The sequence below is a fragment of the Saccostrea cucullata genome, unplaced genomic scaffold, assembly GCF_032062105.1.
Source record: "Saccostrea cucullata isolate Sc308-1 unplaced genomic scaffold, CSIRO_AGI_Scuc_v1 ctg5102, whole genome shotgun sequence".
Lineage (NCBI taxonomy): Eukaryota > Metazoa > Mollusca > Bivalvia > Ostreida > Ostreidae > Saccostrea > Saccostrea cuccullata.
The window spans coordinates 1-53,581 of NW_026932504.1; the positions used below are offsets into that span (position 1 = coordinate 1).

Sequence of the window (53,581 nt, forward strand, 5' to 3'; positions counted from 1 at the left end):
GAATTTGGCTTATTTCTCTTCATCTTTACTGAACACTGTCCAACTATAAAATACTAACAAAATTTTAAAATAGAGCTGAAATAATAGATACAGTAAAACTCGTTTGGTACAAACACAGATATTGTGAATTCACAGATATAGTGAAATTATCTTGAATCCCTAGCTATAAAAATTTTATGAAATCATTTCTCGGATATAAAAATTATGGATATAGCAAAGTAATGTCATAGGTTCCAGTGACTTCGTTATAACTGAGTTTGACTGTAATAAGGCCCTCAATAAGACAGATGTTTTACACACTGTTTCCTCATTATCCAACATGTCTAATGTTGATGCTAATGCATAACGCAACAATGAACATTAGACATATTCTTAGGAATAATAAATGCAATTAAAATAAAGCTCAGAACAATAATAGTTAACATAATTCATAACTATCATAACAAATAACTAAAAATATCAACTAAAGCAAATAACTGAAACTCATAACTATAACAAATAACTAAACTCATAATAACTAAATAAAACTCATAACAATAACAACTAACAAACACTCATAACAATAACAAATAATTAAAAATCACAACAACAGCAAATAACTTAAGCTCCTAACAAGTAAAACTCATGACTGCCTCAATAACAAATAACTGAAACTCATAACAATGTCAACTAATAAAATCTTAAAAACATAATATAACAAAATAACAATTGTTCACTGAACATGTAAAACATAAAAAGGAAAAAAAAAATTATTAAAAAAAAAAAAAAAAAAAAAAAAAAAAAAAAAATTTAAGTGCTGCCAGCAGGATTCACTGTGGACCCTCATAGAAGGCGAAAAAACTACACCACAGGCTCCGAACTTTGTTTTCCGTAAACTAAGAGTGAAGAAAAAAAAAAAAGAAATGAAAGCACGTGGATTTAAATAAAAAATAAAAACACGTGTATTTATTTGTTTGTTATGGAACATAGAGAGGAATAATGAATAGGAGAAAAACGATTGGTGGAGAACAAAAAATGAAAATAGAGATTTCCTGTAAATAAAAATCATTTAAATAGTTTGAATAGATTGAGTTAATCAAAATATTCGAACTTCCGTGTCGGCACTGTGTTTACAATTTGTGAAAATATAGGCGCGTTCGTTTTGACAGAAATGGCCTCATAGGTTAGATTAAATAATCATCTCTATTTGCATTGAATTCATAGTTATGAGCATAAATTAAACTTGAAACATGCATTTCATGAAGAAGACGGTGTCACGGAGAGCGTGCAAATTTATTTTATATGAAAAATCGCTATTTCCAAGTTCAGCCGATTCATATTTAAATCTAAATAAAATTAAAATAAATTCCATACACCTAAGAAAGCAAGAATACTTGGCATTAAAATGTCCTAATAGAGCAGGAGAATCGAATGATATTAACAATAATTGCAGAAATAGCCAATACGAGCTTTAATTAATTTTTATGCTCAGCAGTAACTTAATTTCAGACAGAAAAAAAATGCAGATTTTGCCGATATTCACTTGCATTTCATTGTACTTTAGAGACTCACCTTAAAACTCTCAGGACACTTTCTTTCAGGTCTTTTCTTCCTTTTATTACGAATCTTATGTTGATATTTCGTTTCGTTTAACTTGTAGACATTTTCTCTAAGTTGGTGTTGATTTTTTTTTTTTATAGGGTATTTTATAAACATTTGTTAGAGTGATGGTTGTAAATACCTCCACGACTTTTAGCTTGATTGTGACCTTTGGGTCAATGGGGTCAAAGGTCAAGGTCATTTATCAAGGTCAAAGGTCAAGGTCATCCAAAAAAGAGAGAGAGAGAGAGAGAGAGTTAAACTTGAGATTAACACTTGAAGCTGAATCTAGATAAAGGTAATGAATATTTCGTTATTACCTTTTGAGTAAGGGTAAAGGTCACAGTTCAAGGTCAATGTCAAATTTCAAGGTCAAAGGTCAAGGTCATTTGGATTTTAAGCTTAAATTGACCATTTCTCTAGTTTTAAAATGACCTTGACCTTTGACCTTGACCTACTTTTCAAGGTCAAAGGTCATAAGATCTCATGCACTTGGTCCCATATCTTTACCACTTGTCCTTTAAAAGTTTTTAATTTTTCTTGTCAGCTTTAAGACTTTCAGGGGCAATAACTCATTGAAGGAGTCACCGAATACTTTTGCAATGAATAGATTGAAGAGTCCCCTTAATTAATCAAAGACATTTGTAAAGGTTTCATACCTCTGCGGTTTATGGTTTCTGAGGAGTAGCGATAACAAGTATTTTTTGCGAAAGGGGCAATAACTTCAAAAGCGGTCAAGGCATTTAAGAGGTCAACTGCAAACATCTTTTAAGTACATTCCTATGAACTATAAATCTTTTCGATATATCTTCAAACAAAAAAACATGCGGCGGAAAAATAATAAAAAAAAAAAGAAAAAAGAATAATAAACAGAAGAATATCAATAGGTCTTTCCACAGAAAGGTGGAAAGACCTAATAACAAATACATGTAAAACATGAAAATTAACAACTTTTACAACCCTCATAAACAAAAAACTAACAACTCAATAAACAAATAACAATAATAAAAACCTAATGAACAAATAACAACAAATACTAACAAAGGAAACAAAATAGAAATCAAAAAGTAAGAACAAAAAGAACAAAGAGACCTAACATCAAAATAATACAAAAAAAACCTCCAGTCCAGCGTTGTTGGCATGCTGTTCCAATCCAATATGCCCAGCCAATCCTCCAAGTCTTCTAACGATGAAGAGCCAGCCAAATCCAAGTGCACCATTTCCAACGATGATATCCCGGCAAAGAGAGAACAGAGAAGATTAGACAAAGAAAAAACAACAGAACAAAAAACAAAAAAAAAAAAGCAAAGAACTACAACAAAAAATGTGTTGAGAGTGGGGGAGGGGAGGGAAATGTTAGTACTAATTAGTAAGATTGCACAAATGATAATGAAACCAACTCACCTCTGCTTTTCCTTAACAACTTAGCAATACCTCTACTCCAGCGTTGTTGGCATGCTGTTCCAATATGTCCAGCCTCCTCCAAATCCTCCAACGATGAAGAGCCAGCCAAATCCAAGTGCACCATTTCCAACGATGATATCCCGGCAAAGAGAGAACAGAGAAGATTAGACAAAGAAAAAACAACAGAACAAAAAAACAGAAAGAACTACTACAAATAATGTGTTGAGAGTAGGGGAGGGGAGGGAAATGTTAGTACTAATTAGTAAGAGTGCACAAATGATAATGAAACCAACTCACCTCTGCTTTTCCTTAACAACTTAGCAATACCTCTACTCCAGCGTTGTTGGCATGCTGTTCCAATATGTCCACTCTCCTCCAAATCCTCCAACGATGAAGAGCCAGCCAAATCCAAGTGCACCATTTCCAACGATGATATCCCGGCAAAGAGAGAACAGAGAAGATTAGACAAAGAAAAAACAACAGAACAAAAAAACAGAAAGAACTACTACAAATAATGTGTTGAGAGTAGGGGAGGGGAGGGAAATGTTAGTACTAATTAGTAAGAGTGCACAAATGATAATGAAACCAACTCACCTCTGCTTTTCCTTAACAACTTAGCAATACCTCTACTCCAGCGTTGTTGGCATGCTGTTCCAATATGCCCAGCCTCCTCCAAATCCTCCAACGATGAAGAGCCAGCCAAGTCCAAGTGCACAAGTTCCAACGATGATATCCCGGCAAAGAGAGAACAGAGAAGATTAGACAAAGAAAAAACAACAAAACAAAAAAACAGAAAGACAGAACTACTAAATGCAATTAAAATAAAGCTCAGAACAATAATAGTTAACATAATTCATAACTATCATAACAAATAACTAAAAATATCAACTAAAGCAAATAACTGAAACTCATAACTATAACAAATAACTAAACTCATAACAACTAAATAAAACTCATAACAATAACAACTAACAAACACTCATAACAATAACAAATAATTAAAAATCACAACAACAGCAAATAACTTAAGCTCCTAACAAGTAAAACTCATGACTGCCTCAATAACAAATAACTGAAACTCATAACAATGTCAACTAATAAAATCTTAAAAACATAATATAACAAATAACAAATACATGTAAAACATGAAAATTAACAACTTTTACAACCCTCATAAACAAAAAACTAACAACTCAATAAACAAATAACAATAATAAAAACCTAATGAACAAATAACAACAAATACTAACAAAGGAAACAAAATAGAAATCAAAAAGTAAGAACAAAAAGAACAAAGAGACCTAACATCAAAATAATACAAAAAAAACCTCCAGTCCAGCGTTGTTGGCATGCTGTTCCAATCCAATATGCCCAGCCAATCCTCCAAGTCTTCTAACGATGAAGAGCCAGCCAAATCCAAGTGCACCATTTCCAACGAGGATATCCCGGCAAAGAGAGAACAGAGAACAGAGAAGATTAGACAAAGAAAAAACAACAGAACAAAAAACCAAAAAAAAAGCAAAGAACTACAACAAAAAATGTGTTGAGAGTGGGGGAGGGGAGGGAAGTGTTAGTACTAATTAGTAAGAGTGCACAAATGATAATGAAAAACCAACTCACCTCTTCTTTTCCTTAATAACTTGGCAATACCTCTACTCCAGCGTTGTTGGCATGCTGTTCCAATATGTCCAGCCTCCTCCAAATCCTCCCACGATGAAGAGCCAGCCAAATCCAAGTGCACAAGTTCCAACGATGATATCCCGGCAAAGAGAGAACAGAGAAGATTAGACAAAGAAAAAACAACAAAACAAAAAAGAGACAGAAAGAACTACTACAAAAAATGTGTTGAGAGTGGGGGAGGGGTGGGAAATGTTAGTACTAATTAGTAAGATTGCACAAATGATAATGAAACCAACTCACCTCTGCTTTTCCTTAACAACTTAGCAATACCTCTACTCCAGCGTTGTTGGCATGCTGTTCCAATATGTCCAGCCTCCTCCAAATCCTCCAACGATGAAGAGCCAGCCAAATCCAAGTGCACCATTTCCAACGATGATATCCCGGCAAAGAGATCGAGAACAGAGAAGATTAGACAAAGAAAAAACAACAGAACAAAAAACAAAAAAGAAAAAGAACTATTACAAATAATGTGTTGAGAGTAGGGGAGGGGAGGGAAATGTTAGTACTAATTAGTAAGAGTGCACAAATGATAATGAAACCAACTCACCTCTGCTTTTCCTTAACAACTTAGCAATACCTCTACTCCAGCGTTGTTGGCATGCTGTTCCAATATGCCCAGCCTCCTCCAAGTCCTCCAACGATGAAGAGCCAGCCAAATCCAAGTGCACCATTTCCAACGATGATATCCCGGCAAAGAGAGAACAGAGAAGATTAGACAAAGAAAAAACAATAAAACAAAAAAAACACAAAGAAAGAACTACTAAATGCAATTAAAATAAAGCTCAGAACAATAATAGTTAACATAAATTCATAAATATCATAGCAAATAACTAAAAATATCAACTAAAGCAAATAACTAAAACTCATAACTATAACAAATAACTAAACTCATAACAACTAAATAAAACTCATAACAATAACAACTAACAAACACTCATAACAATAACAAATAATTAAAAATCACAACAACAGCAAATAACTTAAGCTCCTAACAAGTAAAACTCATGACTGCCTCAATAACAAATAACTGAAACTCATAACAATGTCAACTAATAAAATCTTAAAAACATAATATAACAAATAACAAATACATGTAAAACATGAAAAATAACAACTTTTACAACCCTCATAAACAAAAAACTAACAACTCAAGAAACAAATAACAATAATAAAAACATAATGAACAAATAACAACAAATACTAACAAAGGAAACAAAATAGAAATCAAAAAGTAAGAACAAAAAGAACAAAGAGACTTACATCAAAATAATACAAAAAAAACCTCCAGTCCAGCGTTGTTGGCATGCTGTTCCAATCCAATATGCCCAGCCAATCCTCCAAGTCTTCTAACGATGAAGAGCCAGCCAAATCCAAGTGCACCATTTCCAACGATGATATCCCGGCAAAGAGAGAACAGAGAAGATTAGACAAAGAAAAAACAACAGAACAAAAATAAAAGGAAAGAACTACTACAAATAATGTGTTGAGAGTGGGGGAGGGGAGGGAAATGTTAGTACTAATTAGTAAGAGTGCACAAATGATAATGAAACAAATTAACTCACCTCTGCTTTTCCTTAATGACTTAGCAATATAATACCTCCACTCCAGCGTTGTTGGCATGCTGTTCCAATCCAATATGCAGCCTCCTCCAATGATGAAGAGCCAGCCAAATCCAAGTGCACCATCTCCAACGATGATATCCCGGCAAAGAGAGAACAGAGAAGATTAGACAAAGAAAAAACAACAGAATAGAAAACAATAGGAAAGAACTACTACAAAATATGTGTTGAGAGTGAGGGACGGGAGGGAAATGTTAGTACTAATTAGTAAGAGTGCACAAATGATAATGAAACCAACTCACCTCTGCTTTTCCTTAGCGACTTTAAGCAATACCTCCAGTCCAGCGTTGTTGGCATGCTGTTCCAATCCAATATGCCCAGCCTCCTCCAAGTCCTTGCAAACACCATTTCCAACGATGAAGTCTCTGCAAAGAGAGTACAAAGAAATCCATTCCAGTGTTTTTGGCAGAGTTCATGTGATTATGTCTAATGTTAAAGACTCTCTATCCCTAGAAAGTAAACTTGTTAGACTGAAGGCTATTGAAATTAATAAAGGGCATTTCGGTGCTGTTATTCACATGTCTCTCTCTGAGCATCAAAATAAGGTACACGTATCTGGTCTGACAAAATATTGACTGGTCTGACAGAACATTCAACTTTATCGGATTAAATGTCTGACAGCGATTAAAAAATTTCGACAAGTCTGGTCATCATAGGGTTCATAGTTACTTGGAAATGAGAACTGCACTAAAAACATTAACCTGTTCACTCATCCGGAAAATGTAGGTTAGATCCAGCATCCGAAGCAAGTAATGGTCTGGTTGTATGCATCCTTAGATGTATCATTCATGCAAGTTTGGTCATCATAGGGCTTATAGTTACTTGGAAATGAGAACTGCACCAAAAACATTAAGCTGTTCACTCATCCAGAAAATATAGGTCAGATCCAGCATCCAAAGCAAGTCTGGAAGCGTACATCCTTAGATGTATTCCATGCAAGTTTGGTCATCATAGGGCTCATAGTTACTAGGAAATGAGAACTGTACCAAAAATATTTACCTGTTACACAGACACTCATCTGAAAAATATAGGTCAGATCCCGCACCCTAAGCAAGTCTGGTTGTATGCATCCTTCGGTGCATCATCCATTCAAGTTTGGTCATCATGGGGGTTATAGTTACTTTCACCAAAAACTGCACCAAAAATGTTAACCTGCTCCAAAAACACTGACCCGGTCATTCCTTTGCTGAAATTACAGCATATCTGAAACCTCATCTGGTACAATAAAAAAACACTAGAAGCATGTTGCATGCATGTATGATCAATATAGGGCATAGAACTACTTGCAAAGAAAAGAGCTCCAAAAACCTTAGACTGGGACACGGACGCCGGGGGTATCACATAAGCTTCCCCAAACTTCGTTGAGGTGGGCTAAAAAAATCATACTTCAAGTTCTTACAAGTGCACAAAATCACAAATAAAATAAAAAAGTTGTACCTTAATTACTATTTGGTTGATGAGTAAAAAATGAACCTCCATTACAGCAGATGCTAGCTGTCCCGGGCCAAGTTGCCAAATCTCAGTGTTAAAATGTCAGGAAGGAAACTACAAACAAAAAATATTTCATTTTCTTTTTTTTGTGACTGTATGTTGTAGACAATTAACCCCTGCCTAAGGCAGTTACTTTTAAAAATTTCTGTATCTTAAGGTATAGGTACTTTTAAAAATTTCTGTCAAACTAAAATATTTTTCTATTTAAATACCTTAAATAACTCATAAAGGAAGTAAAACACCCATAAAAGACACATCTTTGCAGGTTAATTTTCATACAACAAGTCTCAGAGTACCTACCTCTTAGAAGTTAACAGCCAGAAGTCTGATATCATATTTTATTTTGCTTTGCACCATATCACATCAAATTCATGTTAAAACTTGTGAAAATCAGATATAATTAATTTTCCAGGAGAATATTCAATATTTGAAAATTTCTCTGGAAAACATTGAAAACTGATGTTGTACTATCTGTCCATTCTGTCAGAAAAAAATCTCAATTTATCTTTATTTTTAAAAATCTCAAAATTTAAATTGTTTATGTAACCATGTTTTCTTTAAACTATAAAGATCGAATTATATCTAAAGTTAACAAAAACACATTATTTTTTATTGTTGACCAGAAAAAAATTAACAAACACCATTTTGAACATGCATACCCCGGATATTTTGGCATATCAAATTTTTCAATCATAATCTTTGCAAAATTTTAAAAAAGTTAAATTCAAAAAGGATATCGAGAAACATGCTTAAAATCAACAAAAATAGATCTCTAGTTTGTTTGTTAGAAAAAAAATTAAAAAGCTTTATGTCCATAAAGGCAATACGTTCTATTTCCACTATTGAAGAGTTATAGTTCTTAGTGCGCTCTTTTGTGAAAAAGTCGGAGAATATACAAATATCGCGGGATTTCTGGGACAAATGTAACATATACATGTAAACAACACGTTGAATGTCGATGAACAAATCCTAACAAAATACATATGAAATATTTTATTGTTGTGAACTTTATTTAAATGAATTAAGATGACAAGGATATTAATTTACATCTATTGGTGATCGTATGTATCTATTTATTGTAATGGTACATTTAAAGTCAATACACATACCTCCGCTACTCGAAAATGTCATATTTTTTTAATGGATGATAAAGTTTTCGCTCTTTTTCATATTTTTCTTTTAGTTCTTCTATTCTTTAGTTAGAATGACAAATGCACTTAAGGAGGCTCATTACACCACTTTTTGATGACGTACTACACAAAAAAATAAACCTCCATTGTTTCGACCGATTTGCTTTGGGGTCGAATCGTATGGGTATCTCAATATGACCCTGACCTTTAAAACGCTTTAAAAATAGATGAGCCATGCGGTGTTATAAACAGTGAAAACAAAGTAATTAATGGATTCATTTTAGATATACACCAAGAAGGATTACTTTTTAGCAGAAACAAAAGAAAACAACAGCCAAATCTTCGCCAAACAAGTAATGTGCAATTTCTGACATGTCGAAGCAGTGAGCTCTATCAGTCAACGTGTTTGTATGGAGGAAATTCGAGTTTACATCGACAACCTTGTTGAAATTAAAAATGTTATTTAATTACCTGCACAATTTACCGTGTTGGTGTTAATTAATTATACATTTGCTTTATTGATTTAAATATATATTATGGAAGTTTAAAGCTTTATTCTAAAATTTAGATGTAATGTTCAAACGTTCCTCTGTGTTTTGAGTCTTGGGTAATTAGGAAAGATAACTCTTGAAAAAGGACTTTTTATACCAAATATTTTCTGAATTGGAATTTTCATTTCGTTAAAACATTCTTCATTCAATTTGTCACAAGCAATTCATTGAAATACATTCCTTGTCTCTTCAGAACTCATTTTAAAAATATTTTATGCGCAGATGAAAAAGATAATGACATTTATTGTTTTTTAGAAGAAAACTATTTTTTCTAATAAAATTAATATTTTGTATTATGAGGTATTTTCATTGTGTGTACTTGTCTAAAGAAGATGTCCATTATTTGACATTGAAAGTTCTGAAATTCTAGAAATAATAAACTTGAAATAAAACATTTCACTAAAATAAAAAGAAAGTTAAAAAATTCTCTAAAAAATATTTACGATATCAATATCTCCATTTGGATATTTGGCATCTACATGATAAGTGGTGCTGTCATGAAATCTAAAATAAACTGTGGATGTAATGAGCCACCTTAACTAACGTTTAAAATTGGATTGATACTGGCATGTTTTGTATTATCCGCAATACCATCCTGTCCCAGTCAGACGACCAAACGCGCCTCTAATTCTGAAGAGTTCATAAATGGAAATACAACGTATTAGGAATTATGTGTCTTTGTTTGTGGTTTATTCCCACCTAGCCAAAATTCTGAATTTCTTATTCCCATCTAGCCAAAATTGGGATTTTCACATCTGAGTTGTCACCTGTGTATAGTCTGTTTTAGACTGATTACCTGTAATATTTACCGTATATACTCGCCTATAAGTCGGTATTTTGGGAGTTAAATTTTGGTCCAAAACTCTATGTCCGACTTATAGGCGAGTCATTAGGAGACTTTTTTTCTGGACTGTAAAATGTAGCACTTTGTATATATTTCTGACGACTATTGAAGAACAAAGTCTGGATTACATATAAACATATATGTGTTCAAAAATGATACATAAATTACAAATATTTTATTACTTGAATGGTTTTATTTTTATCTCAAGCGTGCATTGATCATTGTTTTATGATTTAAAATTAAATATTGGCATCATTTCGAGAAATATTGATTAAAACTAGGTCAAAAAATCACTGCATTGATTTAAATTTCTCAGCCGATTCTGGCAAAAAATTGCACCGACTTATAAGCGGGTCAATGGCAAATCCCTTCAAAATTACTTTAAAAAATACAACCGACTTATAGGCGGACCGACTTATAGGCGAGTATATACGGTACCTGTGGTGTACTGGTTCATTAATCATATAAATAAATATCATGAATTTTTGTTTTAGATATAAGACTAATTAATAAAGTTCAACTTATTAATTATTTTAAAATCCATACGTAATATCAATTAAATTTTAAAAAAGAGAAAAAATAATTTTATATTTTATTAAAAGCACTAGTTATTGCAATAGTTATGAAAAGAGAATGGAGAATGTTAAGTATGATTTATCTAAATAAATTAATTTAAAAATGATTTAAAACATTCATTTATCAACACTGAGATAAAAAAAAAATTATTAGAACTTGTGTATTTACATGATTGAAACTGAGATAAGTGGCTTTATGCACAAATGTTTGTAATTTCTTATACGCATAAGTACAATGCATATGCACTTGTTTGGGAGAAAAATTTTAACCAATAGTATGTTATTATTATAGTATGGGTAAAAAAAATTCTCAAACAAGTGCCTGTGGTACAATGCCATAAAATTTAGTTTTATATGATAAATTTGTTATCCGATAAAAATAAGTATTTTGTTGACCAAAAAACAAATCAAAATATTATAAAACACAACTCAGATAATCCTCTCTTGTTGCAACATTAAATTTGTTTAAATTATCATAATATAATTTGATTCATTTGTAAAATTTTTATTTGAAAATGAACACTATTTGCATAAAAATTAATTTTATAATTATCATGCAATCATTTTATTAAATTCAATTGTTTTATGTAATTCTGTAAGCTAGATTTCTATGTCTGAGTCACGATTAAAATATTAATTAAGACTTTTATTTGTAATTATTATGTCTTAGCTTAACATTTGAGATTTTCAGTTTGAGGAAATTCTGCAAGAATTGATACATTTTTTCTTAAGGTCTTAAAATTATATTGGCCTAGATATAGATATTTACTGTTGTTTCACCAGGGAACCCCTCACTTAATATTGAGGCTGCTGCACAATCAATTTTCAATTGAAAATTATAAAACACAAAGAAATCTTTTTGGAAGGGACCATTCTTTTGAAATCCCTGACAAAAATATTAATTAGGAGCTACATATGCATTCTTGCAATATTATTCCAATATTAAAAGCCATGCATGCAGTTTGTGGGGGAAAAAACTCACTTATAATAGCTAGCTAAATCAATCTATTTTGGATAAACCAGAGAAAGAAATATAGCTAACTCAAAGTATGTGGCCAAATCTAGTGATTGTAATAGACCTCTGTAATTGATTCTTTGCCTGACCATAGTGTACTCTTTGTTATCTTCATGGCCATAGCAAAGCCCCCCTCCTAATTTTGCTGATATATATTATACTATAGAAAACATGTAGTAATAGTAATACTATAGAAAAGATTGCTACTATATGTTCTGTCCCCTCAATTAAAATGCTCATGACCTTTTTTGTATGCTTGTTAAAGATTTTTTGGTGGTAGGGGGTTCAGGTATAAATTTTCGGTGAAATATTTTCAATTAAATATATTCTAGCACAATCATGGAGACATTAAGAAATATAAAAAACTTTACTTGGTGAAAAAATTCCAAGTAGAACCGAAGTTATGAAATAATCAATGTTGTGAGTACTGCTATTTTATGTAAGGAAATTTCTATATATACGAGTATTAAATGATGGCACATAAAAGGAAGAAAAATCCGTTAAATCTAGGTATTTTTTAAAGGATAGAGTCTAATTTTATCTAGAAGTAGGGCAAACTATATATTTTCGGAAAGGTCTATGCAAACCCTAATTTTCTGTTTCCATGTCAGCTAAAAAATACCCAAGATGGCGGCAAAATATCCAATATGGCCGCCAATAGTAAAAATGACCGATACAGTCTTATTGAAAACATACTTTCAAAATCAGGTGAGTTAAGAATAAATAATGAAATTTTATGAATTATTTTCAATTTATTACTTTTAAAAGATTTATTAAAATAAGGTTCGTAATAAAATATGGTCACTAAAAGTTAGCAAAGAAGAAAGATGTCAATATTATGAAAATGGCAAAAAAAAAAGGAAAAAAGAATTTACTACAATTAATTCACAACTTTATTTTTAAATTTACATAGATCTTTAAATACATATCAAATTTTCGGTTTCAATCAATAATTGTATATTTTATCCATGCTTCCTGGACAAGTTGAGTGTTAAGTTTCTCTCAGAGTTCTGCTACTACCGGCCGCGGGCGGGTACCATAATCATGATATGGAATGATTCTATAGCATTTTCTGTAAAAAAAATTAACCACAAAGTATCATGTGCACAAACAAAATTATAAATATTTTATAGTTATACAGTGAGGTTGCCAATAACGAATCGCACCCGTTAACGAATCACTTTCAGATGAAAATTCTGTATTTTTCTTATCAAAGTCCAATACTTAGCTTAACCTACCCTGTCATGCTGAATTATTCTTGCTTTTATCATTTATCATGAAATTATTAAATTCAACTCGTTCAATGTAATAATTTTTAAATAAACATGAACAAGCTTTTTTGTGACGCAGACCAGAAGCGTACATGCAAGCAGACTACTTTCACTTTTCGGTACCGCTCCAATGTGAATCGTACATTCTAGGTAAACAAATTTGGTGCAGATGTTTGATAAAATTATGTGTCTAAAAGCACTGAAAGCGTCATACAATTTCTAAATCAGATATTAATAGTATTCGCTTTAAAGTTGGGGGTATTTAGGTTTCCAATAACGAATCGCTGTTTGAGATGCAGATGTCCTGTCCAAATTATAATTTTTCGTATGCGGTTTTTTGCACACCAGTTACAATAAAAAAAACAAAAAAAAACAACAGAAGATGTCTACCAAAAGCGTACAGTAAAGGTGGTTAAAATACACATAAACAAAATCAGCAGCCAAAATAAGTTAGAAGTGCAGAGCATGTGGATTCGAGAATGTCTCCCAGTGGTATACTAGTATGTGTATGTAAGCTAATGTGAAGACATCGACGATAGCGAAATAAAAATCGTCATGATTACCAAACAAAATTAAGATTTAGAAATTTTATTTATTTATCCCTTTGCAAATTAAACTTCCCTACTAAATCATTATTTCCAACAATACCCCGTTTGCAGTTTTCCTATTCCCTAAAAAATTATTTCAAATAATCAATTTTTTATTTCTTGTCATGATCAAGAGCAAGCTCGTATAATATAAAATGCATATTGCTAACAATACTTTTTCAATTCAACATCAAGCTAAATAAATTATAAACAGATTTTTATGCCCCCCCTCTTTTTCAGCATATACTAACTACCCCCCCCCCCCTCTTTTTCAACATTATACTAGTTAGTAAACATTTGATTTAAATTACACATTGAGAAAATGATATACAGACTGCAGCCTTTTGCCTATATGGAATATATGCCACTGTCTTCACGCAAAAGGAAGAAAGAGCACTGAAAGCAGCAGAGAAGAATGAGCTGTCTTATTCATTTTTATAGAGACGATGGACAGTTGAAGTAGACCCATATAAAGTGAAAGGACAACCTCCAGTATTTAATGAATTGAAATACTGGTATTTAGTCTACTGTGGATGTTGGAATGGAGAAATCCAGCAAATGAATCCCAACATCATTATTTGTAAAGTTGTCTCTGCTCATTGGCGGAAATTTAGGTGTTGGGTCTCGACATTTTGAAAATATAATTGTTCCTTTCAGCATTAGGTATCTCTGAAGCCAGGCTCGAAGGAAGCAATTTCAGTTGGTGGGGGAGGGGTGCAGAGCCATATATTTTCAGTTGAGGAGGCACTATCAACCACCAACATTACTTGACAATTAATTAATCAAGCATAAAAAAGATCATCGGACGGTTTGTTTTTTTTTGAGGGGGCACAATCATATACCTAGCGATATATTTTCTATCTAAATAGCGGCAAAATTATGGGGAGGGGGCGTGGTAGCTCAATGAGTACAATTCTTGAATCAAAAATTAATGCTTCGGCTGTTTGCAGTTCATCACATATAAGTTTTTACGTCCTCTTATATCAACTAGTCATTTGCTTTCCCTATGCTTTCATTGTTGTTGTTTTTGCATTAATTGTCTGATGCAAACAACTCAAAAAATTCCTAGCTTTTCTACTTTTTTTGGGGGGGGGGGGTTTAAATATTTTAAGGCATAGTAAAACGTTACGTAAGAAGGGTATTTTTAAATTTACACGGTCCCGAACCAGAATAATCAGCTTTATGTCACGTGATTCGGTAATGGAGAAAATGATCCGGTAAAGGAGAAAACATCATTCATACAAGTAAAGCGATAATTTTTTATTTAATCAGTGGTTATTGGGAATTAATATATGATGTTATAAGTAAAACATAGTACCACCAAACAATGTTGTAAAATGAATTTAACTCAAACTCAGGTACGAAATATCCAAGCATATTTACTAAGTGATTCGATAACGGCAACCTCACTGTACGTAAAACAATAAATATATATTTTCTTTTATCACATTTGAACTTCGGGTTATTCATTTAGTACTTTGAAACTGTTCAAAAGTTGCGTCGGGTTGACGTCTTTTGAATGAAATCCGGGTGAATTATTTTCTGAAATGATTACAGAATCACAATTTTCTGATAGGAAATTTTCTCAGCTTTCTAATAGTGTATGTTGCATAAAAATATTTTGTTTACTTACCGTAGTAAAATTGACCTCTTTCCTTTGAAACGGAAATACATAAACTTCTGCACATTGCATCAAGATGCAACAATAACAATGTTAATCTTCAAAATGTAAGCTTTCCTGTGATATGTCAATGTCGTTAATTCCTTAAAAATCGCCTCCCGGAAAGCCAATCAAAATGACGCTATCAACGTCGCGGAGATAAAATTACAGTGCCATGCATCAAAAGGGAAACCCCGTATCCATTTTTAGCACAACTTCGACCCGGTTAATTTTCAACACAGACTTATTAGAATGACATAACACACACATCATACGAAAGTTCAAACAAAGAAGAAAAAATCTTTATATTTAATTTCAAGATAAATATGAATAATAATGCAAAAAAGACGTTTATAAACACCGATAAATTGCGTGTAAATAGCACAATTACACAGGTAAGTCGGGTTACCTGAACCCCCTATTGGTGGTTGATAGTACCCAACTGGATATATAAAATATGCCCCCTGATTTCCGATGGGCCTGATCTTCACATTCCAAGTATCTACCAAGAACTACTAAAACAGTGTCGATTTTGTTCACTTTGTAACTGTCACGTGATCTTACCTGCTGAGGACTGCAGAGACAAATTTCTCTAGCCGTCAAGGGGACTGCCGCTCAAATGAAGAGACCGTCAACTGGGCATTTCCCATTTCACCACATTGTCCAGGACGTACATCTGATAAACAAGTAAAAATCATTGAACATTTGCCCAACTGTCCGGTGTTCACAGTACTGATAAGTTTGGAACAAAAAAATATCAAACTTGCACCAAAAATGGAACAAAATGCATTCATTTCGAGACAACTCACCCGGTGTAAGAATTTATAAATCCATGTCAACTTTAGAACAAGAAAAAGGATTCAACAGAAACATCCCACACACACATTCCGCGGGGCGACTTTTCAAACGAAAGGAGAACAAACAAAATCCCACCAAAATGAACATGTGACTGAAGATCAAACGACCAAAGTGCGCGCGCAAAATTGATTCTTTTGCCTAGTGTCAATCGATATATTCTATTTATAGATATCAAAGTGATTTGACTTAACTGTGAGTAATGCTCTCTCGCATTCAAAAGAAAATCAAATTTACTTAAATTTCTTCATATAGTTTGAATCACATTTTATTTTTAGCACATATGATACGACATTTTCTGAAGTATTAGTTTTATTTATTCAATTTACATTGACATTATTAGAAACTCAGGCACGTAGCAACAGGGGGAGGACAGGGGGGTCTCCCCCCCCCCTTTTCCCAACATAACTTTTGCTGAAAATGTTCATTGAAGTACAGGTTGCTCCCCCCCCCCACCCCCAGTTAATAGTACGGTAAAGTAATAGAAGGGAAATGCAGTATTGTATGCCAAAAATGTACCAAAAGAAGTCGGCATCAGAAAAAAGTTGGCCTCTACACCCCCCCCCCCCCCACACACACACACACACACGAAATAGGATTTTCGAGTTTGGGCAATGTTTTTTTGCTTGTCAAGTTTTCCAGGTAAGTAAAAAAAAATTGTCTGGTTGGTCCCCCACTATCAAAAACGATGCTACCTGCCTGAAACTATCTTAATCATAGGCTTCGGAACCGGAGAGGGGAGGATGCTACTCTGGCTTAGCCCCCCCCCCCGACTTTTTTTGCAAATATATATATAATACAGGCATTGAAAATTGGGGGTTACATTTGTGGTTGGTTTAGTCCGCCCCCTTTCAATTACCCCCCCCCCCCTTTCCCCACTTCAATATGTCTGCACTATCTCTTGCGCAACATTGAACTGCTTGACTAGTTACTTCACAGAAAAAGAAAGAAAGAAAAATCCCGAATGATATCATCAATGTTTCATCTATATGATAGATTACGATATTTCAGATTAATATATTTTATATTAAGTTTCAATCTTTATTTTTTAAATGCTTTTGGCTAGGGCGTTTAATATCAAATGTGAAATATCAAGAAAGATATGGTTTGTTTTAATATGATGATATTGTTATGGTTTTTTGGTCAATACGATGATTTAGCCACCCTTAAAGACGATGGAGTGCAACAAAAGTCCGTCTTCGATTAAGGTGGATTGCAACACCAACTTTTTATAGATCTTTGAGTCATCATTTTTTGAACAATGGTTTCAGCATTGAAAGGTCGATATTAGCTCTTAATTATTCTATATGAATTTTTTTGTACTTTTTCAAAGAAAATGAAAAAAATTATTTATCCAAATAAGTTACGAGGGTTGATCCAAAATTTCGTGGAATTTCTCCATATTTTATTTATTTATAAGTGAAATTCGCTTAAAATTACAAATGAGAATATAGACACTTGTTAAATATTTTAAATACAAAAACATTTTGAAAATTCATGATAGTAACTCTATGGCAGTTGCCATAGAAACGGTTGTTTGGAAACGCGGGGGAGACATTAACGCATTATTATCAATTTAATTTTTAATATCTGAAATGAGAATAAAACCGCCCTATTTGGTATATAAAACGAAAATTTCGCCATTATTACGATTGCTTGAATTTTTATAAGCCTTTGTGTGAGAATTGTACTGATTTTACTGAATATTCTGTGTATTAGTCGATGATTTATTGCTCATTTCAAAGTTGTTAGGCAACGTCAAATTTTCAGTCAAGTCATAAACTTTGTGAAAATCCCGGGGTCACTCTAACCTAAAGGCGCATATTATTGACATAGGCTGGGGAAAATGCATTTAGTTACTGGTTGTCCAGTGTCATAAGAAATTTAAGACAAATAGAGCTTCCATGGATGTTGATAAAAGAAAAAGGACTTAACATATTTTTTTCTTGTCAAGAAATTTCTGGGTTGGATTTTTTTTTTACCAGAGTGACCCTCTTGGAAAAAATGTCCTATAGATCCGCGCCTTTTTTTTTTAAATTTACATAAATATCAATATAAAAATAAAATTTATTCAAATATGTGTGGCAGTTGGCAGTAAGCAGTCAGCAGTTGGCAGTAAGCAGTTAGCTGTCGTATATGGCATTCCATATATAACCATGCATTGACTATTCGCGTGATAATGTATCAGTACTAAACTTCTGCAGTTGACATCGTTATTTTATCATCACCAATTAAAAAGTAAAAAATCACAAATTACTACATTTTGTATTATTTTTCTTCTGATGATTAATGTATTAAAGTAGAAAAAAAAAAAAATGAAAGAAAGTTATAGGTTTCATAATTATCTAAATATTTCGATACGATGCATTTTTTAAAGGAAAAACCATATAAAGGAGTCAGCTCGGAGCCCTTATCTCGTGATATACTCATGAACATTCTCATTTACTTTTAAAATAAACAAATTATCTGTTTTAAAATACCTTTTAACAATACGTGAACGAGTTTTTAAGGATTACAAAGTCTCGAGGTTTGTTACCAAAATTTCAGTCATTCCTTCTAAATTTGGATTGCAACTGAGTCTTGACACATGTATGTTTTTATATAGTTTTTTCGATAGAAACTGATTAGAGAAAATATGTAGACATTTATTTAAAAAGCAATGGCCTTGTTCCACGATTACAAATCGTTCCACAATCTACGAATGGTTGATCAACGTGACGTCATAATCAAATGCAATGTCGCAATGACATCAGCGAACTAAATGACTGTCACTGTGACGAAAACTAAGTGACGTAACAATCACTTTGTTAACGTCACAATGAAGAACAAAGTGAAATGGTAAGAAACTACAATGGAAGCATATGAGCCTAAAATTGTAAAGTTAGAGGACAAAACAACATTAAATACAAAAGGAGAATTGTGGAAGCCAAACAAGAATTCCCAAGCATCTCTGGAACATGAAGGATACGAGTTTAGAGGCACAATAACAAGCAGCAAGTTTTCGAAAATTAAAACTGCCCATTTTAAAAAAGAAAACATCGATGTTGCTGTTAAGATAATCAAGAAATACAAACTTCCAAAGGATGTTCTGGAAAAGTTTGTCCCGAGAGAAATAGCCATTCTTCAAGGGGTTCAGCATCATGGCATCGTAAGTAGCGATTTTTAAAAATCAAATACAATGTATCTTAATTTATCATATTTATAATGTCACATACATGTGTCAATGTAGCTACAGATTTGCATACTCAGTAATTAATATTCAAAACAACAGGTTGTTCTGTATCAATTGAAGCTTGCTGCAATAATATAGTCCTCTCCGATTTTTTAAAAATCTGAGGTTCTCTCCCAAATAAAAAAGGGGGGGTTGCTACATTATTGCAGCTATATTGAAGCGATTTGTTGTAAACTATGAACAAAATTCGTTGCAAAAATGTTGTCAATATTCCTTTTCTATACATCCTGTTCATAGGTCGAGCTTTTGGCAGCGTACGAGTCTCCATGCTGTTTTTACCTTGTAATGGAGCTACTCCCAAGGGGCGACCTTCTGGAATTTGTCAGTAACCTCGGGTGTCTGACAGAGCCGGATGCCAGGCGGTTCTTCCATCAGCTTCTGGACATTGTAGCCTACCTCCATAAGGAGAATATTTGTCACCGAGATATAAAGCTTGAAAATCTTATGCTAGACTGCTGTTTTAATCTCAAACTAACTGGTATATGACGTTCTTTGATGATGATTATTTTAAGATTGCACTCTAAAATCTATCAAAACTTCACCTTAACTTGTAATTTATTCGTACACACATGGAATAGGCAACATAGAAAAGAGAAATGACTTGATATTCAATATTAAATTTACTATAAACTTACATATAAATTTATTTCAATATACAACGAACCCAGTTAATTTTTCCCATAATGGCCATTTACAGTAAACTTGCCCTTTCATTTTAATTCATACAAAAGACTGAAATCAATGTTGCTATGTTCACATTCAAAGAAGACTCTTCAAATGACATTTCGAGCATTTGGATTAATTTAGTTTAGTCAAAAGTATGAACTATTTTAGAAAAAAATGCAATTTTTCAATACAAAATCTAATTTTTACAGATTTTGGAATTGCGCGGTACATGAAAAATTCCGAAAAGCTTTGCACAGCGTGTGGTTCTTATGTTTACACAGCACCAGAAGTAATGAATGGGGAAGAGTACGATGGAGCAAAGGCAGACATTTGGAGCATGGGTAAGTTATTAAAAATATTCATTATCTTGACTTGTTATTCATCATTTTGATGATCATTTTCCCCAACCCATTTATAATGTCAAAACTTTCGTATGTGGTGCAATTGTTCCAGGACGGAAAATAAAATTTAATATGGTATTGTGTTTATCTTATGTACAGCCTCGTCATCCCGAACTCGACAGGATCGAGAAAAATTTCGAAATATCTTAAGGTTTCGAGATATTGAGTAGAAAAGTGAAATACTAAAAGAATGAGTTAAGGACTCCCATATCACTTCGACTTATACATTGTTCTCAAGATATCGATGTTCAAGATATCGAAGTTTCACTGTAGAACTATTTTTTTCCAGGTGTCTGTCTGTATGCCATGTTGTGTGGCAAGCTGCCATTCAGGAATGATGATGTCGACATTTTGCGACAGTCAATGAGAGATAGGCTTCACTTCCACAGACACGTTTCCAAAGGTATGACGGATGCTGAATAAGTATCTCGTTTCATACTTTAGAAACATTAGATTAAAAAAATTAATTTGTCCTATCTTTTATTTCAGCTTGTAGATATTTACTGCGCAAGATGTTGAGTTACGATCCAGAGAACAGACCGTCCATACACGAAATCAGGAAAACCGACTGGATGTGTAAACCAATCAAAAATGTGGGCGAGTCGTCTGTGTCTTCCTTGTCTGTTGCAGCAGGTAAAGGTGTTAACAAAATTCAATCCTAAAAATGTTTTTCAAATTGAGACTTTATTGATTATCAAGACATTTTCCTCACTATTCTATCCCATACGCACATTTCGTGTTTTTACATTTTAGTGACGTCAGACTTGCATCCAAATGTCATGATAGATCCCAATGCTGAGCACGGCTTTTCTTGTAATCAGAAGGATAAAAGATTTAAGTCAACCAAAGTCTCCGATATCTTACACTGCGTTACAGAAAACCATAGGTATATTATAATCAGCCCATTCCATTCGGATATTCATTGTGTTCTAAATTTATCTAGATGCAAAATTAACCAGTTATCTCCTATAATTATCTCATAACTAGATAAACTCCTTATTTCAAGAATTGGTTATGTTTTACTTTAGTTCTGGGACCAGTAAAGTAGATCTAAAGGCCATTCCTACACTCAAACCTGCTTCTGTGGCAGCCATTACCGGTGTGGCTGGTCCTATTGGGAGAAAGATCAGTCAACAGATGGGACTCAATATTGGTATAGAACTTTGTAAAACCATTAGAACTTCACATGACAGAAAAGTGCAAAAATCATTTTAGCTGTAAAATATTTTGTATCTTTCTTAGAAAAATTGGTTTGTGATACTGTACTAAAACACTGTTTAATGTATCACTGCCTTTGTAATTTCAGACACAGCCACAGAGAAGAAAGATCCACCTGTAAAATCTGGTTTAGGAAAAGCTGGTTTCAGTCGAGCCATGAAAAGCCTGAAAACCTTCAAAAGGGCCACAACAGTCATCCGAGCCACAAGACGATTTAAGAGAGGCCCACTCAATACCATACTAAAAATCTCTCAGGAGGAGGCCATGGCCAAAATAATGGACCAAAACCACAAACAAGTGGAGCATGAAACCAAAGAACTCCACAGGTGTACCAGTGGTAAACTGGCAGCACATCTAAAGGAGGTCAGGCATGAAGAGAATTTGTCTAAAAAGAAAAGCCTGCAGGAGATGGAGCAAGCAAAACAGGAGCATGAAGAGAAAACGTCCAGACTTCGTCAAACTGTCCTTCACTTGATGCCAAACTTGAAAGATAAATTGCAATAGAAATAGGCAACTACCGAAAATATCAATTAAATGTGTACTTGTAAATTTTTGCAAAATTCCAAAACACTGATTTATTTTCATTATGAACTTGTGAACTTGCATACCAAAGGCTTCAACAAAAAAATCTTTCTCATTGCATCAAATTGCATATAAATAAGAAAAACGATAATTTTTTCAGTGTTTTATTTTTTTTTAAAAAGTGTATAATGAGCACTCAAAAATGCATGGCACCAAAAGGACAGTTCATCATATAAGTTACTTGTTCATTTCTCCTGTTTCTCTTTCTTTGTTTTCATTTCGCTTCTCACAGTGTTCAACAATTTCTGAAATACAAAAAATAGATTATTATCTCCCTTTAACCAAGTACCTGCAAATTTCAGTAGTTCATAGAAGCAATTAAGTATTGGTGCATGTTCATGTATTACTGAAGGACAGCAACCTTTAGCATGCACACACAAATAAAAATCACAGTTTTGTCAGATTTAGGTAATTATGAAGATAATTTAGATTTCTTCCATGATTCTAGTCTCTACTTGTTGACAACAACAAAAATTCTGGAGAGAAAAACATTTTAAAATCTTTTCTTTTAAGATAAAAAAGATTCCAGTAGGGCCATTTTTAGCCAGTGAGTCGGGAGAGGGAAAACAAACATTTTTGTAAAGTTAGCTTGACTTGATCCAAGTTCCATATTGACAAAGGAATATACATGTATAAAGTAGTGGAAAAGTGAGACTGAGAGAAAAAAAAGACCTTATAAAAGAAAGATACAGAAGTTTGGAGATTATTAATTATCCTGGTTCAATCAAGGGTGTATGGGGATTTACCCCAGGTTTTATTCCATACACCCTGAGGCCAAAGGGTGTATGGAATACAACCCGTGGTAAATCCCCGTACACCCTTAATTGGATCTGGATAACAAATTTATTTCCTATGTTCCCATAAAAATGGTTTGTAAACTTCAGAGTGTGTCTCAATCTATCGATAAGATCACTACCTACTACAATGCATCTTGACATCATGTTATTTGGTTTTTATCATAGAGAAAGTATGCATTGTGACGTCACGTTTTATTTACATCCGGCTCTAGTCGGGTGCACTATTAGTTATCCAGGTTCAATCAAGGGTGTATGAGGATTTACCCCGAGTTTTATTCCATACACCCTGAGGCCGAAGGCCGAAGGGTGTATGGAATACAACCCGGGGTAAATCCCCGTACACCCTTGATTGAACCTGGATAACGAATTTATTTCCTTTGTACCCATATAAATGCTTTGTAAACATCAGAGAGTGTCTCAATCTATCGATTAGTTAAAGTTCTACGTACTACAATGCATCGTGACGTCATGTTATTTGGTTTTTATCATAGAGAATGTATGTATTGTGACGTCACGTTTTATTTACATCCGGCTCAAGTCGGGTGCACGGATATTTACACCCGACTTTGTAACCAATCAAAGCTCGTGTTACAAGCTAGATAGGAAATAAAGAAATTTACACCCGACTTTGTAACCAGTCAAAGCTCGTGTTACAAGCTACATAGGAAATAAAGATTTATATCAATTTCTGCATTTGTAACTTACTTGACATGATTTCTTTGTAAGCTCGAGTTGCCGGTGAGTCAGGAACTTCAGTAAGAAAGGACTTCCCTTCATCACAGCATTTACCTGAATATAAAAAAAACCCTTTAAAGTCATAATTCTTTCTTCTCACAATCACTAATACATGTATTAAATATAAATCCACATAATATTCCATACACCAATTTCTACGCACAGTGTGTGGAGAGAAATATCTCAATCTGTGAGTTTCACATCTATCAATCTTTTACTCACAAATATATCTTGCCATGAAATATTTATTATACCCCCCGCTTGAAAAGTGGAAGGGTATATAGCAGTAATTGGTATGTCCGTCCATCTGTTACGCTTTGGGGTACCCATCTCTTATCCACAACTCTCATACCACTGAAGGAAATTTAATGAAACTTTCACAGAATCTTTATTACATATTGCCATTGTGCACCTCCTATTTTACTTTTTGATCTGACATATATTTTGGATTTTCCAGAGCAAAACATGGATACTGCCATTATATTCATATGGGAGGCGGGGGGTATTATTTAGTGAGCTCATTGCTCACAGTACCTCTAGTTTTATTGTGTATTCATGCAAAGTATTTCCTCAGACAGGACTATTAAAAGTCACAGATTGATTTCAAAGTGAGGAATTACAAGGAATCATTGCATATATATCTTCTACAAATACTTGTAACCAATGCTCCATCTGTTAATTTTATCAATATCTATTATAGACAATGTCAAACAAGAAATCTGTGAGCCAATGCTCACTAGGAATACCCCCGCTCTGATGTGAATAAACACTATCATGTTAATATACACAAGTTCCATTACGGACAGACGCACAGACAAACAGGAAGTTGACATCGGATTTGAACAAAAATGTATCCCACCGTATGGCATGTCTCAGAGAAGATTGTGTTAAAATTTCAAGCATCTGCGATGAGTAGTTGCTGAGAAAACTGTGACGAAAATTTGTTATGTATGAAACGGACAGACGCACAGACAAACAGGAAGTTGACATCGGATTTAAACAAAAATGTATCCCACCATATGGCATGCCTAAGAGAAGATTGTGTTAAAATTTCAAGCACATGCCTTGAGTAGTTGCTGAGAAAACTGTGACGAAAATTGGTTATATATGAAATGGACAGACGCACAGACAAACAGGAAGTTGACATCGGATTTGAACAAAAATGTATCCCACCATATGGCACGTCTTAGTGAAGATTGTGTGAAAATTTCAAGCATCTGCGATGAGTAGTTGCTGAGAAAACTGCGATGAAAAATTTGTTACGGACAGACAGACAGACGGACAGACAGACAGACAGACACACAAGGGTAAAACAGTACACCCCCCTCTCCTTCGGAGCGGGGGTATAAAATGTTTCTACAGTAATTGGTGTTATTTTGGTAATTATGAGCAACACAAAATAAAGTTAACACCCACAATATCAGTTTTATTGACAAACCTATTGATACTGCTTTAAACTGTTTTGAGTAAAACATACCTATTCTAGGATCTAAAGGGAGAGAACCTAGAAATGGGACGTTCATGTCCTCAGCCATCTTCTGCCCTCCCCCGGTGGTTGCTGGGAATATCTGTGTTGAAACCTGGAAAGGGAAAAATCAAATTTTCATTCAATCAACTGCCTCAATTTTAAATCTTAAATCAGGGAGGATAACTCCTGTACTCTTGTTCCATTTTACAGTCTCAGCTTATCCTGCAATAGGTCTTTCCGACGTTGAAAATGTAAGAAAGGACCAAACTAAGTGTCAACTCACTTTACATTTAGGACAGACAAAGCTGCTCATATTCTCCACCACTCCTATGATGGGCAGATCTACCTTCCGACAGAAAGTGATTTCTTTCCGTACATCTAAAAGAGCAACTTCCTAAAAAATAAAAAAAAACACATCAAAATGGAAAATTGGAGGGGGGGGAGCATATATTTTTAATTTTTTATAACTGGAGCACATAATATATAATATTTTGACTTTTTAAAAAATCTTTATTTTATACTCAGATATTTTTTGAAGTTCTGAGATGGAGCGCCTTTGTTTTCCCCTCATGCTTCAAGGATCAAATACATTATTCCCTCAGAATTAGGTCTACAAACCTGAGGTGTTGTGATAACTATGGCTCCATCCACATCGCTCTCTTTGAGGTACTGGGCCACAGACAGGTGTTCATCAGAGGTCCCAGGAGGGGTGTCAATCAGCAGAAAATCTATATCCCCCCAGTCTACATCCCGCAGAAACTGCTTTATCAAACCTACAAAGGAAGGAGAGCCTATTAATCAGTGGCAACAAAAACCAATGCTTTTTTTTTTAAAAATAAAAACAACTTAATTAAGCCTACGCATTATGGGAATCCAACTTTTATTCACAAGCAAGAAATATCCACAAGTTTTGTGACTTACTTTAACTTGCGAAAATTAATCACCACAAACCATTTATTTAGCATTATATTTTATAGAGAATGTTTCCTCAGTTAATCATCACTGATTGATTTCAAACTGACAAATCACGAATAAAAGATGATATGAATAATAGTTAGTTTACTGTATAACAATTGGTACCATTCTTTTTAGGACCCCTCCATATAACTGCTTCATCTGCCTTAGACAGCAAAAATGCCACTGACATTAGAGACAAGTTGTCATCAACATACTGAAATAGAAACACCAAAACTTGTCATACTGAGATAGACATGCTGAAATATGTTGCCACCAACATACTGAAATAAATAATTGTCAGCACTTGTCAGTACTTTAATAGATTGTCAATAAACTATAAAAGGTTGTAAATATTCTACAATAGATTGTCAACATACTGTACTTAATTGTGAACATACAATGTATTATAGATATATACAAGAGTTATTTGTAATGGAGGTTCAAAAGCTCATATTCCTTCATTGTTCAACCAATTAAAAATTTTTATATATGCTATTTTGAATTAGAATTTTATCATTATTTTTCTGAAGTATATAAATTTTAGGAATTAGCCCCCTTTATTTAAAAAAAATTATTTGATAAAGATTTTCCAGTGACCAAATATTTCTGCTATATTTTCTTAAACTTGGTAAGACAAAGAGGGAAAATCACTGAGTCGACCTCCAATATGGCGGCCAACGGGAGGTAACTTTCGCTAAATTCAGGCCTATCGAAAACTATCTATAATACATTGTCAACTTACTGTAATAAATTGTCAACATTTGTAATAGACTGTCAGTATTCTGTAATACATTGTCATTTAAGTGCAATAGATTGTCATCAACTTAGTGTAACAGATTGTCCTTACACTGTAATAAATTGTCAATAAAATGTAATAAATTGTCAGTATACCGGTACTTTAATAAATTGTCAGTATACTTTAATAAATTGTCAATATACTGTACAAGATTGTCAACATACTGAAATAGATTGTCAACATACTGAAAGAGATTGTCATCAACCTTACTAAAGGACTGAAATTGACTGTCTGATGCATCCATGATTTTATTTATAATAACCATAACCAATGTTTAAAAATAATTGCTCTTTTAGCTGATCATTATTGTAACATATTTTCAGTATTTCCTTTTGATTCTATCTTGTTTATGTTTTCTTTTAATTATTACGGTATACATTGCAGTTTCATAACTTGCCATGATTTCTTTACCACTTTAATTTTACTGTTTTTGAAACTGTGACAAATAAAGATATGTATACAATTCTGTCACCTACCTGTGACTTTCAGAGAATGAAATATTTAGATCTTAAAAGTATTAATCTATATACATGTATGGTAAGTTATAGATCAAAGTACATAAAATAGATATTCATTTTCTTTCTTTTTTTTTTTACTTTCCTCAAGTATAAGTTTAATAGTGAAATGATATTCATAAAAGGGTGGAGAATTTTGTGCATACTTTTCAAAGTTTATGAAATGACATTATATCTTACAACAAATTCATTCAAAAATATTTTATAGAGAAGTTTTATAATCAATATAAAACTATCATTTTTGTAGCTTCTTGGGCAATCTCTGGGGAGACAAAACTGTATTGCACTAAATGATCAACTTTGTAGGAATGCAAACAGAATTTAGAACTGTCTATAATAAATTCATGTTCAAACAGTTACAGGAAATATGAATGATTCATGAACTTTCATGTGCGTTAACACCAGACTCATTAGAATTTTGCCATAAAAATCGAACAACTGTTCACATTTCAGTAACTTACAAAAACATTCATTTTCTACTCTTTCTTATAGCCTACACAATGCTTTTAAAGTCTAGTCAAAGTAATTTTTTTCACATAAATGCATTCAAACTTTATTAACACATTAGAGTAATGATTTCATGAAAGCATTCATGTGCAACTTTTCTAAAATATTGAAGAAGAAAAAAAATCGATCAACCTGCCCTTTAATCTCTTCTATATGTTTCCCCCTTCAAACCCATTACCGTGATCTGATCAGATCTTTGAAATGGCAATTGTTGCCATCACTGACATGTTTTTGCATTTTGCTTACATTTCATTTTTTTGTTTTCATGCTTTAATTTGTCTGTCTTGAAATAATGTCACTTTAGAGAAGACAAATGCAACATTGGCATTTTAACATTTTGTAATGTTTGCAATATCACCTTATTACATGTATCATAATCTTCAATCAATATCATAGAAAACATTCAAAATGTTCAGGTGTTGCTATGGAACAAACTTTCTGCATATTAATGTCAGGATCGGAATAGAACCCACAGTGCATTAAATTCATTGTCAGTATAACAATAGGGGCTCTCCATCTACATCAATAATCATCATTTTTCAACAAATACTTATATGCCCTTCACTGGAAATATGTAAACACTGTTAAATATTCCCATCCATTAGTCTTTGATAGGAGATGACTGACTGATAAAAAGTAAAGGGGGGCTCATCACTTCCAATAATTGACAATGAAATATAAATGAGGCTGAACTAAAGATGCCCTTGGGTACCGAAGTATTGGTTAATTCATGCCAATGATCTACAAAGACATTGGATCAATTCATCACACTGTATCATGGTTATGTTCCAGCTAATTGAAGACCAGGTAGAAATTACCTGTGACCATGATAGAACAAATGAATAAAAGAGATCTCTTTTTGAAATTTTAAGGTTGCTTTTCATTGAATAATGATTAAGGTTGTACATACCACTGGGGACCAGCCAGAACCACTCTGATGAACCTAAAAAATATGTTCAGTACAATTTGTATACCAGGGAAACTTACATTTATTAATGTACAAAACATATTTGAAATAAAAAATACAAAAACCTCAGTGCTTGCAGTATTTGCTTAATTGAGAATACAGTTTGTATTAATAATAAAATACATTGTAGTTTATGTGCTTTTATATGTGTGATCCTTTTGAATATTAAGTACAAACTGTGCAAAATAAAGCAAGAAATGCAAGAAATGAATAAGTGTAAACCATTTTTATTTATATGGCCATATAAATAAACATCAATTTTATTCAATGGATAAATTAGTGTTCACTATTGAAAATGTAATATATTATATGTCTAACTCAATAACCAAGTTTTTTTTCATTTCTGCAGAATTGATTACCTGTTCTCCCTCTACTCCAAAGATTTTGGGCAAAGATGGGCCACAAATATCAACATCTAATACACCAATCTGTAAAAAATAAAAAGAAAAGTTGAGAAATTTTACTTTCACAGTACAGTAAAACCTGGTAATACTAGTGAAGTATTGGGGACCTGTTAATTAGCTTTGCTATATTCATAATATTCCAAATAACAAATCTGCATATGTATAGTGAAAACTCTCTAAACCAACACCTGTGCAATCCATTTTTAATGATGAGAATTCTGACCCTGATATTCATTTCATTTTCCATTTTACTATTTTTCACGTTCTAACACTACTTAAACCAACACCCTGTCTATTATTGCAAAAATTTCTCCCAAATGCAGATTAGACAGGTTTCACTGTATATTTAGCAAATTTGCAATACATATTTACAGTGAAACCTCTCTAATCCAACAAACATTAGGGGACAAATTTAGTGTCAGATAGACAGGGTGTAAAATTACTCAGTGGAAAAAGCATGAAAAATAGTAAAATGGGGAAGAAATTTAATGTTGAAGTTGAGAGTTAGAGGGATTGGACAGGCGTTGGATTAGACAGTTTTCACTGTATATATATTTTCTTCATCTATGTGTTTGATATCAAGAAAGTTCATCAATTATAACTTTACCCTCAATATACAGGACACAAAATTAATTCACTGAAGATTTTTCAAAATATTTTCAACAAAAAAATTGCTGTTTTTATTAAATCTTTATATATATTATAAATGTTGCTCATACTAAATCAGTTGTTGTATCATGTCAATATCAGACCAGAATTTTAACCCTGTGTCATAAATAAATTGTGCACCTCTAATTCATCATGAAAAAGGAAACACTTGTACAAATATTGTTACAGTAATGTCCAATTATCTGTATGGGGTTAAAGTCTGTTGGTCATAAAATACTTTAAGATGGCTAATAGTGTATTTTAAAATACCTGACTGAAAGATAAAATATGTAACCTAATAAATGTATCAACATATCACTAGAAAAGTTGTCATTCAATAAAATGTTACCGATACATCTTAATCTGTCATTCTCCACCCCCCTCTTTGGATCAAATTATTCCAACTTGTCAGGTTTCAAAGAAATAAAATAAATTTTAAATACAAGGTACTGATGCATGGATAGGGGCATTGTATGTGTGATACCCCCAGCAACTCAAAAATATAGGATTAGAAAAACCAATTGTGAAAACACCGAAATTCAGTTAATATAAACTTAATATCTGGCCAAAAGATTCTACATTTTTTTAATATGTGTACTGCTTAGGAATATCATTTATATAGGATTTACTTATAAAGAATGTCCATTTAAAGTTTTAAACATCTTAATTCAAACGAATTATTGGGGTTAACTTGCAGGTAAATTGTAGATCACTTGAACAATATTTGTGCAGGACTATTGAAGTCGGATACACACAATGGAAAACCGGCCCTTTAAATGTCTATATTGAATCTTGACAGTTGAACCGAGGGTATTTGCATTTTAAACAAACCTAGGCCTTATGGGTAAGAAACAAGTTGTCATGACGGCACTGTGTTGTATAGGGCAGCGGACATTACGTGAACCGTTAGATATAGGTGTGATTGCCTTCATTTAGTTGAAAACTTAGGTAAGTTTCACTTGTCACAGCTTAAGGAAGCAATGACATCACCATATGTTTAATTACTTAGCCAACTTTTACTTAGATTTTTTATCTGCTTTTTGAATTTTCATTGATGAAGAATTTCTTTTAATATCAATATGGATTTATAGTTTACGCAACAGCTTGAATCAATATTTGGTGAATCCCTTTACTATTCAGACACCTTGTTTCATCAAATATGTATCCTGAGCAAGTGTCATCGTAACATTAATCAATACGAGTGCCTTTCGTTCTTATCATCAAACAAATTACCCATCTTCATGCAATTTATAATGCTATTTTTTGCTACCTTGTCAAACATTCTGGTAACTTCTGAATGGGGCACGAAATTGATGTTTCATATCAAAATCAATCACAATGGGAAAATTATACATCAAATCAATAATGCCTGCTTGTGATGAAGATGTAGGTTTCTGCAGGTGTTAATAATTATACTCTACTTCACACCTGATTCATTTCTCTATAACACAAGGTGAAATTAAACGTCCGATTATGAGGTTCTGTACATTTAAATGCAATTAAATCTCCCCCCAGATTGTTTTCCTATTGGTCACTTTATTTGTCTGGATTATTCTGTAAGAAAGATAAATTCCCTCCTAAGTGTGTATACCCAGATATTTCCAATGGTCTATAGGTAAATATTGAGAAGCCTCGTGTTCGTATTACACTAACACCACGGGGAGATTGTAGAGTATCATTTAGATAGATCTGAATAACTGGCCTATCCAGAAATGATACCTTGTCTGAGTGTCCACAATCATTTAAATATTACTGTGTTGACATTACACTTAGAAGAATGGGTTTTATCAAGATAGAGGGTTTATTACTCTGTTTTATAATCTCAATTATTTCCCTTTATGATTGTGAGCTGGATTTAACAAACCCATCATGATTTTCTATCATACTATAAGACTGCAAAAGGCATATTAAAACCAACAATAATTGCTTGTTAATAAAAACTTTTACAATCTAGAGACAATTTAATGGATAGAAATATTTTCCATCAGCCATTCATTTCCCAACCATCATAAAAACTCTGATTCTGACATGTCTAAATCAATCCCATCCAAAAATGCAATTCAGTTTTAAAAAATCACCCAGGAACAAGTTTTTCAAAACAAAATTCTCAAAAGAACTGGGGCTACAACTTCATTTGATCTTATATTGTACAGAAGTTTTATGAAGAAAAAAAACAATGTTCTTTTTAAATTTTATATTTAATACAATAAAACTCCCTTATACAGAACTTAGATATAAGGATTTCTTGATTATAAGGGAATTCCGCATAATTATGTTAAAACTTTCTCATATAGATTTACATAATCTGGGGTAAAGGGAACTCAAATTCATGTCTTTGGGACTTTCTTCATGTTCTTACAAGCAAGTTTCACTCTAACTTGATCCACAACAGTATCACTGCAATAGCTAGCTCTTTTCTATAAAAGGCTTGTATCCATGCATTCTATAAGTATCATTTTGTGAATGTATATTGAATGTGCCATTTCTGATGAACCCAAATCATGCCCCACCAAAAATAATCTCCTCTTAAATATGCATGTTTTCTTTCCAGTGTTTTAACCAGAGGTATTTAAGGATTGAACAGATTTCCCTAAACATAAATAAATTGAATAGGCTTAAACTTCTTATATACTGCATATTCCAAAATTGATACTCAGAACTTGCAAATATCAATATTTAAATGTTTTTCTTGCACAAACATACGCATTTCTTATTTGTATACTTATCCCTCATGACCTTGCACAGAAAGTAATCTCAAATATCCCCTGTAATAAGTTTGATAAATACCCTGTGTAGTAACCAATTGCAAAGTGCCATTCAGGTAAATTAACTTGCACACTTAATTAACAGTTTCTTGACAAGGTGCAATTTAAATCATGTTGCATTTATCAATGATATTTCACAACCCAAAAGTGTATTAAATCCTACGACATTAAAATTTTTTCTTTCTAACTGAAAAGCTTGGTAGGGAAGCTATGCTATGACACCCCAATAATACTGATTGACAAGCGATAGCAAAATCAAATCAAAAGTTACGTTTACAAAAGCCCATGGGAGATAAACACTCTGAACAAAAGACAGGTATTCCTGGCTATGATAAGCTTAGATTAATTTTGAAAATTACAGGTAGTATAAGGATATTTTCTTATGCTTACCTGTTTATCTGCAGAAAGTCCATGTGCCAGATGAGCTGTAAATGTACTTTTCCCCACACCCCCTTTTCCTGACAATATGACAAGCTTGTGTTTTATTTTTGACATCTTTTCTGTAATGTCCCCCAAGTCTGAAAAAAATATGTATAATTGATAATCATCATTAAATCTCAAACTTATAATGTCATGGACACCTGTACAGGGACGTCCCTAAGAACTTGGGGCTGAGGAATTTTACTGCCTATAGTAATGTAATTTCCTGGTTATTTTGGTATGCCTCCTAAACTTCCCTTAAGGAGAGAAACCAAAGATTGTCTTCTGCTTTTTTAAATGTCCCCTTTTTTTTCAATTCTTAGGGACAAACCTTCTTGTATATCTTTTTTACTGGAGAAATCTTTCAATAAATTCACAATTACCTGGGTCTGGTCCCTTGGGTTTTGTTGCACACACATTTTGGTTGGGACAGCCCTGGCAGGTGGAAGATTTTCCAGCTTGATCACTGTCAGTTCCTGGGCAATCTGTCATATAAATGCATCAGTAACTATAATGGTCCTTCTTTCTTAAGTTCTTATCTTCAAATTAAAAAAAATAAATATATAAATGTAAATGATTTTGAAACATATTTCATCACCTTGATCAAGTGAAATTGGAACAACATGTTAAAGTTAAAGATAGGGCATGATTTAAATTATCTTTTCCTTATTTTACCAAAGAAGTGAGAATTTCTTTTTCCTTTCCATATATGTACCATAAAAGATAGTAATAAAAATTTAAGTTAATTAATTGACATATCATTTAACATAAGAGCTCAACCAGATCTGGTAACAAAGATTCCTATTTGAAAATACAAGCTTAATATGACAGATAGAATTTATTAAATTGAATTTATTCAATTTAATGTACCATATTTATTTTCTATATATCTCAAGACTAGAATTGTAATAAAAATTTATTTGTGCTTATCAAGTAATCAAATCAACTTTCTGCAAGTAACTTTCTGTTCTGCAAGTAACTTTCTGCTTATAAGTACTATGTTAAAGTTTGTTCAATTATTAAGTCTGAATATATTACTAGAATGACTAGACTAAAACTATTTTTTGACTGCATGTTTTCCATTGTGAAAATTTACACCAACAAAATACAATGGCCCATGTGCTACATTCAGCACGCTTGGATTATATGATGTATATTCAGTTTGTTAATCTTGCTGTATAACTATCAATCAGTGTTTCATATATACTTTATTCAAGTTGTAAACATATTTGGGACCTATGTTTAGTTTGTTGGTATATAGGTCCCTGATATTTCTTAGGATTTCCTAATGAAATTAAAGTGAAAGTAGATTTTTGTAAATTGACTCATTGAAAGCATCTCTTGAAAAATCATTATTTGAGACTAAAGTAAGCACTTTCTAGGTATATTTTTGCTTGTAATTTATTTCATTTGATCCTTTTAATGTACCGATACACAGTATCTAAGGTAAACATTGATGATTGAAAACTAGAACATGAAAAATTATACAATATTTTCTTGGAGTATTCGAATATATAAATCGTCCAAAGACCAATGTTTGGTGAATTTATTATTGAAATTTTTAAAAATCTTTAGACTGGCGTTTTAAAAATGCACTTATTGCAAAATTCAGACGGAATTAAAATAACTTACGTTCAGGTGCGTTTGCTGGTATGTCCGCCATTTTGAAATTAGAGTTGTCGTTCTTTGCAACGCCCTCTATTAGACAATCGTTCCAAAAGCATTTCGGGAAAACATCGAAAGCTAAACTTTTTTTCATTGAGAAAAACAATGGAAAATAATTTGCTGACCGCCTCTTTTGTGCCTAACAGTGCGTTAACAAGGCCATGGTACAGATTTAAAGGTTAGTTAATGTCGATAACATATATGCATTGGCTAAATATAATGAAATTAAAAATTATCAAAGTTTAATTAGATCGAGAAATTTACAGTTGTATTATTTCGTGTGTATGGTGAAGGCATTTAATTAAATTATGAGATAGCTAATAGAATTAAATCAAAATAAGAGAAGTTGGTCATACTTTATGCATCATACATAGGAAAAAAATCTGCGCTTTCTTAAAAAAAAAAGGGGGGGAGTATTTATTTAAAGATCCAAGTGACTGACATATCATGCACTTATGTCGATACAGATAACCAAGGGATGGAAAATGGAAAAGACAAATAACTTTTAATGTGAATATATGGTGTCTTATATTACTCAATTCTCCTCATATTCCTTTTGCAAACCTGTTACTAGCTGGTATACATGTGAATATACTTAAAATCACTTCTTCCTTTTAAAAACTCGCGTTGATCTCTCATACTGAACATATTAAAATAGCATGACAGTTAATTCTTTAACTTGTATTCTGACAAAAAAAGAAATATACATGTATTTGTGTTTCTTACCGTGGCCTGCACATCGGCTTCTACCGCACGACGGGGTTTTTTTTACAGTGCGCGTCTTTGCATTGGTTTTACTTTCTTAATTAGGGAGCATGGACTCGTCTCAAGCATCCACCCCCTTCCTTTCATGGAGTACGGTTTAAACAATGCGTTATGAAAATGAGACAATACCATGTGGCCATAGTTTCAAACCACATTTTGTAAACGATTTCTAGTAACTAGAAGAAAAAAAATGGACTGTAAGTCAAGGACATTTTTTAATAGCTGAGTAGGAAAAAGGTGCGGAGGGGTGGGTTGGGGTACAATTTTATACCAGAAAAGGTTTAACTCTGGGGGAGGGGGATGTACAATCTTATACCAAAAAAGTTCCCATGAGAAAATGAGAAGTGACCTGTTCATAGGAACCGGGGGGGGGGGGGCACCGACCTACGGGCCTGCTGTAAGAACTCTGCATCAAGTACCATTTTATTTTGTCCGTAAACGAGGCTTTATTTTTACTGATATGGGGGTCTAGTTTGCTACCCACTCCCACTTGCCCCTACTCCGCAACCATAGGCCCTAATGCACAACAGAAAACTATGTTGTATTTATCACTGTGACCTTAAGCAATGAATTGAATTTGTAGATCAGTGATGCAGTTGTCTTACTTTTACTTAATTTATAAATAATTATCATGCTGGTCAATCTGATGGTAAATGACGCAATGTTGGCACTAAAGCAAGGATATTTCAACCTTTTTACACACCATTGTATCAGGGACGTAGCAACAGGGTGGAGGGGGGGCTGCCCCCCCCCTTTTTTCTCCAACAATACTTTTACTATAGTAAATATGCAGTGAAAGGATGGTTGGCCCCCACACTTTTTACCATAGTATAGTGATATGAAGGAACTGTACGGAAAAAATTAGAAGTGAAAGTAACTTGTCTTTGAAAAAGTTGCCCCCCCCATCCCCACGAAGTAGGATTTTCGAGCTTGGGCAACTTTTATATTTTCCGTTTTTTTTTCTTTTTTATGCTTATCAACTTTTTCAGGTAAGTAAAAAAAAATTTTCTTTGGTTGCCCCCCCCCCACTTTCAAAATCGATGCTACGTGCCTGTGTATAATATCTTCAATATATATGTCTATGTTCATTTTGTATTGGTGTTAGAGTGGAACCCGATATAACTTAAAATCACTAGACCGTTTGAGATTCCATATCTACATTAATTTATTTATCGAAAAGTTCTATGGACTATATTTTGGATCTTCATTTGGAAAAAAGTAATGATGCATACCCAAATTGCCTGTAACCTATTTCAGTGATTGATTGTAGTTCAAATTACAGTCATATACGAAATTCGATAACACCTTAATTGATTAAAGGAACCTTCAAATTAAATAACGAACCATTTCCTTAAATGTTTTGGAAACTTTCATTTTTGATCCCCAATAACTGTGCATTTCTGTTTACGCGTTGTCGAAAAATTGACAATAGGCTTAACTTAAAATTCGCAGACTGAAAGGTGGTTCAAATGCATATCAAGGCATAATAAGATGGATTAGTGTGTTTTATACGATTTGTTTTAGTGTTAACTGATCCAATGACCCGTCCTACCACACTTGGATCAATATCGGATCGGTGCACTTTCCCTGTTGGTTGCTTGGCGTCTCCAAGCACCCACGAGCCTGTAAACATAGACCAGAATCGTCATAATTTTTACCTGTAGGAAACTTATAGGAGATTAGACCTACTCAGTTCGGTGTTGAGGGATTTAATAACTTTAGTCTTGCTAGGATAGACTGTCTCGGTGTGTTTTCTACCTAAGAATTATTTCTTAACTTTGATTAACATCATTTAGTTTGTAGGTATGTATCTGTTCATCTTTCTGTATGCAACAAAACATTAATCACTCATTGAATACTGAACTTGTCATTTAAATCACCATGCTTCAATTAAAAAAAGCAATAAATGTACATGTAACGCAACGCTAGCGTTATGGGTCATTCTTATCAATGAAGAAGATGCACTTTAATGAAATTGTCCCTTCTCTGTTTGCAGAAGAAGTCCCTCTTTACACAGCAGCCCCCAGGATGGAGTATTTGGGCCACACCCAGACAGCTACCTACATGACAGGTCCCAGACTTGGAGGAAGCAACCCTCAAACCTTCCTGCCAAGTATAAGCACAATGCAGTCCTCCTACAAGTCTTACGACACATACCCCGCCCCCTCTCCACTCAGGAGGTCCCTAACAACTCTCCCCTTTAGGCCTAGCACTTATTACCAAACCGCCAGGGTCAATCCAAGTTCAGCGCTCACAAGAAGTGTTCCAGAACCTTTCTCAGCAAAGAATCAGCTCTCTGATTTGGACAATGTTAAAGTTCCCCCAGTGTTTGCTGCAGCCAGAAATGCTTTGTACACAAGGTACACACCAAATGACTGGATGAGTTCAAACCAAGGAAACTACTTGGCGTCCGATAAAGTGAGGAGTATGGCCGAGCGCCTGAGGTTGGACACCGTCCGTCTGTGCAGAGAAACAGACGACAAGACAAAGAGAACCCAGAGCGATGTCGGAAAGAGGCTCGGAGAGAGATTGGGAGACATCCAGTTCTGGAAGACCGAGGTCCAACACGAGACCGATAACATGATCACTGAGATTAACGCTCTCCAGGAGGCCAAGAGGGTGCTCGAGAAGGCCTTGGCAGAGACCGAGAATCCCCTCCACATCTCCCAGGAATGTCTCTACCACAGGGAGAAGAGGCAGGCTATCGATTTGGTGCACGATAACCCAGAACGAGAACTCATTAAGGTAAGAGTTTGGTTTCTTTAGAGTCAAGTTCAACATCGGAGTTGTATTTTCCACAAGAGTTACATATACTTACCTATTTTATTCCGTTTGGCTAACAAGTAATCCTCGGTCCTTACATTTTCAGGAAGTAGACATCATTAAACGATGCCAGGAAAAAATGAGAAACACCGTAGAGAGGGCCAATGTTCAACTAGGGTAAGGTTGGGGGGAAAAAACTTTTATTTTGTTTTGTCATACCTTAGAAAAAAATCGTCACGATCGTGAAAATACCATAAATTCGAAATACTAGTAAATAATTATGATTTAAGTTCAAGATAATTTTATGTAGTTGTATTCTTCTCTAGAACACTCAAAGTGTAATTATGCAGGTTAACAATCACTGTTATTTGTTTTAGTCATTCACGGGGCTGTAATACAAAGGAAAAAATTAAAAATTAAAATCAAAATTGAATCGAGTTTTTAAGCTGTCCTGCGAATTTCCGCTTTGAAAAATTAAGCCTGAAATGGGCTTGATATATAAAAGGGTTTAATTATTTCACCACACTTTGCAATGAATATCTTTTCTCAATTTGCATTGATTTGATTGACTAGAAATACCTTTCCCCGCTATGGAATATAAAGTGGCAATTACTGATCTTACTTTAGGGGAATTAAAAGTACATGTAGTCAGACGAATACAAACAAATATGTAGCAAAAATGCTTTGAAATACAGATATTTCTTCTACTGGTTTCTAGTACGTTAAACAATGCAACAACATATGTTTAAAGATACACTTAAGTTATTGCTTTTATTAGCTTATGTCGAGCAGCTCAGCATGAATTAGAAAAGGATTCCGGGGACAAGTTTATTGCCCAGAAACTAGATGAACAATGTTTCGGCCTTAGAAACAGTTCTCGGGGAATCGCCTTCCACAACGGAGTTCACCGAATTGATAATACGTAAGTAACCAATGTTCATGTTCTGAAATAGTTGATCCTTTATCCTGTAGCTTGAATAGAGCAGCACAACACGATCTAGAAAGAGATTCATCCGACAAATTCGTTGCTCAGAACTTGGATGAGCAATGCTTTGGAATGCGCAACCAGTCACGTGGTATTGCGTTCCATAATGGCGTCCACAGAATTGACAGAACGTGAGTTGAGTGGAGTTGCCGTTTTGACGCCTGCTATTCTTCTGTTTGAAGTCTTCTGTTGATTGCTTTTTTTCTGCATTAATTCCACAGATGTTTTTTTGTGTACAATATAAATATTAGGAACATCAAAGTGCAATTAAAAAAAATTGATTTGAACAACGAAATTAAAGAACACAATCATTCCCTAAAGTCATGATTCCTTTTTAATACATGTGTCTTGCTTGTTTTAACACATTTTTTGTCTTTTCACAATTTTGAGAACCACAACAATAAAAAGACGTGGTAATTAAACAACGTCTGTAGACACGTCCAGTATATTTGAAAATTGTACATTGTAACAATGCCTCCACGTCGCACTTTCCTAAGATACCAGCACCTTGCATTCCTTTTCCAATTCAAACCAGCAGTTTCTTTGCAAAAAGCATTTGTGTGTCCATGTATATGAATCTAACATTTATAGTTTTAACTTTAGATCTACGTTTATTGTTTAATAATTTTCCATGTTGTACTGTGCGTTTTCGATCATTCGTTTTTCTAACAAAAAGTTGTAATTTTGCATTGGTGATTTATGATTGATTTTTATACATTAGCGTTTCCGTGCCTGAGTCCTGGGCTAGATTTAGCAATGACAACATCCAGAGGTCCCAGAGCGAAAGGGCCGCCTCCAAGGCAATGAGGAACGAGATCGAAAGCGTCCTCAACTCTTGTGCCAACGAGATGTGGCAGGAATGGAACGCCGTCAATGTGGCATTGAACCAGAGGATGCAGGAAACCACAGATGCCAGAAACAGACTCCAGACTCATCTATCAAAGGTATTTCTCCTAGTCTTATGAATTTTAAACACATCTTTGCGGTACTAAGTCGATTGGACGGTAAAACGTTCGATTGTGCCATGAATACCCGACAAAACGTCTTTGCAAAAGTGGTTGATACTTTCTACATGTATTTGCGTTTATGTCTTTTAATGATGTATCTGAAAAACGGAACCTCCCACGTTTTTTCGTTGTTTGCTGCAGGTTCTGCAAGAGATCTTCGATATGGAGAAGAACATTGAACTGTTGAAGAAGGCAATTCAGGATAAACAGGCACCAATGCAGGTAGCTCAAACTCGTCTGGATACCAGGATACGCAGACCCAACGTCGAACTGTGTCGCGATCCAGTTCAACACAGGTACGATACTCAATTTCTCGGGAGAGGTTTGGGGTTGGGAGTTGGGAGGGGGTGGTCATGTGCTTTGATTATTTACACTTTCATGGATAGAGGGAATGTCATCCAGTGGTTTAGATTTGGACAATTATTTTTGGAAATATCCCTTTTTTTGATGACAAGCTTAGATGCGTATATTGAATATTCATTGACTTCTGACTTCGTTTTTCAGATTGGTTGAGGAAGTTGGTGAAATCTCAGAAACCGTCGAGTCCTTACAAGCTAAGCTACGTATGGCCGAGAACTCCCTTCAGGAATTGCTCCGTACCAAGGCCAGCTTAGAACAGGATCTTTCTATTAAGAACAACAGTTTATTCATCGACAGGGAAAAATGTTTGGGCATGCGCAAGACCTTCCCAATGTCACCCCGAATTGTCTCTGTTTAAAAAATGTCATGCTGACTCACCATGAATCAAACTGTTAAAGAATAAGGAAAACTGAAAAACGATGATCGTAATTATTTTAATTTGAAAATGAGTATTTGCAGCCACTCTACCACAGTACAATAATTACATATCAGTATTAAATATAATTTTTTTTACAGATTAGGCTGTGATACTGTATTTTCGCCATTTCGCATTTCGTTAACTAGTTTTTTTTTTTAGAGTTTACACATTGTTATATGTTAAAACTTGCTCTAAGTCATTGAATGCTTTTGAAGAGCATGAAAATTATGTGTCTATTTATATCACCCACTCAGTATTGTATTGTGTGCAAAGGAAATTTTTTTATAAAAAAAAATATTGCTATTATAACTTAACATTCCGTCCAAGTGGACTTTTATGAATTGTATATATATACTTTAACTGTGATATAAGTCGGTGTCCTTTAACCTGAAAAACACGTTTATTTAAGGTCTAAAATTCATTGTTTTTTGTGATATTATTTAAAACAAAAACTTTAATTCCATTGAAAACAACCATAGGAATAAAGTGAGCGCATGCGCTCTCCTAGAAACCGCACCGTGTGTACACGTATTATTGTTATCATAGTGCTATCATGCTATTTATATTGCTATATTGCCATCATTCTTCTCTTAATATTGTTTTGCTCAAATGTGATTTTGTATGGTTGGACACTTTGAAATAAAGTGAATGCAGTGTGTGTTCGATGTGTTTTTCTTGAAGCAAATAATCTTTGAATTATATTGCATTGATCATTATCAAAGACTTGAAAAACACGTGAAATGGAGATTGCACAACAAATATTGGCACAGGGTGGCATGTCAATGAATTCAATTATTTTTGAAGTGTGTAGAAGTTTACTGTTTGAAATACTATAGTAGAAGATGATATGCGAACGATTTAAAATGCTTAGTGAGGAATTTGAGACGAGTCTTTAATCGAGATTAAGTGAACAAATAAAGCATTGAATAGACCCCTGTTAAATTTCGTTTAGATGTTAAAAGCAAAGAATCAGTCAAGTCCTGACTTTTAATTGATTTTGACGAGCTTATTTTGCAAACCACTTGAAGATTCTAAATGTGAACAACAAGCGTTGTACATAGTGATTGAAATAAAACGTTTATGCTACTCGCACAAGGCAATATCATAAAATTATTTCAACGATGATTTTTATCATCTTTCAAACCCGACGGAAAAGGATAAGGTTTTTAATTTAACCAAAAAAAGAACAATTATGGAGGGGATCAAATCAATGTTGATCAACCATCCTCCTTCACTGAAAGAAATAAACAGGCATTGCTTTAGTTATAAATAATTTCTTTATTTACACTTTCAACATGTGTTGTTCTGCCGCCTACCTTCGAGTCATCTTTGAAAGTTAACTTATTTGCCCTGGAAAAACAAGGAGAGATATCTGTAATTTTCGTAAACTTGTTATTTTAAACCCCCTGCAACACACACACACACACACACACACACACACACACACACACACACACACACACACACACACACACACACACACACACACACACACACACACACACACACACACACACACACACACACACACACACACACACACACACACACACACACACACCACCCCCCCCCCACCCTCTGCAACACAAAAATTCCTTTTTACAGGTATTACTATGATAATTATTATAATTTCTTTTTGTGGTAATATTACCAGGTAATTCCATACAATCAAACCAAAACTGTAGGAGAAGTAGCCTTTTGAAAGGGTATATGAACTGATTTTTCACAAGCTGGAGATCTGTAGTTCGCTGGACTGAAAAAAAAAATTGGTATGGACGACATCAATCTGGTTTTCAGATCAGCAAGGTACAGATCTGCAGCTATTATTTCACAAATTCATACCAAAGCATTTTGCGTTTCACGGAAAGGGGGGGGGGGGCGAATCTTATACATGGCATTTTCACGGCCAGGAACACGTTAAGTTCCAAGACAGTACCGTTGTCAGAAACATTTAAAGTTAAGCACTAAAATCGGCTCGTTGTCATGAAAATACAGGTAAGGTTATGACAAAAACTGTCCGGTGTCATTACTTTAGAAGACAGGTCGTGAGCAGTTTTCATTTTTTAAGTTTAATAATTTCAACCAATGTCTGCAATTGCAATGGGGAACAGGACTGCCACCCCTTTTGGAGTTGTATGAATTTCAGCCATTAAAATGAAGTAATAAAAGAGGAGTTTGCGTTGGCGATATTAAACCCTGGTGAAATCAAACGTGGATTTCATTCATTTTCCTTCTGAGATGTTATATTTTTTTGTAAATGTAATATCATATATATACCAGTTGATGCAGTCAGTATCAAGACATGTTATAAGCATTTACAGGAAAAAATTAAACAAATTAAAACTGAAATATTTGATTTATTATAATTTATGTCCGTTGTCATGACAAGATACGAAAATTCAGTCCGTTGTCATATGTCCGTTGTCGCTACTTTACTGTACGTATACACTATGAAGGAGGTCGATTTTAGTTTTTTTTAATGCTTCGATAAATTTCAAACATGCCTTCAATAAATATGCTAAGTAGTCATAAAAAAACTAAACATATGCTATTTTCTATATTTCATACATTAATGTTCAGCTTTTGTTTGTCATACATATGGGCTTCAGCCTTTTCCCTTAAAAAACTAATTTCAAAGTGAAGGAAGAAATATGCTCGCTGACTATCGATTCCTGCCTACATTTTGCACTCATTTTGTTTAATATTAATGGCAATTTGGCCATAAAATCGTTTTTAATACAAAGAACAGTTAAGTGGTAATTGATGAATTGTTTTGATACCAGCGCTAAATAGTGAATTATCCCTATTTCAAGCTCTTAAAAAAAAGGGGGGGGGGGTCGGGGGTAGACGATATTCTCCCTTGAAGGATCACCATATTTTGAAATTGTCTAGGATATGATTAAATGTTCCTAGTATATTTTCTTATGTTTTCGGCAAAGAAATTATAAAAATAAATGTATTCATAAAATGTAATTTTTCAGTTTCAGTTTGGTTAAATAACCAAACATCAGATATGCAGTTTTGTCGATTATTTCATTCACTTGATTGGCAGAAAGTAAAATTATAACAAACCATTAAGGGGGATCACCCGATATTAAACAAAATAAAATAAATCATGAACATAGGTGCATGAAAGGTACAAGTGTGATCCCCCTGAGACTGACTAGAAATTTACATGCAATGAAAATATCAGTTAATCCTTGGAGGCATCCAAACAATTGCACCAATCCAAGATGACAAGTTACTACTATAAGAAAAATACAAATTTTGACCAGAATGCAAAACAATACAGAAATGAATCCATAAAAAGAATGGGTGGAGGGTTTTTTTCCATAACACTAACAGGGTAACAGAAATGGCGCAACAAAAACAAAGATTTTATTCGATTAAAAAAATCCGTAACCATGGTAACTATTCGACGGTTTAAGATTTAATAGATTTTTCATAGCGGCATAAAATGAATTATGTGTGATAATTTTTCTTTTGTTTTGTTTTTGTTTTTTGTCGATTTTTGTCTATAAACATATCTATGATAATATTGCTTTTGTCGTTTTTTGTCTATGAAATATACAAATCCCCCCCCCCCCCATTTAAACAAAAAAAAATAATCCATATCACCTTTAAAAAAGAATTTTTTTTTCACGGGGTGGGTGTGGGGGGGGGGGGTATTTTCCGTTTTTCGTTGATTTCTTTTGTGAAAAACAAAAGTTTTACCAAATTCTTATACTTATCTCTATTTGTTTTTGTTTCCCAAAAAAGTAATGTTTTATGCAAATTTATATAATAATCTATAAAAAAAAGAATATTAAAAATCCTTCGAATATGTTAACTTTTGAAAATTATAACTTGGCGGTACGCGGAAAAACATGTATTCAAATATTATATTATCTGTTAATATATATTTATTATATTATTTTTATCATTGAGGAAATATTCAAAGATTTTATGCAAACGTTAATTTAAGAGCTTATATCTCAAAGTAAAAGAGTCCAGTCATTGGTTCATATTTCTCTTCATTTTGAATAAATTTCCTTGCCTATTCAAAAAATTCTTTTAGGAGTGAACATCCTCTGTCTACCGTTTACACCTATTGTGTGCTCCTTGTCTTGATCGGGAAATGTACCGGGAAAAATCCGTCAATGTGTAAAAAATGGCCTAATAATTACTATGAAAAACGTCAGTCAGCATTTGACTCCATGATAAATTGTGACAAGATCATTGCTTCGACCAAGGAACTTTTGAAATTATGACGTTATAAAACAAGACTTTTGATATTCTTGTTTCTGCAACTTGTTTCATAATTTGTCAATAATTTAATACGTGTTAAAAATTTCTGTATTTTTAAGTTCGTGTGGATCCAATATTTTATTTTTGTTTTACTGATAATATTTCAGGAATTGTTATACGTTTGCACTCTATATATTAAAAAACATCAGAGAATGGTAAGGACGTTCGGGTATATACACTACTCGTAAGACGACCCCCCAAAAGATTCAACATTTTCTGCAATATGCTTTCTCTTTCTTAAGAGTACAAATACATTTGATCATTTTTAGCTCACCTGAGCTGAAAGCTCAAGTGAGCTTTTCTGGTCACATTTTGTCCGGCGTCCGTCTAGCTGTCCGTCTGTCTGTCTGAAAACTTTTCACATTTTCGACTTCTTCTCAAGAACCGATGGACCAATTTCAACCAAACTTGCCACAAAGTATCCTTGGGTGAAGGGGATTCAAGTTTGTTCAAATGAAGGGCCACGCCCTATTCAAGGGGAGATAATTAGGAATTATTGAAAATTTGGTTGCATATTTTAAAAATCTTCTTTCATGAACCAGTGTGCCAGAAAAGATGAAACTTATGGGGAAACTTCCTCAGGTAGTGTAGATTAAAGTTTGTTCAATTCATGAACTCCCGGGGGTTGGGCGGGGCCAAAATAGCCGAACAAAGTTTTATATAGAAATATATAGGATAATTCTTTAAACATCTTCTTCTCAAGAATAACTAAGCCATAATTGATCGTATCTATATGGAAGCATCCTCAAGAAGTGTAGATTCAAGTTTGTTCAAATTATGACCCCCAGGTGAACAATAAAAAAACATTTTCTACTTTTTCCTACCCTTAGTGCTCAGGTGAGTGATGTGGCCCATGGGCCTCTTGTTGTTATATACGTATATTTATTGATTATTCTGGCTAAAACCAGCCCTTACTATTTCACTTCTAACAAAGTGAAATAGGGACTAGCTTTAGTCAGACTGTTTTATTTATAAACTTATATGTTAAGAAAAACACCGGACTAGAAAAACTTAACATGTACTGACAACGGACATTTTGCTTTTAAATTGCGATTTCTTAAAGCCTGCTATAAAGAATAGGCTGTCAGTTGCCTAACACATGTAAAATTAAGGTTTTCTTCGTATTTCAAAATAAAAACCATTTTGATAAATTTTACGTAAGAAATATTAAATTTTCAGGCTGATGATCATGACTTCACACATGGGCATGTGATTGCCAACGCAGACTCCTCTTTTATTACTTGATTTGAACGCCTGAAATTCATACAACACCAAAAGGGGTGTCAATCCTGTTCCCCATTGCAATTTCAGACATTGGTTGAAATTATTTAACTTTAAAAATGAAAAACTGCTCACGACCTGTCTTCTAAAGTAATGACACCGGACAGTTTTTGTCATAACCTTACCTGTATTTTCATGACAACGAGCCATTTTTAGTGCTTAACTTTAAATGTTTCTGACAACGGTACTGTCTTGGAACTTAACGTGTTCCTGGCCGTGATTTTACATACAGACGAGTCTAGGGTCATTTATCCATTTCCATGCATATTTGAAAATTTTCATTTGTGATGTTTTAAAGCCTGATTTCATTGGATAAAACCGTACACCCGCCTTATTAAAAGAGTTGTCAATTAATAATGAACTATTATTTGTATTAGATTTAATGGCCGAGATTTAAGTTGTATTGAATCAGATGGGTTTACATATTGTAAAATGTAGGCGGAAATATATGGAAAGCCAACAGGTTCAAAATTCCTGAACTCTGTAATTCTTAAAATGTACACAATCTCATGTAAACCTGAATTTGTAAATTGGAAACTTAATTTCATAATTTGACAATTATTCTTTCACAATTTGTCAATTGTGAATTATCCAACATAACTTGAGAATGTAAAAATGTAAATGCAAGTCATGTCAATGATTATGTGTAATTCGTAGACTTGCGATTGATTTGTAAATTATGCAAGGTTGCATATTAAGACGAAAGATGGCGCTATAAGGATGGGAAGTCATTTTGCCTCAAAGCTAAAAAGATCCTTAACCAACTGAGTTTTGTAATATGCATGCATATTTTGCTTCAAATAGACTCTTAAGCTGTTTACAAATAAGATTTAAGTTTAATACAGAAAAGAACGGGGATCTAGACACACAAAGCTTCGCTCTTTGCATACATGTATAAAGAGGGCAGGCCCGCATCTCCGGAATTATTTCCGAAGGGTGCGAGGTGCACCCCAGTCAAAATATTCCAGACCTAAAATTCTTCGACAACTCAAGAAAAAAAACCTATTTCGTGTTGGTGGTTGTGGTTTGTGTTAGTGTGGGGTCACGATAGGGTGGGGTCACGATAGGTATTACAAGGGGAAATCTGGTAAAGAACAGCATGGTCAAAGCACAAGTGCTTGAGGACAGCATACCCCCCCCCCCCCCCCGATATAGACCCCGGGGCCTGTTACTTTTTTCACATAAATTATATATGGATGACACATTTATGGTATAATCTATACTATCAATTCAGAAAATTTGCTTAAAATAACATTTTATAAAAAACTCTCTATCATCGTCGCAAACCTCGGCCAAAATGTACGCTCCTCTCCCATCTGGCCGTGGTTGAACGAGGAGAGAGTTCTTCGTAGCTCATTAAAATATTGACCAATGCGAGTAAAGCATAGTCGGATGATGAACTTTATCGCGACCTTTCAATATCCAATCGCAATATAGGAAATATTTCTTGTATACTGTTGACGTCAGTTGTTGATTTCAATTGCGATGGAAACAAAACTTGCCACTGACTGAATATGACGTCACAATAGAGAGGCAGAAATATTCAAGATTACGACACTTTTTGTGTTCAAGCAGCCACGGGTAGGAGAGAGCTATATGCGGACTCCGGACCGTGGCTTGAGACGATGACTCTCTATATATAAATTACGTTTACTTTTATATAGAGGATGTTGGGTAGATTTTATAAAACGTTTATTTTAGGTAATTTTTCGATTTTTTTGGTATAGATCTTATCACAAATATGTCAATGAAAGATAATTTATGAGAAAATTGTCGAAAAAGACGAGAGGTTTATATGGAAGGGGGGGGGGGTTCCTGCAAGCACCTGTGGGTCAAAGCTATTCAGGTGATCGATGTGGCCCATGGGCCTCTTGTTTAAATTTTGCAGATTTTAATTTTTAGATTAATTTTAATGCATATCTTGGACATTATAATGCCACTGATCTTCAAATCTTGTCAGCTGATGCATCTTGGGGCCTTGAAGTGTGTCAACCAAAAGTTTGGTCACCATGAACCATTTTGTGAATTTTACGAACCTTGTTCTATAGCATTTAGCTCATCATTTCGCATGCTGAGGTTTACAACCGTTCAGCCTTGTAAGTTGTACCATCACAGTAACTCAGTTGATAAAGAGATTGCTCCCTGATCAGAAGGTCCTGGGTTTAATCCCTGGAAGTAACTGATCGAAGGTGATAAAAATAGATAGCAAGTGTTCCTTTGCCAAGCACTAGGCACTGTGAATTGAAAGTTGCAGGTTCTTTGAATGATACCTTAAAACCCCAAACCCTGTGTCAGAGCAGGCATTGGCATCCCAGACTCGGCAGTAAAAGATCCCTCACTGCTCAATAACAAGAGTGCTGGGTAAAGGTCTTGTAAGTTGATGTACCTTGGAGTCTTAGAAAGCATATCATAGTTACCTAGTTTCTGAATTTTTCAGGTATTTATTTACGAATTGATTTCGATGTAATTTAATAAAAAGACGTTAATGCAAAACTAACAACTATTTTTATAAACATACTGAAATACAAAACAGACAACATTAAAAATAAAATCAGCAGACTCGTTTGCAAAATCAACAGACTCCGATGCAAAACCAACGATCGCCAATGCAAAACTAAAATCATTCACTGAATTGACGCTGAACGGCGTTTTAAAACAGACATTACCTGAATAACGCTAGATGGCGCGCAAGTTTTTCTACGTCATCTTTATTTGTGTACTTTCATAGGAACGTGAATGATTGTTAGTTTGGCATTGGTGATCGTTGGTTTTGCATCGGAGTCTGTTGATTTTGTTTTAAAGGTTGTCTGTTTTGTATTTTAGTATGTTTATAAAGCAAGTTGTTAGTTTTGCATTAACGTCTTTTTTACCCTTTCCGTCGCCCATAATAAGAGTGACGCACGAAATCAACGAATATTGGTCCCGAGGAACATTGGTGATTCCACAGTTCTAAATTTAGATCAGCCACTACCAGGAATATATTAACTACGTTCTCTCGAATTTAGGGAGGGAAATTTTAAGACATTAAATTCCTCTTTGTATTCAAAAAGTATTAACTCACGTTTGATTTTGCCGCCCATACAGTTTTTGGGCTAACTCATCCACCAGTTCATTATAATAGCTTCCCGACTTACCATTAAGCAGGTTGGGCACAGTTCCTTTTTCGGGGAAGTATTACTGTAAAAGGGAACTATTACTCTTTTCAGTAACAAAAAACATTACTGAATTCGGGAATTTTCACTCATTTAGTCTCTATTCTTGTGTTTGTTTTTATTAAAAGATAAAGTGCAAGAATATTTTCACATCCTCTAAATATTTATTGTCTATTAAGTATATGTGCATCAAAACTGCAATATTTATGGCTGCAAAAAGCTGAAAAAGAGTGATGAAATATTTCTATGATATAGATTTCTTACGGTAGCTTAAGGATGTACAACACACCTACCCCAAAAAATTCCTGTCGTTTAATTTTCGTTATTTTTGTATATTTAGTAAATGACTATATCTACTGCATGTATGCACATTTTGGACAAAATAGTTCGAGTGGTTTTTGGGCAGGAACTTCCAAAAGTTACCCCCCCCCCTTTAGTTATTTACAAGGAGAGAAAATTTTTAATCAATGAACTACTTAAACCTTGATTTTCAAAAAAGCCAGGTTAGATATAAATGTCAAATTTCATTGGCTTATTCCTTTAACCATTTAACACAAAAACATAGTCATCTTTTTGATATAAATATCATCAAAATAATTTTTAAAGACCTTAAACTGAAAAACTATGATTTATCTAAGCCTTGAAAATTGCGTATTTTTCAAATTCAAAATTTTTTTGTGAAAAAACCTGTCGTTTAATTTTGGTAAAAAACTTTCTTTAGGTAGCTGGTAGTAAAAATAATCTTCATAATTTTTTGTATAATTTTTGTACGACCAGTTTTGATTTAATAGCGGAAAATTACCCCCTCCCCCTTTCTCAATAAATCACATTCCCGCGCGTCTTTCAGACCGTGGTCGATCACTTTGTTATATGAATCTACAAATACACATTAAAAAAATTAAATTGGAATACTGCTTTTGCTTCAAAAATATATTAACTTACAAATATAAAAGTTCTCATTTGTAAAGCGTATTTAAATGTAGATTTTTACGCAATTTTTTAAGTACCCCTAGGCCCTATCACCCCCACCCCTTCCTTTTTTGCGTCGCAGACCATTAGCATTTGACGAAACGTCGTTTACAGTGCAAATATACTGGTATTTCGTCATTTGAATCCCGGAGGTATGCATTAATTTTTAAATTCATGAATACAGAATAAATAAATATTGACTACTCTTTTTATATGTATCAGGAAAAAATTACTGAAGGATTTTAATTAGTGTTTAGTCCATATATGTATGCGTTATGCATTCCATATCACATGAAACCTGGATACGAATTCAAGTTTTGTTGAACTTGAATATGTTGATTTTTAATTTTATTTCTTTAATTTTATTCATTAAAAAATGGTGTATGTTCAACTCTCCTGTGATATAAATGGAATAATTGTAGTTTCTTTCATGTCATTATTTCAAACGAGACAGTATGTGGCCGTGGGGATACGTCAACATTTGCATAGATGTAAACCTCTCATGATATTGTACGCATTTCTTTCAATGTCGTCGCTTCTAAAGTTAAAATAAAAATTCCGTATTCGTCCACATTAACTTCAAAATATCAAAAATGCATTAAACTCTTCATATATTTCAATTTATATCAAATCGCACTTTGATATTTTTCAAAATCTTATAGGCTACGTTTTGTTTTGATTCGAGGAAATGCGAACCGACATTGTTGACAGAAAGTCAAACGATTTGCTGCAATAGGATATTCATAAATGCAGATAATTTCAGTACAAGAGAAGAATTCTTTTCAATTCTATACTTACATTGTGTTTATGAGGTTTATAGTATTCAATTCTCGGATTTATCAGGTCTTGCTGTAAATGTATCTGATTCTGTGGAAAACCGTGAATAAAGGGAGGAAAATAAACATCTCCTACATTTTCAGAGTTGTTCCTCTTTGATCAGTAAGGGTCTGAGAACAACATCGATTTTACATTGTAAAAAGTTTTTTTGTTTATTTATTGTTGTTTTATTTAGTTAAAGAAGAAAAACAATATATTCATATCGTAAATGCACAAATTGTAATGAAGACCATTAATCGGAATGTTATATAGCTAATTGTACATATTTAGAATTTCGGCAATGTAAAATAAAATTTTCAGAATAAAAAAAAATGCTGCGCTTTGATCAAAAATACAAATTATTGTATATGAAATGAAATGAAATAAACATTAAGGGATGGTATTTTATGTCTTGCTTTTTACGGAGTTTAATCGGGTTAATTAAAAAATACTTATTGATTGAGTATGGTACGCACAATCACAGCCAAGCCCCATATCCCAATTTTCTTTCATGATTGATATACATCGGGATCGTTTTACTCGTCGTTTTGACGCTTTATTTTTGACGTTAAATTTGACGTCACGTCAAACGTTCAATTGAAATCGCAAGAGTTATCTCCCCCAGTGTGTTGTACGTCTTTAACCTGTGTTAAATGTGATAATGGATACGTTCAGCACTTGCTAACTCGTTCATGAGATCATTCGTTTATTTAATATTATACTATTTCTTTAAATGAAATCGTAATAATAATTTTTAATATTTCTCCTTTTACAGATGAAAATAATTATTTGAAATATTTAATTTTAAATAATATTCTATTAAAATTGTTCTGGAATGAATGCCCTTATTGGATTCCATACTTTTGGTACCATTATCAACAGGGACAATTATTAAATCTCATTTTACTCTCGTCTGCAGCAATGGAGGTCCGAATTTTTCAGTCAGCGAGGTTTGTTTGATAAAGATAAAACACATCACACTGTATTTTTTATGCACTTTTTATTTAATAAATGGATTAGATGCATTATTTAAAAAATGTGACAAAAATTCCCTAATTGAGTAATGTTTTTATTACTGAAAAGAGTAATAGTTCCCTTTTGTAGTAATACTTCCCCGAAAAAGGAATTGTGCCCAACCTGTTAAGCAGAGAGGTCGAGAGATCTTCGTGCCAGCACTTAACGTGACACAGGTCTCGGTTTATACGATCTCCTCCGAAAGATCATTGTCCATTCCAGCCGAGGGATTCGAACCTGAGTGGTAAGGAGCAACTTACACCACGACACTACAACAAATGACCTGACCACTGTTCCACGTAAGGCTTATCAAACCGAATTCCCTTAGTCTGTAAATGTACCATTCAAGTTTTGCCAACCTCTTCAAAGTACTGCTTGACAAGATTTGTGTGGAACTGGCCAGGTTTTGGTTCCTTGGGTTGGGGTAGCATGGCCCGGATGTCTACGATTTCTGGATGTTCCTCGCCCGTATATCCAGGAGCCGTTTTCCGGGGATCCTTTGTTGATCTGTTAAATCTGAATGTTGCAGATAAGTTATATGTTCATAAGTCAGGCATAGAGTAAAATATAGTTATTTTGTGTCTTTAACATGTTTATTTTTTTAATGCCCCTATAATCCAAGATTCGGGGGTCGATAGTTTTTTGAACTGTCCGTTTGTCTGTCTATCTGTTTATTTGTCCGCAAAAACTTTAACCTTGTCCATATACATATAACTTTTGATTGGATGGGTCTGTGGCTTTCATATTTTGCCGGTGCATTT

The 53,581-nt window shown here is 33.8% G+C and overlaps 3 protein-coding genes across 6 annotated transcripts; 2 read left to right on the plus strand and 1 right to left on the minus strand.

Moving 5' to 3' along the window:
* Positions 1 to 19,043: 19,043 nt before the first annotated feature.
* Positions 19,044 to 22,450, plus strand: LOC134235317 (testis-specific serine/threonine-protein kinase 1-like). Its single transcript, XM_062717452.1, has 8 exons — positions 19,044 to 19,408; positions 19,730 to 19,970; positions 20,368 to 20,499; positions 20,849 to 20,962; positions 21,049 to 21,192; positions 21,313 to 21,445; positions 21,588 to 21,712; positions 21,866 to 22,450. Exons 1-8 carry the CDS (start codon positions 19,112 to 19,114, stop codon positions 22,279 to 22,281), a joined length of 1,602 nt encoding a protein of 533 aa, XP_062573436.1. The 5' UTR covers positions 19,044 to 19,111; the 3' UTR covers positions 22,282 to 22,450.
* LOC134235318 (cytosolic Fe-S cluster assembly factor NUBP1 homolog) lies at positions 22,436 to 35,044 on the minus strand. The gene is made up of 11 exons (XM_062717454.1): positions 34,971 to 35,044; positions 33,722 to 33,823; positions 33,309 to 33,436; positions 29,461 to 29,529; positions 29,045 to 29,077; positions 26,440 to 26,530; positions 25,978 to 26,132; positions 25,643 to 25,753; positions 25,369 to 25,471; positions 23,862 to 23,945; positions 22,436 to 22,604 (listed from the first exon to the last, which is right to left on the minus strand). The coding sequence occupies exons 1-11, from the start codon at positions 34,999 to 35,001 to the stop codon at positions 22,537 to 22,539; spliced, it is 975 nt and encodes a 324-aa protein (XP_062573438.1). The 5' UTR covers positions 35,002 to 35,044; the 3' UTR covers positions 22,436 to 22,536.
* Positions 30,988 to 41,959, plus strand: LOC134235316 (tektin-3-like). Of its 4 annotated transcripts, none has more exons than XM_062717450.1 (7): positions 30,988 to 31,101; positions 37,765 to 38,513; positions 38,638 to 38,708; positions 39,310 to 39,453; positions 40,238 to 40,460; positions 40,665 to 40,819; positions 41,028 to 41,959. In XM_062717450.1, exons 2-7 carry the CDS (start codon positions 37,797 to 37,799, stop codon positions 41,239 to 41,241), a joined length of 1,524 nt encoding a protein of 507 aa, XP_062573434.1. In that variant the 5' UTR covers positions 30,988 to 31,101; positions 37,765 to 37,796; the 3' UTR covers positions 41,242 to 41,959. The 4 variants fall into 4 exon arrangements, with proteins under 4 accessions (XP_062573434.1, XP_062573432.1, XP_062573433.1 ...); XM_062717448.1 differs by lacking the exons at positions 30,988 to 31,101; positions 39,310 to 39,453 and adding exons at positions 35,039 to 35,181; positions 39,504 to 39,647; XM_062717449.1 differs by lacking the exon at positions 30,988 to 31,101 and adding an exon at positions 35,040 to 35,181.
* Positions 41,960 to 53,581: the final 11,622 nt, after the last annotated feature.

What these genes read in the sequence shown, in the direction of transcription:
- LOC134235318 (XM_062717454.1), bottom strand. Translation starts at nt 35,001, where the DNA reads ATGGCGGACATACCAGCAAACGCACCTGAAC. An exon ending in TTGGAGTAGAGGGAGAACAG is followed by an intron (nt 29,078 to 29,460) that starts GTAATCAATTCT and finishes CATATTTTTTAG; the next exon opens with GTTCATCAGAGTGGTTCTGG. An exon ending in GAGGGGTCCTAAAAAGAATG is followed by an intron (nt 26,133 to 26,439) that starts GTACCAATTGTT and finishes CTTCCTTTGTAG; the next exon opens with GTTTGATAAAGCAGTTTCTG.
- LOC134235316 (XM_062717448.1), top strand. Translation starts at nt 35,109, where the DNA reads ATGGAAAATAATTTGCTGACCGCCTCTTTTGTGCCTAACAGTGCGTTA. An exon ending in CAGAACGAGAACTCATTAAG is followed by an intron (nt 38,514 to 38,637) that starts GTAAGAGTTTGG and finishes TTACATTTTCAG; the next exon opens with GAAGTAGACATCATTAAACG. An exon ending in AGGGCCAATGTTCAACTAGG is followed by an intron (nt 38,709 to 39,503) that starts GTAAGGTTGGGG and finishes TTTATCCTGTAG; the next exon opens with CTTGAATAGAGCAGCACAAC.
- LOC134235317 (XM_062717452.1), top strand. Translation starts at nt 19,112, where the DNA reads ATGGAAGCATATGAGCCTAAAATTGTAAAGTTAGAGGACAAAACAACA. An exon ending in TTTTAATCTCAAACTAACTG is followed by an intron (nt 19,971 to 20,367) that starts GTATATGACGTT and finishes TAATTTTTACAG; the next exon opens with ATTTTGGAATTGCGCGGTAC. An exon ending in ACAGATGGGACTCAATATTG is followed by an intron (nt 21,713 to 21,865) that starts GTATAGAACTTT and finishes TTGTAATTTCAG; the next exon opens with ACACAGCCACAGAGAAGAAA.